General features: G+C 40.5%; 2 protein-coding genes across 5 annotated transcripts; one reads left to right on the top strand and one right to left on the bottom strand.

The window, feature by feature from the left end:
* Positions 1 to 894: 894 nt before the first annotated feature.
* Positions 895 to 17,638, top strand: ssbp3b (single stranded DNA binding protein 3b). 4 transcript variants are annotated; one of them, XM_015000469.2, is made up of 18 exons: positions 899 to 1,108; positions 1,806 to 1,878; positions 2,007 to 2,068; positions 2,176 to 2,260; positions 11,041 to 11,130; positions 12,144 to 12,218; positions 12,445 to 12,507; positions 13,407 to 13,470; positions 13,544 to 13,617; positions 13,817 to 13,881; positions 13,973 to 14,021; positions 14,288 to 14,323; positions 14,428 to 14,482; positions 14,566 to 14,630; positions 15,618 to 15,696; positions 15,818 to 15,846; positions 15,982 to 16,083; positions 16,218 to 17,638. In XM_015000469.2, the coding sequence occupies exons 1-18, from the start codon at positions 1,053 to 1,055 to the stop codon at positions 16,245 to 16,247; spliced, it is 1,152 nt and encodes a 383-aa protein (XP_014855955.1). In that variant the 5' UTR covers positions 899 to 1,052; the 3' UTR covers positions 16,248 to 17,638. The 4 variants fall into 4 exon arrangements, with proteins under 4 accessions (XP_087861065.1, XP_014855955.1, XP_087861064.1 ...); XM_015000470.2 differs by lacking the exon at positions 12,144 to 12,218 and having other exon boundaries at positions 903 to 1,108; XM_088004938.1 differs by lacking the exons at positions 11,041 to 11,130; positions 12,144 to 12,218 and having other exon boundaries at positions 901 to 1,108.
* Positions 17,639 to 20,892: 3,254 nt separating this feature from the next.
* dio1 (iodothyronine deiodinase 1) lies at positions 20,893 to 25,266 on the bottom strand. The gene is made up of 4 exons (XM_015000471.2): positions 24,829 to 25,266; positions 24,598 to 24,741; positions 23,545 to 23,744; positions 20,893 to 22,903 (listed from the first exon to the last, which is right to left on the bottom strand). The coding sequence occupies exons 1-4, from the start codon at positions 25,163 to 25,165 to the stop codon at positions 22,838 to 22,840; spliced, it is 747 nt and encodes a 248-aa protein (XP_014855957.2). The 5' UTR covers positions 25,166 to 25,266; the 3' UTR covers positions 20,893 to 22,837.
* Between the last annotated feature and the right edge of the window lie 35,682 nt (positions 25,267 to 60,948).

Here is a 60,948-nt window from a genome sequence, read left to right as displayed (position 1 = left end):
GAGATTTCTTTGGGCTGTGTAGCTCATTGAGCAACATAGTTCTGTGCACTACTGACTCGCTAGATTAAAAACAGGCTACTTCATTTAGTCCTAGTTTACAAGAAAAGCAAATTAGTCTGTATGGAAATACTTTGGGTTACATTACACTATCGCTAAATATTAATAATATTACTACAGAGAGCAGCAGTTCCCAAAGTTTGGGTCACAACTATGTAAGGCGTCTTGAGGTCCGCTTCAGAAATTAACCTAAATAAAAAAAAAAAACTGGTGAAGAGAAAGGATGTACATAATAGAAATGAATACCGTAATAATCCAACAACAACAACAACAAACAAAAAAAACAGACTAGAAAACAATTAAAAGTAACATGTGAGGTAATTTATTTGATGTTGATCCTGCTGTGATGCGATTGTACCACTTTTTAACTAACTGTAAAAATGCTAGCATGCTCAACCAAGAGTAAGGATCATGACCCTCTTACTTTTTCATTTAGATAATAATACAAATGTTGCATTGTGTTGGGAAATGGACTTTAATCTTGTTTGTGTCTGGGTGTGTTTTTTCTTTTACTCAGCACATGTTTTTAACAATAACTTTTACATTTTGTGTAATCTCTACTTGATTGGTCAAATAAAAAAAAAACATATCCTGCTTCATGGTTTACATATGAAACAACATTTGAAACACAAATATCTACTCTCGTTAAAAATTAATAAAGCAGGCTAACAACAAACCAGAATAGTCAGTTTGTTGTTAATTATGGGGCAATTAATAAGGGAAGGGTGAATTTGTTCCTTAAATCGAGCTCATTGAATCTGAAGCTATCGACGTCAGAACTGTAAACAGAGAGCACAAAAGGGCGGGTCTTAATGAGATCGCTGGGTTCTCATTGGTCGCCTGTCCTGCCGCTCGCGGTGGCCCCGCCTCTTCCCCCGTACCAGGCTCGGTTGAGTCGTTGGATCGAGGAGGAGTGCGGTTGGCGGCCGCGATGGTCTGACAGATGAAATAGCGAAAAAAAGAAAGAGAAGGCGGGCGTCCTCCCACACAAAACAATGTTCCCCAAAGGCAAAGGCACCCCGGTGCCATCGGACAGCCAAGCGCGAGAAAAGTAAGCCGAGAAACGTTTATTTATTCCGTATTTTTCCGCCTCCTAAGTTGCTTTGTGTTGTTTGCTGGATATAGGCTAGCAAGAGGCGATTTCCTCCTACCGAGAATGGAATTGAATGAACCGCCTTGTCTGCTCGCCATTCCTCCTCCGAGCTGTTTCTTCTGCCTTTAGCTTTTTGCTGTTGTTCTCCGCACACCCACCGTAGACTCCAGGGGCGGTCTGGTTTGTGATTAAAGCGAACTCTCTGAGACGTTTTTCGAGGTTGTCCGAAACGAGAGCACGGAAAATGAGAAAACAATAACATCGCGGCGCTACAGTGCATTGTTTTCTCTGTTGCGCTCTCTGCCTGGATTGGCTTCGCTTTTATTACCCTCAGCTCCATCAGTTCCACTAAGACACAAGCTTATACACAGCATTCTCAGACTGCTTCTTATGCTTTAAATTAGACATTTTATTTACCAGCTAGGCAACATTAAATGCTGCAAACCTTCAACAGGCTTGGCTTGTTTTCCAGTCCCCATTTAATTTTTGGCTTGAGCTATTTGGCAGCCATTGTTCCCAGGGCCTGTAGTCGACTCAGCTCACCTACTCTTCATTTTACAGGAAGAATTAACCTTATAGCAATATGTTTATAAGACCAAGCCACACATTATTTTCACTTTTTCATTTTTTTTTTAATATATTTTTTCCTACACAGGTTGGCTCTATATGTCTATGAATATTTGTTACACATAGGAGCACAGAAGTCTGCACAGACCTTTTTATCAGAGGTATGTGGAATTTGGGGTAAAAGTTGAACCCTGTTTTCAACACTTTATTGAAATGCCTTTTTTAACAACAACAACAAAAAAATCAGTCTTAACTGAAATCTGTTGATCGTTTGTAAAACCTGTCGTAGATCCGATGGGAGAAAAACATAACCCTTGGAGAGCCCCCTGGATTCCTACATTCCTGGTGGTGGTGAGTCTCATTTCGTCATACTGTAGCACGGTGTCCAAGGCTTGTTTGTGGTGTTTCAGTTGCTTCATGACCTCCCGCACTCCCTCATGCCCTCCTCTTGTCTACAGTGTTTTTTGGGACCTGTATTGTGCCGCACCGGAGAGGAGAGAGACATGTGACCACTCCAGTGAAGCAAAGGCCTTCCATGACTATGTGAGTAGCAATCTCATGGAACTCTTTTTGAAGTCGTAAAGACATTCCTTTTTTTCCCCCCACCTTGAGGTTTATCAATAAATCGGCCAGATATCCTTTTCCTCCCTTGATCTCAAGATTGGGTACTGAAAAAATGTGTAAGTTTTTTCCCTCTATTCAACAAATGCATCAAATCCACTCTTTGCCTATAAATAAATCAACTTACTTAATTTTCTCTGAAGGTTTTCTGAGCTTCAGAAAAACACAAAGGTTTTGACGTCTAAATTGGGAAAATCATTTTCTGTTGAATTGAAAGCAACTGTTCCCATTAATCAACCTCCAGCTAATGTTTTTTTCACTAAAAAAAGTTAGAATCAGCAGGTCAGAGTCAAAGAAAACTGGTTATGGTTATCTATAATGGTTCATCTCCTTTTTTGATTTAATTATAAAGTAATATAAACAAAACACCTCATTTGCAGCTCAAGTCTGAGTTTTTTTTTATCATCTCATTTTGGAGAACGATTATCTCTCTCTTCCGATGTTCCTTTCCTAACAAAACACAAGTTCTTGAACGTACCTGGTCACTTGTGGGTAGTTCTGGTCTATTTTAGGAATGAAAATGTTTTCTGCATGCTGATGATTTTTTTTTTAAAGTATGTTTTGCGTTTTCTTTAGTTATTTCTTATCATTCTGCACAGTTGTGCTTCAAAACCTGAGCAAATTGAACCACTTTTTACATCCGTCAGTGGGCAAACAAACGAACTTCATAGGTTTCTGGGAAAATGAAGCTGAAGTCAGCATTTCCTGAGTCAGACCTGTCGAGCGTTCCTCTAATCCCCGCCTCCGTTGTGGAAGGGGAAAAAAGGTTTAGACACATCATTAGAATATTTCTGCACACAACTTCATTTTTGTTTTGATAATGATCTTTGGCTGCCTGTTAGTGTGTCAGCTCAAGTACATGTTGAAACTTAGTGCATGCAGAGTCATAATTCTAATGGATCTGAAAGAGCAGTAGTTGGCAGATCTATGTGCTCCCTTTATGAGACGTCACTCACAATTTGTGCCTCATTTGGTTGTACATTGCTTCTGCTATTGCAATATTTTCATATTTGCATGATAAGGGCGTTTTGCATGTTGATAATTATGCTATTTTGGAGATGGAGCGGGGCAGGGGGTTATTTTCATTTGCTGCACCGTTTCCTGCTTTGAACCAGCACTCAAAAAAGAACATCTAAAAAAAAAAAAAAAAAGTCTTGTTCCGATTAAAGAAAGTCTGGACTGCTTGTTTGCGGCTTCCGTCCTTTTTCTCCGTCTCGCATTTTCTTTTTCTTTTTAGAAAGTTAAGCCGTGATTGTACACTAAGTGAATTAAATAAGATCAGGATTTGTCAGAATGAGCGCTGAAAGAACGTTTGAGGTTAAAGAGTTTCCAGCATAATTTAGGGTGACCCAGGGCTGTGCATGGATTCAGTGGTCAGCAGAGGGTTAAAACAGAGATGTCTGTGCAGATTGGATTGTCGGGTGGGTGGGTTATCATTTCCAGTCATTCAGGAGAAGTTATTTACTTTGATAGCCAGCCATATTTTTCTTCTTTACACTAAATGAGCACAATGCTTGCTTTCTTTCTTGTATTTTGTGCTTTGACATTGACAAAAAAAAAGTGTTAAACTTTAGTCGCACCTTTCTGACTGACACCAACTTCTAATTGCTTTTATTTAGTTTTACTCAGAAGAACTATAGTATCGAGAGAGAAAAATCTCACAGGTTATTTGTTGGAGATGTTACTTTTGAACGCAGCAGAAAATGAAGGAGTTACGAAGCTACGAAGGATGTAGCTCTGAACTTAAGATTTTTGTTTTCCTTTTTTTTTTTAAACTTAATGCGCTTTTGTCATAACGGCATCAAAATTCTGAGTTTTCAGTTGTAATGAATTAAATGAACAAAAGGCCATGAACCATTTCTCTCTACCGCTGATCAGAGTCCTTCAAGGGGAAACTGATTCTGATATCGGATCAGATTAGTGCATCTCTACAAAATCTCGTGGCACGGTGGGAAAGCCCTTAAGGTTATAAATAATTCGTTCTTTGTAAAGTACCTACAGTGTTTTAAATGCACAGCGTAAATAAGACCCGTGTGTCCTCGACTGACCCAAATAAAAACACGAAATTTAACATGAATAAAGTCTTAATGCTGTACTCGACTCTGCAGATGCTGCTTTTATTTTGAAGGGAATGCTTTTGATTCTTGTTTTCGGTAACTACATCACACTGTCATTCTGATAAACAGAGCGAGATACTCCAAGACACGTCAGTTTATATTGGAAAAAAAAGGAAAGGAGGTGGAGGTTTAAACTAGTAGTGAAGCTGAAATATTTGTCTGCAAAATCAGAAGTGGGATGTTCTGTTGGTGCAAAGCAGGCCTGTTTTCACAAAGTACAACTTTTAGTGCAGATGTTTTTGTAAAGGATAAACATTTATGCTTAAGTCAATATAAATGTTTAGTTGCCGTGACGGTAGGTCACAGCTTGCTTCGTTGCGCTGTTGCCAGATAAACTACATTTACAGTTTATTTTTAGCAAACCTAAATTGGGGAAAATCACATCCAGCCAATATTTTGGCCCTTCACAGCAGCCACAGTTCCTTATTTGGCCCATTGGGGAGAATAATTGCCCACTCCTGGTGTAAGACCTTTAACTTGTTTTGACTGAGACGATTTTCCTCTCCTGGAAAACATTAGACCAACGAAGCAGCGATAAAACCGTGTGGAGCTCTGCGAGTTCCTCTCCAGCATCTTGTGGCTGCCCCTCTGCGCCGAGCCGATGTTGTCTCTTTGTGACTATTAGGGGTCAATCAAGTATGGGTCTGTGTGTGTGCGCGCGCATGTGGACAGTAGTAGTCGTAGGACCCTTGCCTTTGTCTCGGTGTGGGGGAGGTGAGTGCCTTTCTGTTAGCCAGCGGGGATCGTAAAGCCCCGGCATATTCACTCCGGGTCTGCCGAACGCTCCCCGAGGGCTCCGTCGCCATGGCGCAGCTGCTGATTGATGGCTGTCACCAAGCTGAGGGCAGATTGGAAAAAGGAAAAGGGAGTGGCATTGTGGCATATGCCCAGCATCCACCACAGCGGAGGAGCTGAGGGAATAAAAAAAAACTGGGGGGAGGAGAGAGATGAGAATCAGAGGAGAGTGACTATAGAGGGAGAGAGAGCATCCAGTCAGGTTTTATGGTGTTGATTGATGGTTAAACATTTACAAGCTAAACATACGAGCTGGTTTCTTTTGAGCGCCGGTTCCAGTGGAAGAAGTGAGGCTTTTAAAGGCGTGCAGGCCGTTGGGTGGTCTCTGCTGTGGCTGAAACACCTACATCATTTCTCCTTCATCCACTTAAAATGTTAGACTTTTCTTCTTTCTGCTCGTCTCCCTGTTTCCCCCCCATACAGCTTCTTGGTCATCCGCACACTCCTATTTTTGTTTTTTTCTTTTTCTTCCTCCAACCTGCTCGATTGCCAACCCTAATCTCTTTGTTGTTGGAAAAGAATCACATCCGCCATCGCTGCCTTTTTCTAACGTCTTTCAGTGATCTAAGTATTTATTTGGCTGAGACACCTTGAGAGCTTTGAAGTACACACATGTGCATGTGCTGAATCATGACTAAGTGGGGGGGAGGGTAGTCTCCTGGGTTGTTCCAAAGAAGGCCCCAGACAAGGGGGCTGCATCTCAGGCCAGGGTAAGACATCTGCCTCTTTCCAGAAAGTCTGTAGAAACGAAGCTCATTTAAATAGCGAGCAGCATCAGTCAGTTTGGGACAGTCCACCCAGCACAGCTGTGGGCTTTACAAGCTTGTGATAAAGATCTAGCAAAAAATGTCTGGATCTCAACATGCACATTGCTTTTTTTTTTCTTTTTTTTTCAGTTTGGTCAATGTTGTGTGCTGTTCTGCAGCAGGATTTTTAAACATTTGCATTGTGTAATCATTTGGTAGAAGTGTTAAAGTTTCATCCTTACAAGAATTTACTGCTGTAGCGAACAGGAAGGTTTCTGTCGCGATGACCAGCATGGGGGATGAATCCGTATAAATGGAGTCAGAACTGTAAATCAGCCTTTGTCTATAGGAAAACAAACCGCCTCCAGTTTTGTTTGGCTAGAACATTCAACACACTCTTTCCAGAAGAAAAATGTATAAATAGCTCTGCAGGATTTTGAGCTGTGCAATAAATTGGATTGCTCTAGGAGGCTAAAAATATGTTTGACCCACTGGATGGGCCTTAGTGCTCAAACCTGATTTATACATTAAGTGTCTGAGATACTAGAGCTCACAGACTGATGACAGACTCAGTTTAGCGGTTTAAGTTAAAGAAAGGAGGCAGAAAATGTGGATTAATCTTCATCAATATTCTCATTTCAGTTTTTAGGAAGAGCAGTTGTCTATTTGCTTCACATTGTGCAACCCTTGTAAATATTGAAATTGACATTTGTATAACAGTTGGTCAAAATTCACTTGTTACCTCGACTAAATCAGGAGGAGCATGTTCGTTGTATTTGGGGAATGTCAGTATGTGGTCTAGATTTATTTCCACGGAGACATTCATTGTTTAGGGGCTTTGAATGAGGCTCTGTTTGCTCTGAGTCTTTTCACTCCTTTGCCAGTTGATCGCCCCCATTTTGTTTTCTCACACTTCCATTCATCCCTCCCCACTTCCATTTTGTCCCCATAAACAAACCAATTTGTACACATTTAGCTTAATGTACCAGTTTGTCTAGGTAGTTTTACTACTGGTGTTTTAGTTGAATTATTATGGAGATAACCTTAAAAAAAATGCTCAAACTGAATATGCAGTTTTTGTGATTGTATGTTTGTTTTCTGAAAACATTTACATTACAAAACGGTTGCAACTATCAAAGATTTTGATCTATACCAATAGACTTATGAATAATGAGAGGTTATGACCCCGTTAACACTGGTTTATTATGTTAATAAATAAAAAAAAAAACAATATATTTGTTTTTTGGCCAATATTTATTTAAGTGAAGATTATTTTTCTTAATTCTTTAAGTTTGCAAACAAATTGCATTAAAATAGGTTTTTACTAATATATATATATATATATATATATATATATATATATATATATATATATATATATATATATATATATAATATTTAACAATGTTGCGTTTTATAGTGTATTCTCCTCAATGGTCATATGATTAAAAAATAACATTAAATCAATTAATTTGAGTTAAAATGTATTGGAAAATGTTTTCAATAGATTTAGTGACAAAGCATTCAAAAACATTTTATTTTTATGCTTCAGGTGTGAAGTCGACCACCTGGGGGGGAAAAAAAAAAAAAAGAGAGATTCTAGATTTCTTTAGAAAATTGGTGGGAAAATATTTGATCCAAACAAAATCTCCAGTGGATTTTGAAGTACAGAAATACTGATGCATAACACTAAATGCTCTTTTAATTATGGTGCTTATGTTTAAACTTAGTTTAACCACCATTAACCATCTTACTTGTAAATGCCTTATTTATTTTTGTAAAGCAATTTGCTGGTTAAGTGCAGGTAACCAGTTTAATCCACACATTAGCTTAGTGAATATGTAAGGTAAGCAGAGTAATGAAAAAGTCATTCCACCAAGCTTTGTCAAAATCTGGTTGGGCAAAAATAATTGACTCCACAGAAATGCTACATTTTCCCCTACAATCCTGTGACTCTTAATTCTTTTTTTTTTTTTTTCTTTTAAAGTGTCTTGCATGAGATGCTTTTAGAAGACAATTATTATCTATTCACAGCACTGATCTTTAGATTGTAAGCGTCTTTCCTGGGTTCGCTTTAGCTCGTCTGCTTTTCTCACTTTCTGTGTTGGCAAAATGATTCAATTATTTTTAGTCGTGTCTTGTCACTGAAAAGCCGCAGCGAGCGGGGACTGGTGGGTTGGGGGAGGTCTGCTGTGGCTGCATAGAGAAGCAGAGCACACACCCACTTAAACTTTGCAGAGCAATGGCAAACATGTACAAGGCTTAGGTAGGAAGATCTCACTACTTATGGCAAAAAAAAAGATTATTATGCAATTTTTGTATTAATCTCCCACAGTGCCGTTCTGTTGGTACACCTGTCAGGCGTCGCAGGTTAGATAACCACATTACTGGCAGACTCTCTCCACGTCTGCTTAATGGGTGCAGTCCTAACGTCATCCTTCGCTCTGACTGGTCTGAGCAGTTCTCGCCTTGTGAAACGGGTTGAGTGTTTTATATTTTATCCAAAAGCATTTTGTTCCATTCTCACCACGAAACAATGTTTTCGTTGTGTGGGTTCCTCCTGCGTGGTGCAGGCTTCGGCGTCAGGTCCAAAAGATATTTATTGATTGCTTGATGTGAAGACGATCTGCTTTCCAGGAAGTGTTTCAGAATGTGCTGGTTGGATAGCATACCTGACAGAAACGGCAACGTTAAATCCTGACGTAATGCACACCAGGATGCTTGCATGTAAATATCATGTTCTGCTGATGTCATGTTTGCAAGTCTGTGTGTTATAAAGTGAATGTTTTCCACACAGATAAACGACGAACCTCATGATTAAATGTTTGAGGGCACCGATTGCAGTATAATGAACCAATGGGAACATGCTAAATAGTTCTGTTAATCCAGTTAAAGTTCAGAACATAATCTCAGCTTTGTGTTTAAATATTTCCACATGAATGTGAAGTATGAAATGAAACAATGTCACTTGTCGTAGCTGCATACATTTTCAACACGGAATTGACCGAAGTTGCAGAGACGGTAAAGAAAACACGTCTGCGTTTGCTGGAGATGGGCCGATCGGGCCTAATAAAGGCCCGATCGGCCCATCCTTGCAGAGTTTGCACAGCTGCTGCTTTTAGAAGACGTCGTATGTCACAGCAGAAACGGGGAAAATTGCTCCGACCTGAATTTCGTGGCAATTTTTGATTTCTGGCTTTTGTTGGCGTTTGATGCGTCAGTGCATATTTCAGGCTATTACAGTTTCTCTCTGAAAATTGAGGGGTTGTTATGACTATGAGAGCAGAGGCAATGTCACACAGTGTGAGTGATAAAGCAGGCACCCTATTTCACCAAACCCATGAAATAGGGTTTTGATATTTTTAAAACAAAGACAAAATTGTCATGGAGTTAACGCCTTATTCATTTTTTCAGCATTATGTTGATTTGCTTGGCTAACAGTCTCTGTTGCTTACAAAATGTCAATCCTGACGGAGGCTCTAAAAGATAAAATGGCAACTTTGTTGTATTCTGTTTAGTAGGGTTTAGCGATATGAACTTAGCTTTCACACTATTTTTGTAGTACTATTGCAATAGATAAGTATTTACTACTATTTTTTAGAAACAAAACGTACCATATTATTTGTGTGTTTGTTTTTCACAAACACAAATAATGCTTTTGAAAAACATTTCCATTAGTAATGTGCTTCTTTAGAACCCCACTCTCATAAAGAAGTGTGATTTGTATCACTAACCTGCACACGGTAACCATAGTTTCAAACGTCTTGGTATTCATTGATGCTTTCATTCAACAAGCAGTGGAGAAAATGATGACACTATCAATGCTGACGATGCAGACAGTTTTGTGGGGTTCTGAACCTAATTAATTGGATTTATTGTGACAAACGTAAATGAAAATTGTTATCATAGGAAATGTATCATGATACACAATATGATACATGCCCACCGTTCCTGTTCAGCCTTCCTGTTATCTGTTGAAAATGTTGCTCTCTCTCATCGACAGACTGAACTGGATAGATGTCTTGACATGTCATTAAAAATGTATACTTTTAAATAGCATTTCAAGATCCTTATCCTTGCAATAACTTCACTTTAAAACCTCCAACTTATACCGAAAACATCTAACTTTTGAGTATTCTTCCCTCTAACAACCCGGAGGGAAGGAGTTGTTGTCACGGTTACCTGGTACAATTGGGTGCATTCACTAGTTGGAAAAGATCAGATTTCTGTCACCAAATTTGCATCTCTTATTTTCCATTAAAAGCAATCCTTGACTTAGATCAGAACTCGGTTAAAAAAAAAAAAAGCAGCGTGCGTGTCTCCCGTCTCTGAGGGAACCGACATTTCCCTGTGGTCTCACTTCTCTCCTCACTGAGGTATTTCACAGGGGCCGCCTGAGCAGATATAATTAGGGAGGGCGCAGTCGATAAAAAGGAGAGTGTTGACTATTGACCAGTGATGTCTGCAGGCCTGTGAGGCGCTACAGCGCAGCTCTGCCACCGTGGATGCTGATGCACACGTTCTTGTCGTTTTCGTTGCCTGCTCGCCTCCGTCTGCCCGCAAAACAATCTTTGGTAAGATCAGCTTCAGTCGCTGTTCCCTGGAAGCTAAACCCCACAGCTCAGAAGACATTAGCTCATCTCGGATCGCTTCAGCTGCAGGGAAGAAAAACTCAGTCAATTAGGAGCGTGTGACCGAAGCAAATGGCACATTAGTGAATTAGGGCTGCGGTTTGAGCAGGAAATAGGCCCTGCTTGCCCCTGCTGCGCAGCAGCACTTTGGAGCCTCTGACTCAGTGCATCCCTCTGATACTTATCTGATCGGGCTGGATCCCAATCAGCAGGACTCAGACCTCTATAAAGACCCCATCAATACCTCATTGAGGCTCCGAGACTGCAACATGTCGGCTGGTTAAGCTCCTACAGGAAATACGTGAGGGTTTTCATTCGCATGTCCATATGAGGCTCACGAAAGCAGCAGTTTGTGTAACCATGAGCTCGCATTGCGCAGAACAATAAGCGGTCTCATTTTTGATGCTTGTCAGAGTGCTGCAGCAGCGCCCAGCCCCGTGATGGGGGGGATGCCTCCAGGTGAGGGCATGCCGGGGGGACCGATGCCACCTGGCTTTTTCCAAGTAAGTCCATCCCTACAGCTAAACACAGTTAAACTGATTCAAACACATTTTTATTTACGCCAGAATTAAATAAGTAGATCTTCATCATGCCCCCATGTTTTGATCCTGATATTTAGTGCGTCGTACAAGCCTTTTCCACACCGGCGCTTCAGAACGTGTTACATTTGCTCTGCTTAGCTTGGCAGACTTTTTATAAACGTGGATGTTCTGTCAGTCCGAACCCCTCCTGTGTTGTAAACAGGCGGGCGTGGTTCGGCCATTTCCCTCTAATGGGGAAATCGAAAGGTGCAGCACCTAGTGTAAATCGATAACTCTAGAGAATAAAGTCTTTACAGGCACCTGTGTGGAACCGACTTGTTGGGGAAGCGATTCATCACTAATCCAATAGATTTCTCCCCCCCCCCCCTTTTTTTTTATTTTATTAATTACAAGCGACAACGATGCAGTGATTCATTTTTTCCCACCCTCTGGTTATTATCAGAAGTCATTTTGACAACCATAAATGAGCGCACACACACACTCCCACTATCCATAGCAAAAAGCAAATGAGGCAGCTCAATTAGCTTCTCTCATTCTGTCAGATCAGCAACATTAGTGCCAAAGTGCCAGTGTTTAGTGTTGTTATAAAGCTAATTGCATACAGCTTAATTGATGCTGTTAATTCAGGGAAATTAGCGCTGATAACATGCTGCATGCAGCAGGCTTCTTAATGCCTTGAGTGACAGGCGAAAGAGCCCACATCCTCTCCATCACTGTCTCTTTCCTCTCGTTCAGGGCTATCATTTGCTTGTTCTCCTCTGCTTTGTACATGAAAATGAGCACCATGTCTTTGTACGTTTTGGCACCACGCTTTGGTTCTGGCATTTCAGCCGTCCTCTGCCCTGTAGTAACCTTGCTTCTCTCGATGCTCCTTCTTGGATTCTCTTTTTCTCTTTTTTAACTCACCCCCCACTTCCCTGTCTCTTTTCTGTCTCCCCCCCCTCCCTGCCTCATCATTCTGTGTGATGCTGCAGGGTCCACCTGGTCCCCAGGGCTCTCCTCACCCTCAGCCTCCTCCCCCTAACAGTATGATGGGACCACACAGTCAGGTAACTCTCTTTCTTTCCTTCTTCATTTCTCTCCCTTCTTCCTTCTCTCTCGTTATTCTGTCTGCAGTCATGTGGGAACGCAGTTTCTCGAAGTTGGTGCTTCCTGGCATTTGCTCAAGCTTTCGATGCGTTAGCAGCTTTTACAGCTCACAGTTCATCAAAGGAAATTAGAGCAATGTTACCTGAATTATGTTTGGAATAAAGAAACCTTGTGTTTGTGTTGTAGTCCTTCATGTCGCCTCGTTTCGCTGGAGGCCCGAGAGGTCCCCCCATGAGGATGCCCAACCAGGTAGCGCACACACCTCTTTCACTACAGTGTGGATCTCTGATCTAAGGGTGTTTTCACACCTGGTTGGTTGATAGACTCGGTTCGCCTGGGGACCAAAATTTCAACATTTGTTACATTTTCACCTGATGCGGTTTGGGTTCACCCTGCACTGTGTCAAACCAACCAGACCAAAGGGTTTGGTTGCCTGTGGTGACGCTACACCAAGAACTACTGAAGGGAATGACATGAAAACCTCTGAAGAAGACATGAGCAAAACTTCCTTTTTCACTAAATTGAGTTGCGTCAAATGTTAGTGGTTGGTTTTGTCTTTGGTAAAAGACCATGAACACTGGACTCTCGCATTAGTTTTGGTTGTATTTACCCAGAATGCCCTGCGCTATATTCTACTCTAAAAGCATTTTGGAGCTTTTGGAGTGGGCTGTATGCATCCACATATGCGTTCAAAGTGAGGTAGGGTTCACTATAATCAAACCGAGACCAAGGTTTTTTTAAACAAAGCGGTATAGAGTTTGCTGGTTTGGTCCACATTAGTTTGATTACCTATTCACATCTCCCCAAACGAACCGAACTTTCAAGGCAAATGAACAAGAGTTTGATTAAAGCAGACTAAACATCCTAACTCGTCCATTTCTGCATTCATGTTTTGCATATCCCGTATTTCAACTCTGACCACTGTACACATTTTGCTGTAAATTCATAACGTAGCTTTTTGTATTCATGCTTTAGGGAATAGATAAGAAAAGACAGATTCATTGTGAAAAGTTTGAAATGTCTTAGATTTTGACATAATAAATGTATAGGAATCCTGGAAGTAGCTAGAAAAAACAAAATGTCTTGTTGCTTAACATATTTTAACTTAAAACTCCAGTTACACCATGTTTGTGTTTTGTTTCTCCCAGACCCCTGGCGGAGGACCTGGTCCTCATCCCATGTTGCCCAACATGGATCCTACACGACCACAAGGTGCAGATTTGCACCACATCTACTATTCATATTTCTTTGTCTGGTTTACTAAAAGTCCCCTTTATTCCTCCAGGCCATCCTAATTTGGGGCCAATGCAGAGAATGAGTGGCCCTCGTGGCATGGGGCCCATGGGGCCTGGCCCTCAGGTAGGCTCTCAGTTTGTGCAGAATGCTTTGCTGCTTTCTTTGTGATCAGGACGTCCGTCTTGTCAGTTTCTGTGCAGACAAGCCATAAGTGAATTCATTTTGATGACATTAGTGGCCAGCTCTGTTACCTCGGCAACCAAATTGTGTCTAATGTTGTTTGAAATGAGATTTATTGTTAAGAGTTTGGGCGTCTCTGCAGAACTTCGGCGGTGGTATGAGGCCTCCACACAACGCCATGGGTCCTGGTATGCCAGGAGTGAACATGTGAGATCTTTGGTCCTTTGAAAGATTTTTGCACAATTATCTGCATAAGTTAAAAAAAAAAAAAAAAACAACTCAGGTTTTTACCTTTTAGGGGCCCAGGGACAGGTCGACCATGGCCCAATCCTAACAATGCCAACACTGTGAGTACGACTGCACAACAGAACGCACGCGTACATTTGGAGAAATTATGTTTCAGATTGCTCTTTCTTTTTTTCCCCTCCCCTCCTCTCTTCTGGTCTGGGATGTAATTGTGGTATTATGTGTCATAGTTTCCACAGACGGTTGGACAGCCAGCTGTAATGGCATTAGGATGATGGGATGATAAATGATGACAGCTCGAGGTGTAGAAAGGGTTTGCTCTCTCTCTATCTCTCTCAGTCTGTAATGTTTCTGTCTTTGGTTTCAGATGCCTTACTCATCACCCTCTCCTGGCGCATACGGGGTGAGGATGGATCAGTCTGGCACATTTTACAGAAATGGTTTTATTTCTTGAATAAATAGCTGTAATGTGTCTGCATTTGTTTTTTTTGGTTTTTTTTTACAAAGGGGGCATCTGGAGGTGGAGGTCCTCCTGGAACTCCCATCATGCCCAGCCCTGCAGGTTGGTGCTCCTCGTATGAAACGCCAGCTTTCAGACGCGTTCTTCTCCTGCCACACATTTTCATTGTCATTTTATCCCCTTAGACTCAAACAACTCTGGTGACAACTTGTACACTATGATCAACACTGGACCAGGCAACCGAAATAATGTAAGAATATCCATCGTGATTTCATCTAGTTAATGTGGTGGCTTTTATAATACGCATCTTTTTTTTTTTTTTACAGATAACCATTTAAAAAACCAGACTTGTGAATAAAATGGGACCAAAACATTTCCTATAAGAAGCATTCATGCTTTCTTGTGTTTTCAGGGTTTAAGTGTTTGAATAAAACTCCATAGTTCCAGTTCTAGAACCGGTTCTGAAAGGACACGTCATTGACTCTCTTCAAATGTCTCTAAAGTGCATGTCTGTAATTGAGATAGATTGCAATACATTTGTCCTCACATATCATGTTATTTACCTCACTGTCTCTGCAAACAGCTGTTTTAATGTCAACGGGCTACTTTTAATTATTGTGTCAAACAATAACTTAAACGCGGTTCAGACCAGCTGATGCCTAATTGGCAATGTGCTGCAGGAATCACACATGGAGAATTTATTTAAACATGATACTGAAGTGGTGTTTCTGCAAGGTTGTGACAAAGTTATGTTCAGCTTTTTCTGCAAGCCTTTCACAGAATACAGTTTCTCCTAACTGTATGTTTTATTCTGTTAAATGTTATTATTTACCACCAGCTCCTTCATCCAGCAAAAATGCATATTGAATAAGTAGTTTGCTAAAACTCACCGTTGTGACGAAGTTCACCCTATAACAGGCCTGAATTAACCGCATGCCAAGAAATGTAAATATACCTTTAGAAAGTGGTATTGCAATTGCTGAAAGGAAAAAAAAAAAAAAAAGGAACTCTCCAGTTCTGTTTTTGAGCTGCTCTGGTTTGGAGCTCTTTCTTCTTCTTGTCCTGGGCATTTGCGACGTTACTGCTTTGCAACATTTAGCTTCCCTGCTGCTCATCTAATTTTCCCCTCAAACTTTACAATACAGTAGTTGGGCTTTGGAGCCTGTAGTTGAGTTGCCTGTGCTGTGGTGCTGGTGTAAGTGAACCGTTGTCACTTTTTTTTTTTTTACCCCCTCAGTTCCCTATGGGCCCGGGCTCTGACGGGCCCCTGGGAGCCATGGCTGGGATGGAACCACACCACATGAATGGATCACTAGGTAACACTGCAAGCTATTAAATATCAACACACACAAACATTTTAATGCTTTTACTTCCATAAATATCAAAACTCTGCACGTTTCTTTTGTTTTTTCTTGTTGTGGTTGCTTTCGTGTGCAGGCTCTGGAGACATGGATGGAATGAGCAAGGTAAATCATGTGGCCATACTCTTCTGTTTGTTTGTTTTTTGTTTTCATTTTAGACCTTTATCTCTTTTTAAAGTGGAATGCTGTCCTGTACATTTAAGAAGAACAAAAAGCAGACTGTGATGTTCTTGCTTCCAGAATTCCCCAAACAATTTAAGTGGCATTAGCAATCCTCCCGGGACCCCGCGGGATGACGGAGAGCTGAGTGGAAACTTCCTCCACTCCTTCCAGAGTGAGAACGTGAGTGGCTTTTTTTTTTTTTTCTTTTTTGCCTCCTCACCAGTGGACCGTAGCAGTAACGCTTCAGGGATCACGTTGGCCTGAAAACCTGCGTTATTATTCATCCTTATCCTCTGCTTTGTTTTCTTCCACAGTACTCTCCCACCATGACGATGAGTGTGTGACCCCCCTCTCCTCCCACCTCCGTCCCATCGCCCCCCCCCCCATCCCCTCCCCCACCCAGCATTATTTGCCATCATTCCAAGGATCTGAACTCGCAACCGAAACATGGCCAAAACACATCAGCGCCAAAATCAGGGACAGGCGCCATTTTGGTTCCACACTAATGCCAGAATGCAAGCGACCACTGCTCCTTACTCAAAATGAAGGACGATTTTCCTCCATCTATTACAACCACACGTGACAGAAACCAGCTACTGAAATGCAAACATGACACGTTTTATGTTCCTTTTGCAGAAGCTCCCCTTCCAATGCCACCGAGTCCCATCAACCTTCCTCAGTGAACAGGAAAAAAAAAAAAGAAAAAAAAAAAAAAGGTTGACGTTTACCTCTTATACATTTCAATGATCGCTTCGTGGTGCAAAATGTGCAGGAAATATCCGCTTTTTGTCATTTAAACACTGGAGAGTGTGCATATGCATTGTGAGCTTGGAACGTCTTTGTCTTGTCCTTTTTATTTTATAATTTTCTTATATATGTTTTGCCATGCATACCGTCTCACTATGTCGGGTGACATAGGATTCTGAATTTGCCTTCCCCCCCATGTCCCGCCCAGCGGCCACCTTTAATAATAATGTACTATTCCCTTCTGAACCAATCCTTCTATTTAAAGAGATTTTAAGGGTAAAATGTGTGAGAGAAATGTGGCTTTTACTTCTTCTCATGTCCTTTTGATCCTTTCCCGGCCTATTGTTGACGGCTAAACGGCTCCACTCTCTGAGCTGCTCCACTCAAACAGCTGGACTGCCGTTTGCTGTCAGGGGAAGCCAGACTTTGGCATAGGAAGTGAGTGCATGAGTGCTGAGGGTTTGTGTACAACATACTACCTAGTGCTGCTCTTCTCTATGTGGACACCTGCTTTAAGATGTGGTGTGTATCCTTACCTGCCTGTGCTTAACACTCTGTGCTCCTCATCGCCGTAGCCTTCCGTGTTTGTTTTCTTTTTGTTTGTTTTTGGTTTTGTTACGATAAAATGGCCCGTTTGTTTATATCACTGGTCGTCCCCATTGCCCCCTTTTTCCCTTCCCCCTTTTAGCCCATCAACTTTTTTTTTTAATATTTTGATAAAAAAACAAACACTTTGACTACGTATATTGCCTCAGTTATTCAGTTAGTCAAAGCTTTCTAAACTGATTCTAGTAGGCGTCATTATAAAGTTAGCATCAGTCTTGTAAATGTGATGAGAAGTTTTTGTTTTATTTTCTTTTTTTGTTGTTTTTTTTCCTGTGAACATTACACATTATACACATCTGTCCTATGTTGCCTTTATTTGCTGATATTTTTTTATTTCAAATTGAGGAAAGATTGCTTGTTAATATAATTTTACAATAACTTATTTCACTGTGTGAGTTTTTATTTGGGCTGAATGTAGATTACGTGCTGCAGACATGGAGGAGCATCTTAAGACATTAGGAAGCCATCGTAAACTTAATTTGTTTCGGTGATTCATTTCAAAGGGTGATGCTGATATAAATTCAAAACTATATAAAACTACAAGTGTAGAACATATCAAATGTTCATTTCTAGTGATTTCTATGTTTTTGAAACTAGCAAAAACCCAAAATGCACTTCCTCAAGAAATGTGAATGATCTATAATGTGGATATTAATACGTAAGTTTAATAGCCTGCAGAATATTGTGGTGACTAGATGGTTGTTAAACAGATGATCCCATCCGACCCTGCATTGGAGGTGTAGACCTGGTTGCATCCAAGATGGCACTGCATGATATCAGGATGACATGCCATTACTAAAAGTTACAATCTTGATTACGATAAACCCGCATTTTCTTAACAATTCCACAATGTTCCCACTGTTTTCTGTGAGTTTCAGCATCTCAGCCATTAGCCAGTCATCCAGTGAATGCTTCAGTTGGTGTCCATTTAAATAATCATATTTTACTGAGGTCAGAAGATAAATAATGTTCCATACATTTAGCAGCTCTAGCTCAAGTATATTAATGGAAAGCTGAGTGGAAGGAAAAGGTTTAATACAAAGTGGCGTGCGTACCACAGTTGGAGTCATTGACTTAGGAGCCAACACACAGAGACGTATCCGGGACATGGGCTCCAGGTCGTACCTTCTTGTTAAGCCTCTACTGAACCCAAGACAACATGAAAAGTGATTAAGCAGAAAGGTTAGACATTTGCTCTCTTGTGAAAACTTTTTTTTTCTTCCAGATGAATGGACATTTTATATTTATTGGAAAAAAATCAAGATCCCAGAATCTGAAGAAAGAGTGGGGAGGCAAAGATTTAAGCAAGTTTCCACTTTCCAGTGATTTGTAGAGCTGTGACGTTCTCTGGCGTTGGTCCTCTGTTGTTTTATTTATTTTTAATTCCAAAGTCAACATAGTTGTCTACCAGGATTCCCAACCACTTCACGTTTCCTTCTGCTCTCAAGCATTATAGAGGTGGATGCTTTCTTTTTATTGCCGTCAAAGCAAAAGGTTTCAACGTCTGCTTTGACGACTGTGGTGTTACTGTGATGGACTGACCAGCAAACTCACCTGTATTATTGTCAAGAGGAAGCTGAGAGACACCAGAACCAACCAATCGGATGAACTGAAGGCTGAGATAAAGCAACCTGGACTTCCTGAACACCTCAGCAGAGCCAGCGGCTGATCTCATCCATGAAGCCACGAACAACTGATGGAAAAACTTCATGCACAGCTTCTTTTCAAGTAGGACCACGCTTTTCTATTTTAGATCATTATTTAAATAACTATTGGTCTTATGTGGTAATTTTAGGTTTCTGAGAAACTGAATTTGGGGTTGCTTATTAGCTGTGTCAAAACTAACTGATTATTATCGTTTAAAGGAATAGTTGAATTTCTCTTTAAATTGATTTACATAAACTAACTTTGATGATGTTCTAATTTGAGATGCGTCTGCTGGTGTGTAATGACGGCTATAACAGTGGATACAAATCAACTATTGAGTTGTTGTAGCTCTTTTCTGAACCTTTAATGAACTCCCCCAGTGTCTGCTTTAAAGCCTGATGCTGCAGGCGAAACCACGCTGTCAACCGGAGGAAATCCTGGACTGTGGAAGTCCTTCGTGACGGAGGAAGTTCTTCCTCATCAGGTCTGGGCTCATCAGAGTTCGGTGTGAGAAAGGCAGAGAGGTGGGCTTTGTTTTTGTATCCGTCACAGTCGGTCAAAAAAGGTTGGCCGCACAACATTACGTTTATACCTACATATTTATTAAACAGGGTTTATAAAATCCTGGAATGGAAAAAGATAACCATATAGATTATTTCTGTATGCTGCAAGGAAAGCTTGGTAAAAACGAATTTACATTCTTTTCAGTGTTTTTCATAAATTCCACTGTATGCCAACAGTAAGAGGAATCTCTGGTGTATAACATTCAAACCTTTTAGTGGTCTCCACAGTGGGCAGCGACTCAAAAGCCGCTCTCTCTGAGCGTGGGTGCTGATGTCATACTTTTAAGTGACCCGTTTAACAGTCCCTACACTGCCACCTTCTGGGCAACTTGTGTAAAATCATACAGACGTTCCTTAAAACCTGCATACCTGGCAGCCACTCAGAGCTGCTGAACACGCAGGAACATTTTGCCAGTCCTGTACTGCACAGGACTAATTACAAATAAAACAAATTGTGTGGAAAATCGCAATGAATAAACTGTCCAGTTAAGCGAGCATAATGCGTCACTAGCTGTATTTTATACTGTGACTAAATACCATATTTTCGCTGTTTGGGTAGAAATGTTCACTTGGTTTAATAGGGGAGGATAGTGGATGGTCTGAAGATTAAACCAGGAGCTGAATGAGGAAAGAATAAAGCCAAGATGTTAGGAACCAGTTGATTTATTTCCCTTTTTTTCCAAAACGTCAAACAATATTAGTATCAAACGGGGGTATCGCTTATCATTAGACATTAAACGTTTAAAAGGCATGTTGTTCACCTGACTGGACATGTGAAACTACAAGGTACCTAAGAAATAGGAATTTTTAGGGAGTGGGAAATAGTGGGATAAACTTTATTTTGTAGAAATTAAGTAAAGAATCCTGCATGAGATCATCACAGTTCACGTATATGATTCAGACGTTCATCCACTGTATAAGAAATGCAGTTTTTAAAACTGTGACGAACGATAGGAAATGGATAGATATTTAAAAGTCAATTGGCACAAATTTACTCTTGGTTTTCGGTCTAAGATTACAAAAAGCACAAACTGCCCCCTGGTGGACTAAAGTAGAACCTGCATGTCATGCAGGAACTCGGAGCAGGGAAGAGAGACTGCTGGTCTGCACATTTTAAGGTCCAAGTTTGTATCCAAACAGGACAACTGTTGGGAGGTTCTGACAGTATTCTGGTTCCTGTCCCGACAAAAGGAAGTCAGCCGGGTTGAGCTGCTGTGAGCCTGGCTCCACAGGATGTGAGCTGGCTGGGCCAGAGCCAAACACACTCAGGCCAAACTTAGAGCTACATAGTTTTGTGTTGTCAAAGCTACATAAAAATGTGTGTGTATGGGTTTTTAAAAAAAATTATATCCATGTGGGAGACTTATAAACAAAATGTTGTTTTAATGTAGTGTCCTTGGCCTCGCAAAATGAGCTGAGACGCATAAAGCAACAACGTGACCTTTTATTTTGCTCAAACCACTGTATTTTATAGCAATATATATGGAAATGAAGCAAAAAATACATGAGCATTCTAATATTTTGATATCGGTAACAAAGGGTGTTTTTCTGTGCTTCCTCCCCCGATTCCAGGCGAAACAGATATGCACTTTGATATGCTATAAAAAGCAAACACTTGTTGCATAACGACAACAGTGCTGACTGCAGGAGTCAGCTGAGATGTCTGCTGAGCAATAACCAGCATAGCAACCTGAATGTGGAGCTTCACAACTCAAACTTGCACATCTGCATAGAGTCAGACTGCTGATAACAAGCACTCTGCTGTATTGCTATAGCCTCCAGACAGTCAGCACCTGGAGAGCCTTTCCCTGAAGCAATAATAAGACCTCTGTGAATTTGCAGCAGTCTTTTTCTGTTTCAGTAGGCTGGTGGGATCAGACGAGTCACAGCGACTCGGACTAGGACCATACAGCTAGTTTCGTCGAATGAGCAATATTGTGGGAAACTACCACGATAATCGAGGCAAGATTAAAGTATATACCTTTAGTTAGTTTCTATCGGGGTTTATTTCCCGGTTGATCTGCAGGCAATTTGCAAAAGTGTGTATAGTCACTGAACTTTTCCATAATGTCAGGAATTAATGCAGTAGAGCATTAGTAAAGAAACAACTTGAAGATCACAGCGGGCAGGTCAGTGATGAAGTTGTTGCTATGAGGCTATAAAAGAATATCCCTGGCTTTGTTCGCTATATCATCTGAGAACAGAAGGAGTACGACACAAAAACAAATCTCCCAAGACATGGCCGTCCACCTAAGCTGACCGTTCCGGCCTGGGGAGCTTAAGCCTCGGTAACTTCGGAGGAGCTGAGGAGATCTGTAGTTCAGGTGGGAGGATCTTTTGACATGATGGTCATAAAGCTACTGCAATCTAACAAACTTTTTTCCAGCACCTTTTTAATTATTTCAATTTTATTTATTTTTTCACCGGTTTACCTCTTGGGAAGGGTTTTCCTCCAAAAAGAAGTTTTATCTTAAGGAACTTCCTGTTACAACAACGGTAAAAAAAAAATAAGAAAGTGATAGGAAAACATACTGGAGATTTTGGGTTGACATGCAGCAGCTTATTAGGCACACAATCCTAACCTGAAAGCATCCTCCCCATGCTGAAACGTGACGGTGGCGGTATTGTGTTGTGCAGAAGCTTTGTTCAGGAGAAACGGAAACCAGTCAAATTGAAGCACGCCACAGTTTTAAGGCTTTAGTTGTTAAAGGTTTTGAAAACCATGTGTACCTTTCCTTCCAGTTCAGTTATCCACTACTTTTTTTGTTGGTTTATAACAAAAGTCCTTACAAATGCATTGTGATATCTTCAGTGTCACTAGCGAGGCATGTTTGGATTCCCCCCACAGAGCTCCGAAACCCAATTAGAGCTGAGCGAAAGAAGTGTGATGAGTGGATAAATCTTTACTTGCATCTTTGATTTTTACAGAATATACTGGTGTTACTGACACCGACTGAAGAAATGGAAAACAAATGAGCAGTTCTAGTAATTTATATCTTAAATTTAAGACACCAGCTCCCTCCCACCAAGCTTTATAAACAAACTCCAAGCTGACCGTTTCCGTGTTTCACCTCATCTGGTCACAGATCCCAATGGTTTCATCTGCGGCCGTCACTAAGAAACACAGAGCTGAGGTTGAGCCAAGACCGTGTATATGAAAGTAGCAGGAGAGCCTGGGGGTGACAACGGAGCAAAGGAATTCTAACAGCTGTCGTTATTCAGTGGAAAATGCCATAGAGGCACAAGTTCACATAGAGATAACAGTGTTTTGATTCAGGGCCAATAAAGAGTTAATAACACAGTCAGATTGGCAGAGTCCAATCAAACAAAGCATTTTCGGCAACTGCAGCTTTCCCGAGAAAAGGTTTGACTTATTTCATCTTCTGCAGGACTGACCGCACCTCCATAGGATCGTAGCCCCAAGGCCCCATTTTGCCCTGCAGAAAAAAGAGAGGAAGCGTTACAGCTGCGTCATAGCTAAAACCTTTAACTTTCACCGAAGGCAGAAGCGGATCAACAAGTCGTCACGAAACACGTCTTGGGCAAGGGAGCTTTCCGTTTTGATGTTATCGACAATATTACCGCATACCAAAAATTCTTCTTAAGCGTCTGTTTTGTTTTCACCGGTCCTGATGACGCAATGCCGTGTGATCAGGGCCAGGGAAGCCACACATCTGCTTAACTTCAGCTTCGGCAGTGACACGACAAAAGGAGGAGCCGCACAGAATGTTCTCGTCTTACAGGAAATTTCCCTCGTGTCTTTTCAACACAAGGAGGTTGATATTCAATTTTAGATTCCTGGAAGAGCTTCTAGCGCCTGCGCTTACTTCTGCAATAACAGCTACTTTAAACATTAGAAATAACTTTTTTTAAAATGTTTTTCTTGGTATTTTACTGCGTCTTGGTGATAATTCACATTAAAAAAAATGACCACCTACTTTATTCATGTCTACTTTGTACAACTTTCAATCATACATTGTGTGTGTGATTGTTGCATTTTACTTTTTACTTAGCGTCCCAGCTGTTTAAATGTCATGCATGTCAGCTATTTCTGGTGCAAGAGGTGCAGAGCTCCCACCTTATAAAGGACTTTTCCAGCCTGCAGCACGTACAGCCTCTCAGGTTGGGCGGCGTACTTGATGGCTGAGACATTACTCATCTCATCCACCACCACAGGACACAGAGGGTCATTCTGAAGCAGGATCTGTGCTGCAGACAGCCTGTCCTCCAGGCTCCGGTGCTCACTGATGTCAAAGTTGTTGCCAAAGGACCACCCATCTGAGACACATTTCATTTAAATCATAAAGAGTGCAGCAGGACATAAATGACGATCATAAATGCTTTTACAATATGTTCCATGAGTTACAACCTAATTTTTGGTACTTTAATGTTCTGATGTTAGCTAGGATATAAAATGGCGAAAGACATGAAACAAGCAGAGGTCTGTTAATCAAAGTTGCAATTGCAACCGCATGCTCCAGTGTTTTCCTAAGTATTTAAAGTGCAAAATTAGCACTTTTATAAAAGTGAGCTCAAAGGCAAATAATACCCCTTTTTTTTTTGTTCTTTCTACAAATTAAAATCTAAAAATCACGTTGTGCCTTTGGATTCAGTCCTACCCAGTCAAAACTTTCTTTAGGAGAATGTCTCCATCAGCTTTGCGCACACAGTACTTGAAATATTTGCAAATTTTTCCAAGTAAAATAGTTTATTTTCATCCAGATTAGCAATTACATTTTCACATAAGAACAAACACTTGTGATATACGCTAAATCTCTGACTCCAGAGTCACCATGGACCTTCTTCGATTGAATCCCTCCTTGCCCAAAATCCAGATCTTAGAAAACAGTTTTTTTTAACTTGGTGTATCAGAATTACGTGGACTGCATACAAAACCCATTTGTAATAGTTTAATTGTAAACCATCATATTCTGGCAACTTGTGCACTACTTTGTGTTGGTCGATTACGTAATAGTACACTGAAGCGTGTGGCTGGGGCGCGAGAATGAAGGAATGAATGAGCTGCGCATGTGCATAAGGTAAAGCCAAATTAATCACTGCACCCCGATAACTTCCACGTGGATTGATTGTCACGTGAGTCCGTGCTTCTTTTTTTTTAGATTTCACGCACCTGTTGAATGGGCCTCAGCGACGTAGACCACAAGAAAGTCCGCCACGTCCCCGAAGTCCCTGACGAGCTGCTTGAACTCGTCAAGCTTGAACATAAACGGGGGTCAGGTGCAGCTTCCAAAACTCAACACCAGCGGTCTGTTGCCTGCAGACAGGAGGCGGCACAAATGTTAGCGACCGAGAATAAAGGCGGACACGGGACGCATGCATGTCAGGGCCAACAAATACGCACCTTTGAGGTACTTGAAGATGCTAGTTCTCTCCCCATCCATGCTGATCGCAGGTGAGTCTGGAGCTTTTCCTCCAACAAAAGCCTCTTGTCCCAGTGAAAGCCACATGGTCTTGGAGGCAACCTTAATAAATGCAAGCGATCCATACGTCAGGCCCCAATCCTCGTAGGTAAACTTGGGATTCTGGGTCATGGTGACCTTTTCTCCCATTTTCAGGATGAGCTTCCTGGCGAGGTTCGGCGAGAGAACTTTTAAAATGTTGAGGAAGACGCTCAGAACGATAATATAGCAGAACATGCATGGTGCTGTTAGATAAACGAACAACTTTTGCAGAAACATCGTCCCTTCCTTAGGGAGGGAGATAAAACCCCGCTGTCGCTGCGACACACGGCTCCAGTCCTGCACTAATAAAACCTGCCTGTTACCTCACGCTTTTTTTTTTTTATATAACCGATGCCTTCACGGACTCTCTGCATGCTCGTATTTTCTAGTAGCACAAAGAAAACACCGAACTGTCGCGCCAAATCTAAGCCATAAGGAGAGCAGCTTTCTTCGTTGTAATAAAAATTCATATAAAATGTCTGAATTATAATTTATCGCGTTAGGAAAAAAAAATGCTTGCTGAAGTAGACCGCTGCTTCCTCTTTCGCATTTTGAGAAAAAGTCTGCACTTTTTTGGCTCTCATAGCCAAAGTTTTGCTGTACCACACACAGTCTTGTACCAACTTTTAGCTACATGGTCAGATTTATCTTTGCCTGATTACTTAAAGAAAGTAGATAAAATCATCAGAACCATTCAGACTCAGAACTCCAGCTTTGAATCTTATGGCTGCTTTCTAAGGCTATAATGCAGGCATTATTCTTTTAATATCTAGGTCTAACATGAAGCTCTGGTTAGGTGTGTTAACACAAAATAGATTCACATTTAGTGCCCCATCACTAATCTTAATTAAAAAAAAAACATGTTAAATAAGTCTTAAATATATTTAGCATGTTTAAAATAACATATTAAATAATCTAAATTAATAACACTAATTCAAACGGTACCTGAAGGCAGCACAAATGCACCCCCATGTAGTGCATGTGCTTTATTTTACAACTGATCACGCAGGTTAAACTCCTCTCATACAACACAGGTTATCTGCGTTACTCTGCGGCAGCTTATTAACCTCAGCTTTTTAGTGTTTATTTTTCCTCATAAAGGCCACTAGATGGCGGTGCAGAGCCATATCTCCTCGTTGAAAAATGCAGACTCAAGATTTTCATCGATCGGAAGAGGAGACATAAAAGGATTTCGATTGTCATTTTTCTGCTGTGAGTATGTTTAAAGAATATGTTTCACAGGAAAGTAACCTACATAGTTTTTTATAAGTTAATATAATCTTCCTTCCTTGGGATCTTTTTGAATTGAGCATATGGATAAAAAAAAAAATAGATATATTAATTGTAAAGCATTTCTTGGGAAATGTAGGTTTTCAAAGAAAGCCCGAAGTTATTCTGCTTTTTATTCTCCAAGCAGAAGATTTGGACGGTAAAAACATGGCTGAACTTTTCGCTGGCAAAAAAAAAAAAAAAAAGGTAAAAGCAAATCAACTTGAAGTGGAAGGATAAAAAGAGACAATATCAAGAGTTTGACTGCCCACCAACAATGTACCATGAAGTTATATGAAGATATGCATCTTATCATAATTAGTACAGCTGCTACAGCTTCCGACCCAGATCTTATCCTCCCACAGAAACGCGCACCCAGTCCTTATTGGCGCTCCTGAATCGTGCAGACCAGCGCAGCGATCTGTCAATCTCACAGAAGGAGAGCGGCAGAATGGGATGCTGAGTGACTGAAGACGATGCTATGGATCAGGCTTTCAGACGCTCTCCTGTTCAGTTTAACATGATATTTAAACTTAACCTGACCCTTATCAAACGACTGAATAAGGTATATTACCACATTTTCATTTTATTGTTTTTTTTATTTATTATTATTTTATTATTATTTGACTCAACTAAACCATTTTGACTGGCTGTGTTTGAGTTTTGGAACGATTGCTGTGATTTATTTTTCTTGCTACGTCCGTATAGGGAATGTGAAGAAGCGGCCAAGGGTTGCACGGGGAAAGCCGACTGATCGATGCACCGCTCCTCAGCGCAGGTAGGGATGGTGAGCCGCTGTCAGACCCAAGCCTTCCCGGACATCACCGGCTTGACGCTCTCCGTGTTCGGCGGCAAGGCGGAGGAGATGTGCGCGCGGAAAGGCTTTGGATCGCAGGTCTACCGGAACTCCAGCGACCCCCACAGCATGAGCTCCGCTTGCCCGAAGCGACTCATCGCTCAGTCCGAGGAAAGAGCGCATCTGACGGCCAAAAGTGCGCGCTTGTGCCTCTCTCTGCCGCCGCTCCAAGGTAAGGCTCATTCAGCGCGAGCAAAATGTTACAGGGATGCTGAGGTTGATTATTCGTGGCCGTGGCGACTGAAATCAACTCAGACGCGTTTAGGTTGCAATTGTATCTTTTGGAATGAACCAACTTTGATTATTGGATTTGAACTTACTGAGACGTTCTTATTGTTGCTGCTAAATTGCACCCATAAAGCATCCTGTGATGCAGATGTGTGTGTGTGTGTGTGTGTGTGTGTGTGTGTGTGTGTGTGTGTGTGTGTGTGTGTGTGTGTGTTTTGCAGTTTTAGATTATGCATGATAATTAAACGCAGAGCTCCCTGGGATTCATTTGCCTGTTCGTAAATATCACCAGAATCAAAGTCTCCTTCCTGTCACATCTAAAGCCATGTGGAGCTATAGCCCTGAGTGTGTTAACAAGGCATAACAGCGTTCTCGGAAGTAGTAGATTTTTTTTTTTTTTACCTCCGTTATATAAGAAAGCTTTGCGTCTTGGAGTTGTGATAGGTATTACTGCTAAAATAAACTCACTCATGAAAATATTTAACAATTCTCCTAACATGGAGATTAAAATCTTTTAAACAAAGATTACGCAGATGAAGCAAGCTCTTTCCAGGACTGAAAAACCTTTAAGTCTCTGTGGAAGCCTTCTTCATGGATCCTGACAAAGACCGGGTTGATGTGAGAGGGATTGGGGGTGGTGGTGGTAATTACACTCCCTAAATTATGATTACCCTGAACGGAGTTTTATATTAGCAACCCTCCTCCTCAGCAAGAAGAGGATCAACAGATTTGATTATTGTTTGTTCTCCTCCAAACACAAACCATATGTCTTCTGAATGCGCCTCGGCATTTATGAGTTCTCTCGAAGCGCAGTTGTGCCCTCAGCGTCCTGAAAAGCAGAATGAATTGCCTCATTGTCTTCTGAAAAAGGCCTTTGAACCAGCTTCCCGTAAATTGTGGGGATGTGTTTATGGATGATGCTGTGTGGATTAAAACTGAAGCAGATGAGTGTATTTGTGCTGAGTCTGGGAAGTTTTAGTGTGATATTTAAAAAAAAAAAAAAAGAAATATCACCTTTCTCCTCTTCTTTTTTTTTTGTTTGAGAATCATAAAATCTCTCATTATTTTATTGTTACATAAATTTAAACGTGACCTTTTTAACTTTGTTCTCTGTAGCATCAAGTAATTTTTCCCCCCCCCCGTCTGATTTTATAGTTTCTTTCGTTGAGCACCGACTATGAAAATGATCTCAGTACTCATCAGTCTTTTGTATCACGCCCCATTTCAGACTGATCGTATTACATACTCCCATTTGGGGACCGCACAGATTTTAAGCATCATTCTCCATCATTACTTTTAGATTTATAAGGGGAAAAGCAAAAGAATCTCTGAGCAAATCCAGACTCATGTTTACTTTTATGAAGATAAGACAGTGGAGGGAGAACTTACCTCAGACTGGACATTTCTGACCTCTTGATATGCGTCCTGTGATTGTGAAAAGTAAACTACAACTGACTGATGAAAGTGATTCAGATGTGAGTGATGGCGTTTCGTGTAATCCTCAGAGATAAAGGCTACAAGATGGTCAGAAGTTTAAACATATATTTTTTTAATGATGCCAAACTTTTGTCTCCACGTTTACAATGGCGTGTGAATGACTCTCAAAAGAACTGCTTCACGGTTGGCTTTAATTTTCAGGTGTCTTGTGATGTGGCGTTCATCCGTTCAAGCGATTCTAGGTGTATATAAACACCATGGGAGTGTGCAGTTGTCATGTTGTTCAGGGAGATTTTGCTTTCCAAAGAGATAATCATGTTTTACTCCAAAAGCCGCAAAAAAAAAAAAAAGGCCAGACTACAGTATACAAATGCAAAGCTGGAAACAATCTTCATTTTTTTTTTTTACTCCTGTGGTTTAAGAGGGCAAAAATGGGAAGTATTTGCCCATAATGATGATTGTTACATTTGGAAGAAAAAGGTGAGGCTTGTAAACCAGCTCAGCTGTAAAGTATGTCATTGACAACCTCATATTGAGTGGAGGTTTTGCCGCGGCAGCGACCGGTGCACTTCATCAAGCAGATGGCAACATGTGGAAGCAACATTTGCAAATATTGAGGGGAACACAAAGTCCATGTTTTGGACTGGACATCACAAAGTCGTGATGTCGGCTCCTTAGAATATTCCGAAAAGCTGTGTGTGTGTGTGTGTGTGTGTGTGTGCGTGTGCGTGTGTGTGTGTGCGTGCGTACGAGCGAGCAAAGTTCCCTACGATCTGACCCAGTTAAACCAGTTCTGTCAGGAGGAATGGGTCAAAAAGTCCAGCAAACTACGGGGACACGAGAAGCTTGAGGAAGGAAGTCCAAAACATTTGATCCGAGTCATGAACTTCAGCACATTAAAGAAAATTAAAAAATAATTTCAATTAATTCTGGGATCTAGGAAATAGAAATAATTTTGGTAATCCTGGTGTAAAACAGGAAACGTGTTAGACAGTGGCATAAAGTAGTTATGAGTATATGTATACTGTGTATGTAAATATCTGGTTCCTACTGTACCTTCAACCGTTCTATAGGTCGAGTTAGTGAGTATCTGATATTCCACCTGAAACCTGAATATTAGGCTTGAATGAAACATGGATTCTAGCATTTGACAGCCTAATAAATTTTCTCCTGGCACCAAGCGACGGTGCAGAGTTACACACTCCCTCCCTCTCATTAGAGTGTTTAAGACCTAATCGTTATTGGCTCTTTTGTTGCTTATTTACATGCATCATTGTGCAACATATTTCTGGAGTCTACATGCTGCACCGCTTAGTGCGAGAATCCAACTTCTAATTGGAGTTGTCCCAGCTATGAAAAAGGACTTATACCTTCATACTACACTTGCACGTGTTATTGTGGTGAAGTGGCATTGGCAAAAATGTAAAAAAAAAAAAAAAAAAAATCCTCAGTACTGACATAGCTTCCAGCAGGATTTGTCGATGTCAGGCTGCAGGGCGTTAATCTGACTGTTATGAGAAACAACCGGCCATTACCGCTCCGCTTTGAGCCTTTGCACTGTCAAGTTCCTAATGACAGCTTTCCAGTAGCTTGTGAATAGCTTTTGGCTGCGAGTGTGCAACATTTTGGAAAGCAGAATGCCATTAAACGCCTGTAATTGTGTCAGTTATTCTAATCAAACCGTGCAGGTTTTTTTTTTCCCTCTAAGCAGATATAAACAGTTTTTTGTGTAGTGGAAATTAAAAAAACCCACTGCATACAGTAATTGTTGTAGTTTTATTAGTCAGACTTCATTGTGTTTAAAATTAGCAAACAAAATCAGCAATATATAACATCTTTGTCTAACTGAACATTTATCCTAATGCCTTCTTCTGCTTTAAAACATTTGTCTGTGTAAATATTTAGTTTTGTGTCACATAAAAAGTTTATATACCGATTAATTGTAGGAAATGTTTACCTTAGTTTGTTAACTGGGTCTTATTTTCCATATCTTGCACTGGATTTGAGACATAAAGTTGTTTTCAGCTATTCTCAGAGAAGGTTTAGTTATACAAAATTTTGCTGAATGCATACATTTTGAGGGAGCTGAACATATTTATAGTTCTGTGTAGCAAGAATAGATCAGGCTGCAGCACAAAGAGCTGTTGTTGCATCTAAAATTGGTGGGTCCATCATTGTATTTCTCTCCAGCTTTTGTTTGAGCACAAGCTTGTGTGGAGTAAAAATGTCAGCATTAATACTAACTACTGAATCCGATATGTCTGTTCAGCAATTTAACTATGGCAGCAAAAACTGGAGTAAAGTCTTTCTCAGAAATGTACAAGTCTCGGATAAAAAAAAAAGAAGAAGAAAATGTACGGAAAGTTAACTGTGCCAAAATAAACCATCAGACGTTTCCTAATAGTAGTGGAGCAGCTACAGCATAAAAATGACTACTTAGGTTTGCTCTGTTGAGAAAGCTCACATTTAAGTTACTTTAATGTAATTTATGCCATAAATACCACGCATTGTGCTTTTGTGCAACTCATTGTGGAACCTTTACTCAAATTTGCATTTTGTGTTTTCAGAGCATTGCTACATGTTGTCCTGTCTATCCTATAAATACCTTTATGTGGTTGACAAAGTGAATGTATCTGTCGATAATCACAGCTGGTTATTTGGTGCCAAAAAATGCATCATTATGGTTGTGTCTTGTTACTGTTAAGGAAGATCGGTGACAAAGATTTGCGCTTTCATTGTAGCTCTGGATCATTTTAGGTGTGTGTCTGTTATGTTACCTTGGACCTTTGTCTTTTATCCCATGGACCCTGAGTGTCTTGAACCCTCAGTTTTTCCTGTGTTGTAAGCTCAAACACAGGTGCTATTACTAGCTGCTACAATATTGTATGGCAATCAAAGCTCGCCTACTGTAGTTTTTAGAATAGTGTTATTTTGATAAGATTGATGGATGGTATTCCTTCTTTTTTTTTTCACAATATGACTGTGAATTTATACTGACCAAAAACGTCCTTCTTTGTCTTTTCTTTGAGCAAAAGTAGCCCTTTGTCAGGCAGCTGACTGAGAGTGTGCATCATCAGGTGGGGGATGGGAGGAAGGCATCATTCTATCCTCCTCACACAGAAATCAGTGATTTAATAGGTATTGCATTTAAAGTTAATAGAAAATATAAACTGTGGAGTCATTTAGACTGTATTGACTGAAATATAGCGTATAGGTTCAAGCTTACACACTCAGGATCCGTCCCTCCAGAAATCTCCAACCTGAAGTTACCAGGGTGGTAGCAGCGCCTTTTTCTAGGATACATTTCTAAGTGTTGTAATCTGTTCTCACCCTGGTAGATGCAGTGGAGGCTAAAGAGCAGGTGAAGAAAATCAATCTGGTTTCCGCAAAAAGAAAAAAAAAAAAAACCTAAACAGAAAACACTTTTGCTGAGTTGCTTTTCTTTTTTTTTTTTTAAAGTAAACCATCTACTGCTATTACAAGACATTTAGCACCTACATGAAAAAGAACATTCAAACTAAAACTGACAGCTACAAATCAGTACTTTATGGTTCATCCTCCGAAGTCGTGTGAAAACTTCGAACGTGGACGCGTGTGTGTTTTTCTCAAATTAGAACCATGATGGTAGCATTCTTTCCCCGAGTTTTCTCACCCGTCACTACATTCCCAAGAGCTGAAGAGCCTCGGCCCACGGCTTTGCGTGCCGCATGAGCTCAGCAGTGAATTATGGGCAAATGTGAGCCCCGCTGCCTGGGAAGGGCTCTTGCAGGGTGTAATGTTTGCAGCATGTTCCACTGATTCACAAAGCACGTTGCCTGGTGATGATTCTGCAGCGGTATTCCTGTAAACTCGTGTCAGCTTGAGTTACTATGGGGGGAATGCTTGGTAATGGAATTGAAGTGATTCCTGAGTCACATTCACCAAAGAGGGAGAGATGGAGAACACTGATGGTCTGGCATCTGTTTTGGCTGAATCATCCCAATCAGGCTCGGCCGGAGACGGACGCATTGCGAATGGAAACATGAAATGTGTGTCAGAAGGGAAGGGAAGAGTGTTGCCTCAACTCACAGTAGTTGGACTTGGACAAAGAGAGAGAGATTTATGGGCGGTCATAGCAGTTTGTTTGCTTGCTCAAACCCTGAAATAGACTCAAATCCGTGCATTTTTAGCTTTCTGTTGTTTTCTGCCTCCAGTGTGAGGAAGGTCACTTCTCCCCATTCTTTTGTGACCAGCGTGGTATGAGTATGGCATCTTACGCTAACCAAAGGCATTCTGGCTCTGATCCTGCCAATAAATCCAAAGAGTCACACAGCAGAAATATGATTTGGTTTGAGTTAGTGTCGAAATACCTCTTGAATACCAACAGAAATGTGCTCTGGGCCTCAGCTTAATCTAAAAAAAAAAAAAAAAAAAAAGTAACTGCAGCGTTGGCTCAGACATGTCTTCATAAAAAAGTATTTTTAGCTTGCCTTCAGAAGCGCTCGCAGAAGTTTCACAAACGTTTTGCTGAAAAGAGGAATTAGTTGCCAAGTTTTTTTTTTGAATCATTCCGCATTAATCACGGGAATGTTAACTCTTTGTTCAGAAATGGAAAGAGACTTCTCTGATTCTGACAAACATGCCTCAAAGCTGACCACATGTCTATAGACTGTGTATTACTCATGCATTTTCAGACAGCAGGGATTCTTCTCTCAGACCTCTCTCTGTGTGACTTAGCACATGGGTGGGTTTTTGATTTACATCTCGGCGGTGGCACTTGCTGTTCTTGGCCTGACGCTGCTGTGTTTCATCAAAGAAAAATCCGCTCCGCTCTGACTGCAGCAGTTAGGACGGCCGTCCGTCGAGGTGCTGACTCTGCCGGAGGAGTTGCAGGGTGGGGGCTGAAAGCTGGAGGCCGTGAGAGCTGGGAGCTACGCAGGCCCTTCACAAGTATTCGCACTCTCTAAGCTCTTTCCCATTTGGTCACGCTAGAGGTACGAGCTTCAGTGTATTTTTTTGAGGGGGGTTTGATGTGAAGGAAGATGTGGAAGTAGAAGATTACGGTAAATGAAATCTAACAACTGTGAGAAATCGGCCCCTTGTGTCACAAAATTATAAAACAACCATTTACTTCACCTGGAACTGTAACATTTCTACCAGCTTTGCAGACTTTGAGATTTAACTTTTCACAAATTCTTCCTTGCAACTTGACTTGAGCTCATGGACGAGCTTCTGTGAACATCAGTTTTCAAGTTTTGCCACTGATTCTCGAGTGGTTCGAGGTTCGGACTTTGATTAGGCCGTTCTAAAACATCAATGCACTTTAATCCGCACCATTCTGTTGGAGCTTTGGTCCTTGTGCTGCCGATTAGGTGAACCTCTGGGCTAGTCTAAAGTTTTATGCAGCTTCGGTTTTTCCTACTGGAGATCATGATGCCGCCATCACCATGGATCACAATGGATTTGGCTCTTCTTGTCACTTATCCATAAAGACCACATTTGGAGTACACAACCAATAGCTGTCCTGTTGACAGATTCTCCCACCTGAGTTGTGGATCTCAGAAAATCCTCTAAAGTTGCCATGGCTGCTTCTCTGATTCTTTTTTTGGCTGTTTAGATGGGATATTGGAATGTCACAGTAAGTGGGGATGAACCCAAATCTACATCTCAATTTTCAGATTTGAATTTGTAAAACATTTTTGGAAACCATAATCCTTCTTCCACTTCACAATATGCTCTCCTTCATGTCAGTTCATTACATAAAATCACAGTAAGTCATGTTGAAGTTTCTGGCTGTTATGTCATCAAATGTTAAAAGGTTCAAGATGTACAAAGAGTTTTTACAAAAGGCCTTATGGAAACTGGAACTGAGACATGGTGAGAGACTTTACTCACCTCCTCCAAGAAAGGTGGAAAATACAGATGTTATTTGATGCAGACGTCTGAGCGCTGCCGAGAAAGCTCCCCCTATCGGCATCACATTTACGAGCTCGTACGATCGACAATCACAACAGATAAAAACGCTGTAAACACGCCATCATTCAAGTCTGCTTCATTTTGAAAACCTCCAAATGCCGAGGCTGGACTTGTTTAAATTCCTCTTTTCTTTACGAAGCCAGTCATGTTGGAAAGCAATCAGCCAGCCAATCAAATATTGGCTTCAACTGAGTGGCCGAAAACAAACAGGCAAACATGATGAAGCTGAGGCTCTTTTAATGCCTTCATTAGTGCAGAGGAGAGAGCAGCCAGAAAAAGCTGGAGTTTTATCCTCTCTTACTCTGTCTCAGTCTCTGCCAGGAAGCTGCCACGGGGCAGTGCCCAGCCAGCTCACCGCTTCATTGGCTGGTGCAGCCCAGGAGGACTATGAAAGACATTATAAAGTCTAACAGTGCAGTTTATATACTTTATTAGAGCTCGTTACTACAGAGTTCTGGTAGAACGAGTTATTTTGTCGTCACATGCACCGTTGTAACTTCCTGCTGTGATGAAAAACGCCCTTTGCTCTCAGCTTACCTGTGAATCGCGAATCTCCAGTTTGGCGTCTTTCACCTCTTTACTGTGTTGAGTTTGACTAAAATAATCATCTGTGCATTAAGACTTGGCGGGGATTAGTTTTTGTTGATTACGGACCTCAGCGGTGAGCCAAGTCGCATCAGTCTGTATTCTGTTGAACTCCCGTTTTAAGGAGAGATTGTTGCAGCAAACCTGTGTGGTGTTGATCACATGGGTAGGTCTTTAGTTAAAGAATGTATATCTTTAAACTCGGGCAGGTTTTGCGTCATTAAAGGAAAACATTTTGCAAAGAGTTTATTGGGATTGACAGGAAGCTCAGCACCGGCTTTGTGATCCGTATTGCTTATAGAGGTTTTCACGTTACTTAAAGTAAAATCTTTTTGTTAGTGAAGTAAAATCAGAAAAAAGAAGAAAGTATGTTACTGAGGACCCTGTAGTTCTTTATTTTTAACCATCGTGAGGAAAAATAGTTTGGATGCAAGTCAACATTGAGTTAGATAAAAATGTGCTAAAAGTTGGTTTATTTTTTTTTTCCCAGATAATGTGTTCATCTTTACACATAACCAGAAAAAATCTACACAAAGTCAGTACAGTTTATAAATATGTTTTTAGTTGCATAACTTCCCACTGAAATATTCTTTAGATAAATAATGGTTAATTTTATGCACTTTTTGGGAAAATATTTAATTTCTTTTTACGATTCTTTACTTTTTAAAATGTACTTTCGTTCTTGCTCTGGTAAGAATAAGACACGACTCAAAGGCATCTATTTTTACCACCAAGCTGGACAGGGATCCTTTTTTACTTATATTTATCTTGCCGCTATGAGCAGTGAACAGGATGCCAAACAAGAAATCTGCTGAACTGCAGCAAAAGAGTTGCATCTGGACATCAACAAGCCTCCAGATGCAATGATTTAAAGCTCTCCACGTGTCAACTGGACATTAACTGGACATCAGAGTTTTGTCAGATGAGATTAAGATTATACTCTTGACAACACAAGGTGTGTTCGCTATGACGAAAAGGATGAATGAGTGGAAAATCGTGTAATTTCACATAGCTGAGGATCTGTGACGCTGCAGGCCTGTTTCTCTTCCAAAACGACCCTGTTATTTGAGTATAAAATATCATGAACTCTTTGAAGGATCACATTTTCAAAATGTGTCAAACTATGCCAAAAAGCTGACTGTTGGTCTGTGCTGAGCTGGAAAATATTTCTAAACATTAGGGAAAACCACGACAGAAAAAGTTAATCGGTCACAAAAATCTTCCTTCCCTCCTGAGCCGTCTTAGACCCCAGACCCTAACGGGTGAGCTGAAGAGAGGGCAAACTGTGATCTATTGAGAATGGTGAAAGATCACTCTCTCTGTATGATCCATTAATATGTAGAAGACTAAGAGCTCTTCTATTAGCAGGGGCACCAGAAACTTTGCCATTGGTGAATTTGTTAAAAACGTATAACCAGAATCGACAAAAGATGCTCCGTCTGTCTGAAAACAGCAATGATTTACGTTACATTGAAAAACATCTTGTGTTGTTTTTTTTTTTAGAATAAGTTAAATATGTGGGGTTGTTTTTGTTTTTTATTCGTCTGCATTGTTTTCTTGTCAAAGTCACTCTGAAAAGCCTTTAAAGGATGTTCTGCTGTTTGAAGTGTAATTACTGAGGGTAAACGCAGGACTCCTTCCCCTCCGTTAGTAACTGGCCTCATGTGGGTTGCTCAGGAACTGTGTTAAACGGGACCATGTTGCACTGAGTAATAACCTCAGTATGTACGTTTTATTAACATGCTTAACATTCCCCAGAAGACCAAGAAGTCAGCTCCTACAATACACCTCTTTAATACAAACATCATGTTGCACACTCGACACACTCGCCAGTCTCGTTGTGGGCTGTTTGAAAAGGGAGCTGATTAGTGTGTTTAGATTGGAGTGTTGTTCTGCCCGGGTGTTTGGGGCCGACACGGTGCTTTTTGAACTCTGCGCATGAAAATTAATAAAGCCACTCTGTCGTTGGCTAATTACAGTGTTGATGCTAAATAATGGTTTTGTGTTCAGGCTTGCGTTTTGAGGGGCGCTGAGGTCAAAGTCTGTTGCAGCTCTCATCGTCCACTTGTCGCACGCTTTAAAAGAAGAAGAAGAAGAAGAAAAACACAGCATTGATATACAATACAGAGCAGCTGATGTTTTTGAATGAAAGATTTAGTCATTTGTAAAATATGTTTGAGCATAATTATACTTTTAAAGTTTAAAAATAAAATCGGTGAACAGTTTCAGTATGTTGGAAAATATTTTAAGATTAAAAAAAATTAGAGATGCTTTGATCAGCATTTACCTGACCGATATTGATTATTAATTTTTTTAAACATCTTATCTTGCTATTTCTGATTTGCAACACTTACCAAAGTAATACATGTGCTGCAGGTTTTTTGACAGAGGCTGTAGTTTGAACTCAATAGAAATTTAAGAAACTACAAGATTCTCCCATGAAAGTGACCATAATCTTTATCTGATTTTTTTTTCATTAATCTTAAATAAATTATTATGTATTGTATTTATTGATTGAAAATGGTTGGAGCTCTCAGTTTGGATGCACTTAAAGAGGGGGAAACTGATTTCTTAAAATTTAAGTTGTTGACCAGAGCTTATCAATGGAGAATTGGCCTATATTTTGGTCTTTAGTTGATTGATTCTTGCATCAACATCTACATAAAATGCTTTAAAAAAAATCTTATATGATTTAGATCTAATGAAAGTCATCTCATACCTGTTGAAGCTGGCCTGATAAATATACCGTCTCACCTCACAATGGGGTTAAACATTTATGTGAAAACACTTAACCCCGTCACAAAGTGCTTCACTCACCTTGAAACTGATATACTGAGATTTCCTGGATTCAGCACGCAGCTTCAATTCTCTCCAAAATATCCTTTTTCATAGCAGGAAATAGATAGATAGATAGATAGATAGATAGATAGATAGATAGGAGACATTTATATATATCACTTGGAGTTTTTTTTTTCCCGAATAGATCTATTTTTAAAAAAATAAGAGTGTGCTGGCTTCTTTCCCAAAGTGTCCTCACTGAAGCTCAGTCACAGATTTACAGAGTGCAGACAGAGAAAACGAGAGCACGCTGTCTTCAGTCTGTTGTGTTGATCTAACTTTTGCCCTTAAAAAGTCCTGTTGCAGCACAAGTTGGCTAATACCAATAAAAAGACTAATCAGGCTCCCTCAGCTTGCGGTGACGGTGATCTAATATGAATCTGAAAGTTGAAATGGATTAGGCGGCGTCGGAGCCCTGACAGCCAGGTGCTGAACACTTGGCCCGGTGCGTTAGAGCCTCAGCCAGTTGGAAAAGGCTCTGCAGGATTTATCTGCACCCTTTTCCCTTGACAAATTATTTTATTGTTCCTACACAGTTGGTTTTGATTCAGCCTTTGGCTAATGATGGGCTGAGAGCATGTGTTCTGTTGTTGTTCCCCTATTAAACCCAGTCAGACTGGAAGTGTTCACACGTGATAGCATGCTGTCATGCAATAGGAGTCAGCTAAAACACAACATTCAAGCTGCTTTATATGTGCCACAGTGGCACGATCTCAATGTGCTTAACAGCTTCTGTAAATTCTCCCCCTTATTGAACGCCAAACCACGCTTCTGAGATCCTTTATCACATTCCTGATTGCGTCTCTCATGTGTCGGGACAAGCGAAAGCGCTGCTCCGGAGCTGCAGATGGAGGAGATGGGCCCAGAGATTGAACTGCGTCCGAGCGCTGCACTCTTGCTGACCCGAGCGCTCCGCATCGGGACTGGGCCGCTAATCTTTTACAAATGTTGGAGTCTCCGTGACGGGGCTCTTGCTGAGACAGATTTAGTCAAAACAGCGGCGCTGCTCCTGAACGCGGCCTCGGCCCTGCGGCCTAATTCAGACGCCTGATTAACTAACAGATACCTGCTGCTTGTTCTCCAGCGTTACACAGCCCGGTGCGCTCTGCTGTGCTGCATGGACTTTGACAGCGCTCTCCATTCTGCAGAAGAGAGCCCAACTTGCCACTTTGCAAGCTTTTTAGAACTGATGGGTGTGAAACGATACAGGATCTGTTATTTGAAGAAGAAGAAGCACAGAGACACTAAACTGAATGTTAAAAAAATATTTTAAAGGTCTTTTCAAAAGTATCATAATTTTTCTTCTCAAAGCATTCTTTTCAGGTGAAACTGTGATTTATTACAGTGTGAAAATAAAACCCGCATTTCACCCAAAAAACAATTCACTCTGACAACCATAAACCAAAAAGGCTGGGTTTTTACCGTCTGGCTTGAATTGTGAATAAAATGATAGGAGGTTGCATCATCTCTGTGTTTCATGCCAACTAAGAGATGAAAGTCAAAAGTGTTTCTACCAGTTGTTCAAGGTGTGATGAATGATGGGCTAAGATTTATATTTAGTGTTACAGCAATCGTAGCCAATTTTCCCTTGACCGTTGATCAGCAGGTCAACTATTAAAAAGAAGTTTTCGCTTTATTGAAACAATCTAAACCAAGAACTTCTCTCCTTTTGTGTCTTTAAAGCATTAAGCAGTAGGATATGCAAAGACTGAGTTTAATTTCAAATATCAAGTAAAAGTTAGGCTTTTAAAAAAATAAGCATGGTTAACTTTTGGTATTCTTTGATATTGTTGCATGTAAAACTATTACGTCTATCAAAGAATATACCTTTTCTTAGAATAAAGAGAATAATTATAATAACATAAAGTAGGAAATGGTAGGTCAGATTTGAAAGAAAACCAAAAATTGGACTAGACCTGAGTGATGTCTATCCAACTATATCACAATATGCATGTACGAGGGTGTCTTTAAAAATACTTTAACTCAACTTAGTCTCCAGTGTGAAGTAATCTCAATCTGCAGTGTGATAGGCATGACATTACAGCAACTCAGAATTACAGCCATGGTCTCTATTGTCAAATGAATTCATTTAGAGTTTTTTAAGAAAATAGAAGTTGCATCTTTTATGACAGTGAAGAGAAAGACCATGTAGGGCTTTCACTTAAAAAAAAAGCAAATATTCACTTTCACAATGGCCTAGGAATGCATCAGTGGCCATGACTTGATTGGAACAGTTATTCAGTTTATTACGACATTTTGGCTTCCCCATGCATCATTAGTTGCTGCGTTAATGCTCAGAATGCTGCATCCCTTCCTCTTTTCAACAATAGATATTCTGTCCAGCAGGAGATTCAGCTGTCTAATTCTGTTCCCTCATCAAAAACATGCCTGAAATGTTGCTTTGTTTCTTCCATGTTTGAGGAATCCTTGAATCCCAGCCAGTCTGGGATTCAGTGAGAAACACTTGTTCTCACAAAAAAGCTGCTTATTTCCACACAGTTCCTCCTCAGAGCTGCTGTCTCCAGACAAGCTGCCGGCACACAGGTACCCCTCCGCCTCGCCTTCCCCGCTCAGCTCCTCCAGACTCGCAACAGCAGCAATTATCAAACAATATCAGGTCTGCTGAGCTCATCATATGAACTACCTCCCTGTCCAGTACTCCTAACAACGACATAATGGAGCAGCATTGTTGTGATGACGTGAAGGAGAGCGTTGGAAAGAGTTGGAGCTTCTTAAAGAGACAGAGGCCCAATTTCGAGGTGTTAAACTGAGAGATGAAATTTATTTTAGGTTATGTTTGATATATATATCATTTTTATAAAAACTTGAGGATAACAGTTAGCTGATTGTGCTATAAAATGGCACTACATGCCTGGAAAATACATGATACACCCCCTTTAAAAAAACACAGCTGTGCGTGCTGGCCTTGCTTCACACAGATTGATTTTAGCCAAAGGTACTCAATCGATATGACTCACTGACAATTTGACCTTTACCATATTTCATTGCATGTCCAGTTAATCACGACGAAGTTGTCCTTTAGCTTAATGATCTTTGCTCTGAATTAAACGTCTCGTGCTTCAGTCGAGCACTGGGAGCTGCAGGATTCATCGCCGTCTTTTTGGGAATTACTTGTGTAACCCATGTTAATTTAACAAATATGAATTATAGCCTGTAGTACACTACATTGTCGATAGGTGGCAGTAAATGGTTTCAAGTAGTCTAAAACTACATTGATATGCGCAGAATATGGACTAGAATAACCAGAAGAAGAAACTGGAAGAAACGTTTTGTGGTCATTTTATTGACAAAACTCTGTTATTTTCAGTATTTTTCAAGAACTAGTTTTCATCTATGGTTGATTTTTTTATTCTTGTGTAACCGGACCCGGGAGAACCTTGTTTTTGATATTACATTTATTTGTTTTTTGATGCGAATCTCCGGTGAGTTCTGTGCTATAATTTTCTTTGTTAGCTATCGATTAGCCACAAGCTAATATTTTGCTGTTATGTATTAAAAGTTATATTGTGATTTCATTTTATAGTTCAATGTTGAAAGGAAAAAAACAAAAAAACAATCGGAGATACTTGTTTATGATTAAGAATGTATGTTTTGTATGAAAATTAGCAATGCTTACGGCTAACTCTGAAAGGCTATTCTGCTAATATTGCGCCTTTTTTTTCTTCTTGGAGTACTGATACTGATGAGGTATCTGGTGACAGTGAGTTATTTATTCCACTGTACGGAATTGAAGAATGCTAGAAAAAGATATGTCAATTCAGTGAATATTATGTTGTGATGTTTTGTTGAGCTAAAAGACAAAATTGGTTATCGCAGCTGTAAATTATTTTATTTACATGGAGTGAAAGATAAACTTTCACTGAAATGACTTAGAATGGTGTATCACAAAATAGTAAAATACATTTCTGCTATATGCAGGTTGTTTTTTTTGTGTTGAGAGACATCGTGTGAAGAACGGCGAGCCAGGATCCAAAAGAGCAGATTGAGATTGTGTCCACTACAACGTCAAAGAAGAACCTTCTTCTGTTCCACTTGATCGGTGGGATTGCACATATTAACACTACCCGGGTAGCTACCATATAACATTCAGATCTGAAAACTGAATTGAACTGAAAAAAAAAGAAAGGAAAAACTTTTGAACTCGACTGACTTGACTTAGGACTACCAAAAGGAAACATTGAGTATTTTGTTCTGTTTCATTATTGTCAAAATGTGTAATAAATGTGTTTTGTTCAACACATTGTTTCCCTCGCTCCTCCTGAGTTGAACCTAGTTCTGATGTGCTATTTAATTGTAAAGATTCATAGTCACCGATTCCTTTGTTACAGGTGCCTTACCAGATAAGTTAAAAGTTTTACAAAGTGGCGAGCCCAGCCAGGAGGAGCAGTTGAAAAGGGAAGATACTATGTAATGTGAAGTACTTTTAGGTGTTTTGTTTTGTCAGATGTAAATTACTATCGAAACCATATTTTTGTAAGTCTAAAATACCCCCCAAAAAAATGGATCTGGTCCAGTATTATGGGATTGATGTAACGAGAGCCATCAGTGTAAATGGTGTCACTGAAACAGATTCTAACCGTGACATTAGGGCTTCCTTCACAAAATATGGAGCAGTAACCAGAATCCTCAGAGTGCAGAACACAGAAGGGGAAGGGGGAGAATCTGTCATTGTAGAGTTTGGCTCACAAACATCCCTGACTAATATTGGGTCACATTTCCCAGGCGAAGTAGAGAATGTTGCCAACCCAGATGTGAAGTGGTATGCAACTTGCCTTAGCATAACTGAATCCGATCAGAATTTGAGCCATGATCTACCTCTGAACGAGTCGAGTGACGATACGGACGACAGTTCTTCTGATCACAGTACCACTCCTCTAATAAAACGCACAAAGCCCATTCTTGTGCTCAATGAAAACTGCCCTTCTCCTCCACCCCCTAAATCAAACAGTTTTCAGACTGACGTGGCTAAAAAAAGGGTTGAGACAAAACCTCCAAAACTGACCAGCGATGTAACTAACCCACCTGAAATTCAGCGAATTGTGGTGGAACATGTTATAAGGAATGACGCTGCCCCCTCTCAGAGCCAGTCAAAATGGCTACGGCCATTCTCAGGAAGAGTACCAAAACCTTCAGGCGAAGCAGATTATGAAACATGGGGCCTGCATGTTGAGCTACTGTTTAATGATGGCACTTCAGACGATGTGACCCGGAGAAAAATACTGGAAAGTTTGCTCCCCCCAGCCTCTGACGTCGTGAAACAACTTGGTTACTCAGCGCACCCAAGAGAATATGTAAAACTGCTTGATGCTGCTTACGGCCTTGTGGAGGATGGTGAGGAAATATTTGCTAAGTTCCTGAGCACAAACCAAAATCCAGGCGAGAAGGCATCTGAATATCTACAGAGGCTACAGGGTCTTTTAAGCACTGCTATTAAAAGAAATGGTGTGAATGCAGCAGATGCAAATCGTCACCTCTTGAAACAATTTAAAAGAGGATGTTGGGATCCCAATTTGATCTTGCAATTAGAAATAAACAAAGAAGCTATGCATGACTTTGCTGAACTCCTGTTGCAGATACGCACCGAAGAAGATAAGCGATCCTCTAAGCTCGACAGAATGCATCGCCATTTTGGGTCTTCCAAGGCAAAGCCCATTGCAAATGTCAACTCACTTCATGACCTGACACCTCCTTGTCCTGAACCCGGTTCTGAAGTTTTACAGACATACATCTCTGAGACTGAGAAGTTGAGGAAACAGGTGGTTGGGTTGCAATTACAGCTCTCCACAAAACCCTCCAAAAAGCAGAGAAAAAAAGAACAGAAGGCTGCTGAAGAAAACCACGAACTGCCAACAGCAGAAAGCCAAGTTCAGCAAGTTGCACGGCAGTTTTCAGAAAGACCTCAGCCTAAAGCTTGGTTCTGTTTTAGGTGTGGCGAAGATGGGCACATAGCAAGGAACTGTGAAAACCCCATTAACAAAGCTGCTGTTGATCAGAAATACAAAGAACTGAAGGCTAAACAAGAAGAATGGAAGAGTAAGCACACCAGTCAGTCGTTAAACTGGAACAGGTTCCAGTAATGGGACATACTGGAACCAGAAATATTCCAAAGAGTCCCACACCCAAAGAACATTGTCAAAATAACTGTCAACATGGTGGGAACCGCCAAGCCCAGCTGCCAGGTGGATTAGTTGGCTCAAGAGCTGCTGTGGATTTATCGATTGGAGAAATAAAGCACACCTGCCTTATTGATTCTGGGTCGCAAGTTACCACCATCTCCAAATCCTTCCAGGAGACTCACTTGTCTTCATATCCCCTCTTCTCCTTGGATAACCTCCTCGAAGTAGAAGGAGCTGCGGGTCAAATCGTTCCTTATCTGGGGTATATTGAGATCGACATCACTTTCCCTCAGAGTTTCACAGGTGAGGAAAAACTGGTCAAAGTCCTAGCTCTAATTGTTCCAGACAACAGAGCCAATTCAGAAATTCCAGTCCTGATTGGAACAAATGCTCTGGATATTTTGTATGAAGACTTCAGTGAGCATATGAATATCCCTGAGGACTGTACTCATGTTCCCCTCATTAGGCAACTTCATGCCATCTACAAGAAAAAGACAAGACAGAAAAACTATATGAGGTCTGTCAAGACACAAGGAAAAAAAAAGATCATCCTCCCAGCAGGTAAAAAACTTACATTAGATGGTCGTGTGAGAAATGTCCCTGCAGAGCAAGGCGCTATACTCTTAGTAGAGCCAGTCAGCCAACGAGGTTTACCAAGCGGTGTGATACTCTGCAGTTACATCATGTCAAGTCCACGACAGACTTCATTTAAAATCCCCATCCTTCTGAAAAATGAGACTAACCATGACATAGTTGTTCCAGCTCATCAAGTCTTGGCAAAAGTCTCTTTCCCTTTGTCAGTCTCCTCTCCTGTTCCTACCTCTAACAATAAAGGGGAAGAAGAACCTGAAGGACAAATAGGCAGTATTGCCACATGTTGTACTGCTTATGAAGTGACTCAAAGTGAACAGATTCAGTTTGACTTTGCTGATTCTCCACTTTCAGAGGAATGGAAAACTAGAATTTCAAATACTCTTAATTCCATCCCTGAAGTTTTTGCCAGAGGAGAACTTGATTTTGGACACACAACTGCAGTGAAACATAAGATTCGACTTTCTGATCCAACACCTTTTAAGCACAGACCACGACCTATTCATCCATCTGATTATGAAGCTGTGCGCCTCCATTTAAAACAACTGTACGACAGCAACATTATCAGGGAGTCTGAAAGCCCATTTGCTTCACCAATTGTGGTCGTGAAGAAAAAAAATGGACAGATCCGCCTTTGTGTGGACTATAGGAAGTTGAACAGCCAAACTATTAAGGATGCCTATGCCCTGCCAAACATAGAAGAGGCATTTGCTACACTCACAGGATCCAAGTGGTTTTCTGTAATGGATTTAAAGTCAGGCTACTACCAAGTGGAAGTTGATGAGGATGATAAACATAAGACTGCCTTTGTCACACCTATGGGTTTTTGGGAGTTCAACAGGATGCCACAAGGAGTGACTAATGCTCCAAGTACATTTCAACGCCTGATGGAGAAATGTATGGCCTCCATGAACCTCAAAGAGGTCTTAGTTTTTTTGGATGATCTCATAGTCTTCTCTGATAGCCTTGAGGAGCATGAGCAAAGACTTTTGAAAGTCTTGAATAGGCTGAAGGAGTTTGGCCTCAAACTGTCTCCAGAGAAATGTCATTTTTTCCAAAAGTCAGTGAGATATTTAGGGCATATAGTGTCAGAAGAGGGAGTACAAACTGACCCTGATAAGATTTCGGCACTCATTACGTGGCCCAAACCCCTCAACATATCTGAGCTAAAATCTTTTCTGGGGTTTACAGGGTACTACCGTAGATTCATTAAGGATTATGCAAAGATTGCAAAACCTCTAAATGACTTAACAGCTGGCGTAGGTCCTGTTAGAAAACCAAAACATAACAGACTAAAGTCAGACTGTGGCTGGAACCGACCCTTTAATGAAAAGTGGACCTCTCTATGTGATGAGGCATTTGACACCCTAATACAAAAGCTAACAACTGCACCAATACTTGGATTTGCTAATCCATGTAAGCCATATATTCTACACACAGATGCTAGTTTACATGGCCTTGGTGCTGCTTTGTATCAAGAAGATGGAGGTCGGTTGAGGGTCATCGCATATGCCAGCAGAGGGCTGTCAAACTGTGAAAGAAGGTACCCCACCCACAAACTAGAGTTTCTAGCATTAAAGTGGGCAATTACTGACAAGTTTGCTGATTATTTACACGGTGTTGACTTCACTGTCATGACGGACAACAACCCGTTGACTTATGTTTTGACATCTGCAAAACTTGATGCAACAGGGCATCGGTGGCTTGCTGCCTTATCCAACTTCACTTTCAACATTCAGTACCGTGCTGGTAGAAGAAATCAGGATGCTGATGGACTATCAAGGCGTCCACATGTCCTTAAAGAAGTTGATGACAGTGCAGCTGCTGAAGACGAAAGGATTAAGCAGTTCATTGACAAGTTTAGAAGAGGTGAAGACATCATATCCTTTCCTGTAGAGGCTGTGCAGGCTGTATGTGAGAAACACCAAGTGAACAGCAACTTACCTGTTACGGTGGAGTGTTTAGCAATTGATGCACATGCAATTCCAGCTGAATTCATTGATGCTGATATCACAGGATCTAGTACTCTTCCAAAGATGTCACAGCAAGACTGGGCAGCAGAGCAGAGAGAAGATTTTGCTATCAGCAGAGTCATAGATCTTGTCAGTACAGGAAAACGTCTCTCCTACAGACTGAGACAGAAAGAAGAAAGGCAAGTCCAGCTAATGCTGAAAGTTCAAGATCAGTTGTCCTTAATTGACAATGTTCTGTACAGGAAGCGCATGTATCAGGGTCAATCCATTTTCCATCTGGTTCTCCCTGAGAGATACAGACAGACTGCATTTGAAAGTCTCCACAATGATGTTGGTCATTTGGGAATTGAAAGGACTATGGATCTCTTGCAATCCCGGTTCTATTGGCCAAGAATGTGGCTAGATGTTGAACAGAAGATCAGACAGTGTGAAAGATGTGTGCGCCGCAAAGCCAGAGCTGAGAAAACAGCACAGCTCGTTAACATCAAAACAAGCAGGCCACTTGAGCTAGTGTGTATGGACTACCTGTCTCTTGAACCTGATAGTCGAGGGACAAAGAGCATACTAGTAATCACAGACCATTTCACAAAGTTCTCTGTTGCAGTGCCTACTCCTGATCAGAAAGAGAAAACCATAGCAAAAGCTTTGTGGGACAAGTTCATTGTATATTATGGTCTACCAGAACGACTGCATAGTGACCAAGGTCGCAATTTTGAATCAGCGGTCATTAAAAGTCTGTGCCAGATGTTGGGCATAAAAAAGACGAGAACAACCCCATACCACCCACGTGGAAACCCCGTAGAGAGGTTCAACCGCACTCTACTAGGGATGCTGGGGACTCTTCAAGAAGATGACAAGGTCAAATGGCGTGATCATGTGCAGCCATTAGTCCATGCTTACAATTGCACTAAAAACGACACAACTGGGTATTCTCCTTATCAGCTTATGTTCGGGAGGCAGCCCAACCTACCGATCGATGTGGCATTTGGATTAATTCGTCAAGGAAAAGACACAGTCACTCACAATGAATATGTGACGAGACTTAAAGAAACTCTACAAGAAAGTTACAAACTTGCTGTGGAGCACAGTCACAAAACTGCTCAGCGCAATAAGGCCAGATATGACCTCAAAGTTAGAGAGTCCATTTTGGAAGAAGGGGATCGTGTGCTTATACAAAATGTAGGGATCCATGGAAAGCACAAACTTGCTGATAAGTGGAGCCAAGCTATATACAAAGTTGTGAAGCATGTCAATGACTCACCTGTGTATGTTGTTGTTCCCCTCAACTCTGATGGTCCTGAGAAAACTCTCCATCGAGACATGCTTTTGCCTTGTGGGTTTCTGTCATCCTCTGTACTGGAAGATTCCTCATCTCAAGATGATGTGGACAAGCTCAGGTTAGTTCCAATTCAGGGTCCATCATTGTCAGAAGATGGAGAAATACATCTGGCAGATGGTGATGATGGTTCATGTCGTGATTTTTGGCCAGTGATTCACGAAGAAGTCACTTACCCGCCTTTCACTACGGTGCATGAAGTTCCCATCTCCAATAATCAGGGTTCAGCAGACCACAATCCCAAACTTGGCTGCTCGAGTTTGAATCCTTACGCAGATGTTTTCGCACCAGTACAAGCTGAATCAAGGAAAGGGCAAACTCCAGCTGAATCTGTTGGGTTACAACTTGAGGAAACTGCCGCGGATCAAATGAATGACTGTCCTGAGGCTGAAATTCACCCACTTGAAGGAAAGCAGGATTTGGAAGCTAACATTCAACCTGTAAATGACAATCCACATTCTGAGATTGAAGTTCAGAGTAGGGATACAGCACTGGATGTGCAAATGAACACTGAAAAGGTGGATGTGGAGGAAAATGACAATGTTGATGTTGACGATGAAGCAAGAATGCAAAAAATGAACCTTGAAGAGAAAGAGGGAGAGAACGTTATGTCCGAAGTAAGACGATCAGAGAGAAATAGGTTAGAACCAAGCCGATTAATGTACAAGACTCTAGGAAATCCACTATCCCTAGTGATGCATTCTATTCTAAGCAGTCTTGACATGGTTGTCACTCAAGCACTAGATTCAGTTACTCCCCCAGTTTTCGGAGATCTGACTGCCATTTGAATAGATTTCTGTCATGCGAGGATGCATGCCATGTCAGGGAGGGAGGGATGTAACCCATGTTAATTTAACAAATATGAATTATAGCCTGTAGTACACTACATTGTCGATAGGTGGCAGTAAATGGTTTCAAGTAGTCTAAAACTACATTGATATGCGCAGAATATGGACTAGAATAACCAGAAGAAGAAACTGGAAGAAACGTTTTGTGGTCATTTTATTGACAAAACTCTGTTATTTTCAGTATTTTTCAAGAACTAGTTTTCATCTATGGTTGATTTTTTTATTCTTGTGTAACCGGACCCGGGAGAACCTTGTTTTTGATATTACATTTATTTGTTTTTTGATGCGAATCTCCGGTGAGTTCTGTGCTATAATTTTCTTTGTTAGCTATCGATTAGCCACAAGCTAATATTTTGCTGTTATGTATTAAAAGTTATATTGTGATTTCATTTTATAGTTCAATGTTGAAAGGAAAAAAACAAAAAAACAATCGGAGATACTTGTTTATGATTAAGAATGTATGTTTTGTATGAAAATTAGCAATGCTTACGGCTAACTCTGAAAGGCTATTCTGCTAATATTGCGCCTTTTTTTTCTTCTTGGAGTACTGATACTGATGAGGTATCTGGTGACAGTGAGTTATTTATTCCACTGTACGGAATTGAAGAATGCTAGAAAAAGATATGTCAATTCAGTGAATATTATGTTGTGATGTTTTGTTGAGCTAAAAGACAAAATTGGTTATCGCAGCTGTAAATTATTTTATTTACATGGAGTGAAAGATAAACTTTCACTGAAATGACTTAGAATGGTGTATCACAAAATAGTAAAATACATTTCTGCTATATGCAGGTTGTTTTTTTTGTGTTGAGAGACATCGTGTGAAGAACGGCGAGCCAGGATCCAAAAGAGCAGATTGAGATTGTGTCCACTACAACGTCAAAGAAGAACCTTCTTCTGTTCCACTTGATCGGTGGGATTGCACATATTAACACTACCCGGGTAGCTACCATATAACATTCAGATCTGAAAACTGAATTGAACTGAAAAAAAAAGAAAGGAAAAACTTTTGAACTCGACTGACTTGACTTAGGACTACCAAAAGGAAACATTGAGTATTTTGTTCTGTTTCATTATTGTCAAAATGTGTAATAAATGTGTTTTGTTCAACACATTGTTTCCCTCGCTCCTCCTGAGTTGAACCTAGTTCTGATGTGCTATTTAATTGTAAAGATTCATAGTCACCGATTCCTTTGTTACAGGTGCCTTACCAGATAAGTTAAAAGTTTTACACTTGGGGAAATACACATTTGTTAGATAAACACCGCAGCTTGACGACTTCAAATTACATCAGAACTTGCCTAAACATAACAATCATTATTGTCAAATGGCTCTTAACTTATTCCAACAAGAAAAAAAACGAGTCTGAGCCGTAACCATGAACAAAAAAAGCTTCTTTCATTTCAATTGAAAAGCAGTTCAGCATAGTCCCTAAAACCGCACTCTAACAGGAGTCAACAGGCCTTGTTAGCCGTGGCCTTGATAACTTCGACAGTAAATGTAATTGCATAGTTTACCACAGCGTCCACTTTTACAGCTCCAGCCCTGTCATATGACACAGAATTATGGCCAGTGGAGGCAGCTGTAAAGATGCCAGTCTTCTACAAGCCTCGAGTGCTTTGAGCCGTGAAGGAGTCCAGCGAGAGAGGCAAAGCTTCAATATATGTACACTGCAGCTTGCCAAAATACACTCATTTAACAGCACAAAAAGACTTGCACCGAGAGCCCACATGTTTATGTTAGGGATGATGTAAAATGGCTAGAATTCATACTTCGCATCACTTTTTTTTTTTTTTCTTTCAAGATGACTTCTCTCAACTTTTACAAGCAGGGAAACAAACATTTGCATTTCAAAGTTCTTCAAATAAAAATAAATGAAAAGCAAACTCTTTTATGGCTTTGGAGACAGTATTGGAAAACAGGTCGGGGGGGCAAAATGAAGACTTTTACGGTTCATAAAAGAGCTTCACAATGAGTGCCAGCTTATGTAAAAAAAAAAAAAAAAAAAAAGGCTTGACACATGGCACAGGCCAGAGCCCTTCGAGGTTCCCTCTGTACTCAGGCTCTCTGACCAACAGCAACCAAACATCAACACACGACACAGGCCAAGCTCCAAATGCAGGAGGATTCCTTTAAATCCACTTACATACCACAGACCAAATCCAAAGAACAACAAACCAATTTTCTTTATTTGGATTTATCCCACAAGTTGATGTAGATATTTTTACCTGAAAGTTTTCATGTTTTTTTCACATTAAAACTGAAACCTTGAACACACTTTAATATATATACTGACACAAAATAATGACACGTGGCTTTCATTATAAAAAAAATATTAAAAGTTTGCTGTTTGAAGGAGGAACTCCACACTAAGTGTATTGCAACTTCTAAATGGATTTCATTCAGGATCGCCCAATATTTAGCACCATCTTTCCTCCCGAGAGCCCTGATCAGTTTCCCTCCCTTTGCTGAAGAGAAACATCTCCGCAGCATAATGCTGCCACCGCCGTGTTTCACATGGAATGATGTATTCAGGATTATATGTAGGGATTATAGGCAGTTCAGGCACTTTCTGCAGCTTTCTTTTAACAATGATTTTCTTCTCGCTGCTCTTCAGAAAGGCACAAAAAGTGCAAAAACTTACAGTTGTCCTGTTGACAGATTCTCTAAAGTGAGCCGTGGTCCTCTGGTGCTCATCTGGACTCACTGTGGGCCTCTCGGCCTGTTCTCTGGTTAATGCTCTCCTCATCCAACCTCAGTTTTAGTGGGATGACCGTGTCTCAGCAGGTTTGCAGTAGCGTCACACTTTCTTATTTTTATTTTCAGGTGATCTATTGTGCAATGTTCTGGGAGATGTGCAGAACTTAGAGTATTTCATAAAACCCAACACTGCTTTAAACTTCTCCACAGCTTTATTCTGATCTGTCCCTTTGGTCTTCTTGATGCTGTTTGTTCACCAACAATAATAATAAACCTATGAGGCCTTCACAGAACAGTTGAATCCATACTAAGATTGTCCTTTTGGTCAAGTGCAGGCATCAGGAAAAACTTTGAGTTTCAAATATATTCAGGGGTAAAACAGAATATAATTTAGTGCTCTTCTTTGGCCAATTAGAACATACTTTCTTCTACAAATACGCTCACAAATTTATGTCCAGAACGACAAGATTCTATTCATTTTGGCCAGAGGATCAGCCTAAATCTACAGGAAAGACCGTCTTTACAAGCATCCTAGAAATAGCCTCGAAGCTGAAGTCCCAGTATGTAGTCTCTCTCCGAATAAATCCAGGTTTGCTCAGTGAGGGTAAGATCAGCGATCCGAGCAGGCCATGCGATCCAAAGCGGGACTCGCTGTTCTTCTTTATAAAGTTAGTCTTTATGACTTTGGCTGTACTTTTAAGTTCAACATTGTTCCGTGAATTTGGGAACAATCAAATATTTCCCTGGTGATGATAACCTCTGGTCAAGAACTACAAATACAAACTCACACTTTTCGCTTTGCTCGGTTTTCTTTGTCAGAACGTCGCATTTAGGAATCAAATGGACCTGAAATCAAATCTTTATCTAAACTCGCTTCAGCCGAAATTGCGCCGCGCGGCCTTATCCTGACCGTGCCTGTATAAAACTTTGACTTATTTAAATAACGTTAATATGATTTACACGCGAGGCTCGTAGCGATGCGGATTGAGTGATGGACACGAACTGAAAAGAAGAAACCGAGGTTCCACATCATTTAAGGGTATTTATGACACAAAGGATGTCTCTCTGTGGCTGTTTCAAGGCAGAGACCCATTCAGAGCAGAAATCCCAACAAAAGGATTCTTATTACAGCCGTTAAACAGGAGAAGAGAAAACAGTTGAGGGTTTGAGTGCCTGGGCATCTAAAATGCTTACGCTCTCAGAATATATTTGCTCATAAACTCTTTGATGGTGGCCCTGTCCGTTCCAACACACAGGGCTCCTGTCTGTGTAAATAGCTGTCTATTGACCTCCCACCGCACGTGATTTAATATGTTTCCATAGGTGTCATTTGGTACCGGTTTGGGTTTTTTATGGGTCCTGCTGTGCCTCAGTCCCCGCGACTGCGAGGGCTCAGTTGTCTGGCCGTCACTTCTTAAGCGGTGACCAACAGAGAGCTCTTCCTGAGGTTGTGGATTTACTACGAAGCGAGCCGCGGCCCTGTCACTCTGCTCACAGCAGCATTATGGATCTCTGTTTGATGTTTTTGGTCTCATATAATTTCTGGTGGACTGTCCATCTCGAGTTACCCCGAGGGCACGGTTGTGTTTCTGTGTGTTCTCAGATTTGTGTGTGTTTGTGTGGTTTTGGGGGGTGGGGAGGGGGGTGATCCTCAGTACCCAAGCCGTTGGTGAATGAGGACTCCCCACACTATAAAAGAATAGTATTGCTGACTTCCTTTGGTATGTGTGGTTTGAAACTCAACACAGGTTTGCTCAGTGGAAAACCTGGGGGCCCTTTCCTATTTGTTCTGTATATTTATGAAAATCACAGTTTTTTTCAGTTGGCCTTTGAGTCGAGAAAAGACAAAGTATTGTCATCTTAAAAACGGTTTTTTTGTCCTTTTGCGGCAAAGTGCTGCATATTTGCACATTTTATTGGTGTTAGCTTGAACTGCTTTGTTGTTATATAGTCAAAGCAACGCTTTAGGGTAAGCAAAAATAATATTTGTAATGTAAATTGTTTTTATTTTTTGCCCTAATTTACAATTGATCATTTTTAACTTTCTGGCCAGACTGACTTTAAATTGAATCTATTTCAAATAATAATCAATTTTATTTATAATGTCCCAATATCTGATTTTCCCTCAATGGTAAGTTTGCTGCCCAGGGACACAAACAAAGGTGGGTCAACCTGGAATCAAACCAGCGATCCGCCGATTGTAGGGGAAACTACGACACCCCTCTGGTTTGTTCGTCACAATTTCACAGCAAGTTTATTATTTTTTTTATTTGTGTTTGTATTTCGTTGTATATTATTACTTAACTAGATAAAATTGCAGCAAAATAATTCCACATTCTACTGATTTTACAGATAATTTGTGGGATACCACAAGGCCCTGTTTTTGGACCATGTTTTTTTAAATACAGTTTAACTATCACTTGAAGCATGAAGCACTTAACAGACTTCAGCTGGTCAAAATACTACAACAAAACGAGGAGCTCACGTCACTTCAGTTTTGACGTCAGTCCAATGGTTTCCTGCTGATCTTAAAATTCATTTAGTAAAAATGGAATTGATTGGAGATAGTTTTGAAGAATGCTTATATAAGACCGGAATGTGAAATTCTACATTTGAAATGACTGAAACACCTCGAAAAGCAGTTTTTAGAGATCCTCAGTGATGAAGTCAGGGTCTTTGGGTTTTTAACGTCTTGAATCATCAGAGTACCTCACCTGGACGACCCAACCAAGGGTGTACAGTCCCCGGCTTGTGTCCAAGTGCTAATCGTGCTAATCCAAACATCTCCCTTTTTCGTCCACAGTCACCTTGAGATTTTTTTTTTTTTAGCAGCCCGGGTTTTTTTCCTCACAACCCTCTGATACCAAGGAGCCTCAATACACAGTGCGCAGATTGCCCTGGAAACCCCTGCAACCCACCTCAGGTGGCTCGCAGCGGGGCCCCCCAGCCGCTCTCCCTGCATGCATCCACCAGCTCCAGGCATTTGGCCTTATTTTGGTTGTCGGCCTCCGCCATCCAATCTTGGAAATTAATTTTATCCTTCTGTTTAGGATAAAAATAAAAAAGGCCTTAAAACTTTATGGAGACGCCATGTGGAGAAGCTAGAGTAATTTTCCCCTCATAACAACGTTCTAAGCTCTGGAAGAAATTTTACCATTGAGTGAAAATCTTTTAGCTCTGACCAGTCTTTTGAAACAAATATGCATTCTTTCATTTAAATGAGATATGCGTCAGGGACAAAAGCTACAAATTTAGAAGCCAGTGACGGATAATACCTTAATAAATCCTAAAAAATACCTCTAATTGTTTGAAGACTTTATTTCCCTCAAAGTGAGCTAAGAGAGCTCACTTTTCAGTCTAAATTTAAACCCCGGCCGTCTCGACTGATATTTATTATGGATACTGCGAAGAGGCACTAACTCCAGCTTCAAACAGGAACTTCAAAAAAGCAAAGCAATTACTATGCATACTCTGAACATATCCTTTTCACAAAGCCCTATTCCATTATTCCTCCTGCTCTAGAACAACAAGTTTGAAAGGAGTAGGAAGTGAAACTGGAGTCTTCTCCTGGTTCTCCAAACATCTGGTTTTGGCCCTCGTTTTGAACAACGAGCGTTCCCTCCGAGTGTAACAGGAGGATATGCTTGCTGTGTGTGTAGGTAACGGAATAATCATTTTCAAATGTTTCCCCCGTCCAAATGTGATCTAATTACAAACACTTAAATTCAGCCTCTCAGTCGGACCACCGACCTTCAAGGGAGTTTTACTCCAGACGTTTTTCTAACTACTCATTTGACTCTCCCCCACTGCAGCCTCTGAGCCATTAAAAGATATACAGTAATTGCTGCAAAGCGATCTCTTGTTTTACAGAAGTCGCATAAATTCCCCCTCTTGTCAAGCCATAATAGATGGTAGTAGGTGGTGCTGGGCGAGAAGAAGAGAGAGTGTCTGTCAGATGTGCCTTGATGTGTCTGCTCCATGGAGATGCTCTTGTGTTGTGTGGTTGCGTTTGGCCAGTGTCATTTCCGAGGAATTTCCTGCCATCTGTGTTCAGTCGAATTCCCTTACAGATCTGGGTCTGATTGTAAATATTGGTTTCTGGCTGAAGAGATCTGTGAGTTTTGCACCACCAGCCTTCTGGACCACAATGAGAAGCTGCTGACAGAAGATGGGTAAACTGGATAGGCTGTGTTGCTTTAAGACCTGAAAAAAAACAAAAAAAACAACTTACTCAGTAAATTGGTTGTTAAGGCCTTAACTGAGTTAACTATTCTTAGCACTGCATTATCAATATCAGGGCAATAATGAGCGTTGTTGTTGTTTATGGTTGATATTTTTGGTAAATATGAATATAAGAGAACAAAAATGTCCAATGATTTGCACTATTGATTTAAGACTTTCATCACTTAATAATAATAACAATAATAATAATCTGAACAAAACCTGAAATTTGTTTTACAAATTTGTTCAATTTCTAAACTGAATTAAGTTGAAACAAACAAAGAAAAAAGCAAAAAACAAAAAACAAAAAAAAGAAACAAACATAAAACGAGTAATTAAAACTTTTGGATGCATATCAAATGTCTATGACATTTCAGGAAGATGTTAAAATAAGTTATGTCCAAGACTACTCCTTCAAATTGTCAAAACCAAAAATATTACTGGAGTTGCTTTTTATGCATTTCTGGAAAATAAAATAACACTTTTGCCATCACCAGATTCTCTTTTTTCCTCTAGTTTAATGCAGAGCTTAGTTTCACAGCAGTATTTTTGGTTTACTTTAGGGAAACTTCACCACGTTCAGATTCAGATTCTGACCGGGTCCGACCTGGAGTGTTAGTGGAGCCATCTTTGTTACAGTCTATGCTTCTGTGACGTATTCCTTGTGCCCAGTTGTTTTCCAGAGCGCTCTGGAAGTATTTCAAGTTTAGAACTGTGCCACATCTTTCCTCATCAGTCTCATCTCTCAGCTGCAGAAAGCTCCAGCGTCCTGAGTAGAAGGTGGATCCCTATTGTGGGTAAGATAAAAATGTAAAAAATAAAGAAAATATGCCAACTTCTCAAAAACGTTTTTGTTGTTATTCAATAACTTCAGGATGTAAGAAGAATGGCACTTTTACTTTTCTGAGTCTCTGTTTCTTTGTCGGGATGATCCTGGACCTGGCTGCTTTTTGGATGTAGCTCAAGCAGCCGCAAATGCTTTTGTTTGAGGAAAAAAAAAAATGCTTTTGTACTAAATCCATGGGCTTGTTTTTACAGCAGATTTATATACACTGGCAATTCTCATGAGACAAGTCAAATAAACTTTAGCACATATAAACACATAACGATAGTGTCTAAAAGTGATGCTTAAATACATACAAGGGTATTTTAATTTTTTTTTTTAATATATGTTTATTTTTTACTGTAGTTTGTAGAATTTAATAGGTTGTTAAATAGATTTCCTTAAACCAAGTCAGTTCTAAAACTCCAGGCCGGCTAACTCGTCCTCTCACACGTCAGATGCTCCACACAGAAGCGTCTTGTGCAACTTTGAAGCCTCTCCTGATCCCATGCCGTTGTCTCCGCTCTCTCCACTTGACCTAGGAGCCACGTTTCGGCTCTACAAACATGTCTGTCACCGAACCAGACATTTCTGTCACTCCTGCTTCCTCTTGTTTTTCGTCTGAGGGTCCTTCAGGTCCACCAAGTCCGGCCGACGCTTCATGCAGAGCTTGGCATTTGCAGTCATGTGGCTTCTCTGTTAAATTAGAGGATGTGGTTTGGCTCAGTGCCGCTTGTAAAACTTTGATTGTCTGCGATAAATCCTGGCCATGTACAAATTTGTGGGCACAGAGTATTTATTGCAGAGATTCTCTGCACAGAGCAGTTTGAGCTTGTGGGTTTCGAGCAGTTTGTTGACAGTGACTATTCATATGATCTGTACGCGTTTTAACATGAAAGGATTTTTTGTTTTTTTTGTTTAGAAAAATGAAAATTATTATTTTATTTTATGTTTCAATGTATTTATCACTATTGTTGCTTCTTCTTGACCTCTCTATTTTACGTTTTTCACAATTTCAGCTGTTGGAAAAGAAATAAGGAACACCGAGAATAATCTAGAGTGTTTCTCTGAAATGTCACGTCTCTGTTGAAACTCCCAGGTTTTTGGGATTGAAGAAAATGGGGTAACACTCTTTGATGCAGGAGTCCTGGGCTCGAGTCCCAGCATGGCAAATTTGCTGCTCGTTTTTCCTCTCGGTTATCTGCCAAAAAAAAAAAAAAAAAAAAAAGTAAGAACACGACAAATCCTTTTCAAAGCTTTTCTCACGTACTGTAACACATTCAGCCTGCGCAATTAAGCAAGAAACCAAAGAAGAAACAAATATATTGGTTTTGATGCAAAATGTACATCAGTTTTTTCTCTCTTAAACCAATACGTTGTTGAAGACAAGTTTTCATACAGCATTCAGGAAGGTGGCTGTAAGGAAGCCACATCTTTATTTGTTAATATCTCCCTTGCAAAAACTCTCTGAACCCGTTAAACTGTGAGATTATCTGCTGTTCAGAGCCGTCTTCACGTGAAAGTCTGACTAATCCATACCTAAACTTTAATTTTGTCGATTTGGAAGTACGCTTGTGTGCACACTGATGCTAAAATGTGAAGCCCATCTTCATCCTCAGCTTTCAAGGCAAAAACTGATTGGTATTCAAAACTGTTGATAATTTTAGCACGCTGAAAAACAACAACAACAACAAAAAAACAAGCTCTGTCTGTCTTAGCTTAATTAAAGTAACCCCACAGAATGATGCTGCCAACACCATGTTTCAAAGTGGGCAGGATTTTCTCTTGGTGATGTTCAATGTTAGTTTCTGTGCCAAAAATACTCTGCCCATCACTCACTCACTCACTCACTCACTCACTCACTCACTCACTCACTCACTCACTCACTCACTCACTCACTCACTCACTCACTCACTCACTCACTCACTCACTCACTCTGTTTTCTTTCTTCCTTTCATTCCCTCTTTCTTCCTTATTTTCCTTCCTTCCTCCTTTCTTTCTCCCTTCCTTTCTTCTTTATTTGCATGGGGACAAGTGTTAAGCATAAACAAAAACAGAACACTAACATTTATAGCCTTAGTTAATTTGCAGTGTACGTCCCCTGATGGGCCTTTAACAACATTCTTTCTTTCACACGGTTTTAGGAGATTTTACCCAGGACTAAGTTTTTTTCTTCTTTGCTTCTTAGACTTGTGGAGAATACAAGAGTCTATTGTTGCATGAAAAACACAAAAACGTCCTTGTTGGAAATTCCTGCTGCTTCATCGGTGTTACTGTCAGGTTCTTTGCAAACCTTTTTAAGCCATGTCCGTGTCGGTCTTTTTAAAGACTTTTGGAGAACCATCGAGTTGCACTGTCTCTAGTGTCCCATATTTTATTTAGTCATAAATGGCTGTTTTTACGGTGGAATGGTCTATAAAGAATATACTTTGTAACCTTTTGTGTTCTTCTCCTGACTGATAGCTTTGGATGATATCCTTCAGATGTGCTGTAACTTCCAGAAAGCAGAAATCCTACTAAGTGGAATGTTATTTCAAATTAGTCAGATTCAATACAATTGAAGTAAAATGACTCAAAAGTTGTTTCAGCAAAATATTAGTTCAACAATGTGCAAATTTATGCAACCAGGTCATTGCAACTTCCTTTTACTTTTTTTTTGTTCTACTGTGGAATTGCAGACATTATGTTATAAGTGGATGTAGGTGTGAAATTATTTATAATGGCCTAATTGTTTTTACATTACAAAAATCTTGCATTTTAACAAGGGTGTGTACAATTTGAAAGCCACTGTATGTGCATAATAAGCATTTAAATACAAATTTTATTGAGGTGTTTTGAAGAAACACATTCTCTATTTCTTAGTATTTACAGGATGATCCTCTTATTGCACCTGAACATCTGCAGTTACTAATACAAGATCAGTTGCAAAAGTGAAATAAAGCATTAAAACTTCAATTTCAATAGACTTTGAAACACCAACACTGTCGAGGTGCCACCACCAGGTGGTGACAAGCACTAGTGTAAAGTTTTAATTATGTTAATCAGTAAAATTATTGGTTTGCTCCTTTTTGTGACATTTTACTGCGAGATTCGCTTTCAGGCTGTGCAGAAAAGAGAAAGATCTCCACCTCTACCCAGTGACACTTTCTCTGCTGTGTTTGTGTTTCGGCTGCCAGTGTTCCCCTCTCTCTTCGCTGTGTTAAAGGTTAGGCTGTGGCGGGCTCAGAGTCTGGCACCAGAGTGGGCTGGGAGGGGTGGATCAGTGGAGTTGGTGGTGGATTGGTGTATTACTTTCCAACTGTCTGTGTCCATGACTGTGGGTTACACTTCTTCACTTGAAGACCCTTTTTTAATGTTGGGCCCCTGTTTCCCACTAGGTGCTCCCATTCTGTAAAAGGCAGGAGAGATTATTTACCAACCCTTGTGCTCATCAGTGTGTCTCCAAACTGGGGCTGTTGGGTGTGGACCAGCCGTTTCCACATAGAGGACTGTTTGTATGTCTGTTCTCACTTTGTAATAAGTCATATTCCGTTTTTGCCAACAGGTTTTGCCGGTCTCAGAGGAATCTTAAATGTGAATTTTGGTGATAATTGTGTATGTTGAGCTTGAGTCTGTATATTTGGTTGTAGAACTGTGGTCAGTTCAGCACCTTACAAAAAGTATTCCCTCCCTTCAATCCTTTTTTATGAGATGGAACAACATAACATGGTGCATATTAGTGAGACAGACAGAAAAAGACTGCAGGTTTCCATTTTTCTTTTGAGAAAATTTTAATCTGAAAAGTGTGGGGTGCACTTATGTCTCCCCATTTAAATGCAGTTCTTTCAGAGTATATCACTAGCAACTCTATATTTAGAGAGTGAAATTTCTGCCCATTCCTCTCTGCAAAGTAGCATAGTCTGACTCAGAGCGGATGAAAAGTGCTTGGCATCGGTTTTTACCTTGATTAAGTCTGGATTTTTTATTGACTTTGACTAGGACAACAAAAGCATACTTTATTGGAAACTCTCCTTCTCTCTCTAAATATACAGTCTCACGTTTTTTACAGCTTCTTACTGGTTTTCTTCCAGGACTGCCCTGAATAAATCAACTATATTTGCTATTCCTACTGAAGATGAGCATCCCCATAGCATAATGCTGCCACCACCATGTTTAATCATAAGGATTGAAATAGTTAGGGATGTTTTTGTTTTTTTCCCCCACAAAACAATTTGCATTTAGAG

The sequence above is a fragment of the Poecilia mexicana genome, unplaced genomic scaffold, assembly GCF_051168715.1.
Source record: "Poecilia mexicana isolate PSO_F unplaced genomic scaffold, ASM5116871v1 scaffold_4, whole genome shotgun sequence".
NCBI classification, from domain to species: Eukaryota; Metazoa; Chordata; class Actinopteri; order Cyprinodontiformes; family Poeciliidae; genus Poecilia; species Poecilia mexicana.
Note: the sequence above shows the minus strand (reverse complement) of the source record. Positions and strands in the feature narration are given on the sequence as shown.

What these genes read in the sequence shown, in the direction of transcription:
- ssbp3b (XM_015000469.2), top strand. Translation starts at nt 1,053, where the DNA reads ATGTTCCCCAAAGGCAAAGGCACCCCGGTGCCATCGGACAGCCAAGCG. An exon ending in CCATGGGGCCTGGCCCTCAG is followed by an intron (nt 13,618 to 13,816) that starts GTAGGCTCTCAG and finishes GCGTCTCTGCAG; the next exon opens with AACTTCGGCGGTGGTATGAG. An exon ending in ATCCTAACAATGCCAACACT is followed by an intron (nt 14,022 to 14,287) that starts GTGAGTACGACT and finishes CTTTGGTTTCAG; the next exon opens with ATGCCTTACTCATCACCCTC.